The sequence below is a fragment of the Hesperophylax consimilis genome, chromosome 5 (genome assembly GCF_061612785.1).
Source record: "Hesperophylax consimilis isolate HC1 chromosome 5, BYU_Hcon_1.0, whole genome shotgun sequence".
NCBI lineage: Eukaryota > Metazoa > Arthropoda > Insecta > Trichoptera > Limnephilidae > Hesperophylax > Hesperophylax consimilis.
In genome coordinates, this window is record NC_142840.1 from 29,188,153 (window position 1) to 29,260,241 (window position 72,089).

General features: G+C 33.8%; 2 protein-coding genes across 2 annotated transcripts; both read right to left on the reverse strand.

The window, feature by feature from the left end:
• Window positions 1-14,691: 14,691 nt before the first annotated feature.
• Window positions 14,692-54,478, reverse strand: LOC149423742 (epoxide hydrolase 1-like). The gene is made up of 6 exons (XM_089632096.1): window positions 53,951-54,478; window positions 49,971-50,095; window positions 44,583-44,695; window positions 39,137-39,305; window positions 36,235-36,395; window positions 14,692-16,139 (listed from the first exon to the last, which is right to left on the reverse strand). Exons 1-6 carry the CDS (start codon window positions 54,137-54,139, stop codon window positions 15,871-15,873), a joined length of 1,026 nt encoding a protein of 341 aa, XP_089488222.1. The 5' UTR covers window positions 54,140-54,478; the 3' UTR covers window positions 14,692-15,870.
• Window positions 54,479-61,054: 6,576 nt separating this feature from the next.
• Window positions 61,055-66,507, reverse strand: LOC149423743 (uncharacterized). Its single transcript, XM_089632285.1, has 7 exons — window positions 66,439-66,507; window positions 65,301-65,480; window positions 64,829-64,977; window positions 64,586-64,752; window positions 64,276-64,404; window positions 62,599-62,804; window positions 61,055-61,318 (listed from the first exon to the last, which is right to left on the reverse strand). Exons 1-7 carry the CDS (start codon window positions 66,505-66,507, stop codon window positions 61,055-61,057), a joined length of 1,164 nt encoding a protein of 387 aa, XP_089488411.1.
• Window positions 66,508-72,089: the final 5,582 nt, after the last annotated feature.

The window sequence follows — 72,089 nt, forward strand, 5'->3', positions numbered from 1 at the left end:
CAAGATCAGATTGAAAGCAATATACTACAGTATGCGTAAGCTTACCCCGCGTATCGTCCTAGTGTACGCAATCGACATGATCGAAATTTTTAAAACAATTTTTTGACTTTGGAACCGTATGAGATTTTAGTGTTTATATGAAATAACAGAACATAGTTAAAAAACTTAATAATAAAAAAACAAATTGGAAAAATATCTAAATATTTTTAATACAATTTTTTTAATGTAATAATTACATACGGTTACCACACGTGACTCTGATTTTTATAATATTATTATTTTTAAAGCGACTCCTAAAGTTAACATTCAAATATTATGTTTTATCTCCGAACTTACGGATTTAGTTTTTTCGACCATCGACTTGATATAATTATCACAGAGCAAGCTTTGGTGCTTTCTCTTCTCTCTCCGTGTATTGCAGTTGCGGATAAGGTTTCGTGAAGTAGTGAAATAATATTTGTGAAATTGGCGACGTAAAAAGTTTAGTTTCATTCACAAATTATACGCCTCACAAATAACGATTTTTTTACGCAATGTTTGTCGTTCTCATTGGGTAACTTGGATTATCGCAGAGATGCGTTGGAGTGTGTCCCTTCGACTTTGGCGTAACCGAAATATTTTTTTATGGATGTTGACGCAATGAATTTTTTACGCAAAGGTTCATTAAACAAATAATAACTGCTTCAATATTTCTATGTTTTTTAATCCCAACTGACGCCATTATACCATTAAATGATTGGAATTACAAAGCAGCAGTTTTTACAAGACTTTTTCGAGACGGAAAATGAAAGATAATTTTATCAGGTTTTTTAATAGCTTTGCGCTTCTTTCTCCGTCTTTAGTCAACATTTTGGACGAGCTAATATTAAAGTAACGAATTTGTACACTTTTTTTTTACTCATGTAAAATGCCGCAGAAGAGTCCCAACTGCTGAAGCCAGGGATACTACGACATAATCCCCTTTTGGAATATGTTGTGAGGCTGTAAAGAATTTTGTTTAATTTTTGTAATTTGTCAATTTTTTTTTTTTTAATTTAAAGGTACTTAGGTTGTAAATTTATTTGATAATAGATTAGGTATTTGATTTTTATATAAGTATATAATACATTTTATATGTCATATTATCAAATGTCATTGAGAATATATCCAATATCCATGTATGCATTATTTGACCCAATATGAAACTGATAATTTTTCTGCATAAAATGTACAAAAATAAATCTATGTAACCATTGTTCCTACATACATGTACTATTTAGGTTAAATAAATCAATTAATAACAGCACGTACCTGAAAGACCAGCGATCCCTGAGCAAGTTTGGAGTAAAAAATGTAGATGTCATTTTGCAGTCCGATGATATATTTATAACTTAAAACAAAAAAAAAAAATTTTCCATCTCACGTCGCAATATAGTTATATATTGGATATATACTTGGATACACTATATCACGTGAAAAGAACTCCATCTCGTTCCAGCAGCACGGTAACAGAGGGGGATGAGCGCGTATCACACTATCCCGTGGGGCGTGTAACATTTTACTTAACCCTTTCAGGCCCAGTGTTAATTCAAATTAACACCAACTTTGTGATTTTTTTATTATAACGGTAGCGATTTAGAAAAGCCATGTTTTTGTTTTCTTATAGCTTGTAGTCTTTTCTGTGGCGTCTATTTTTTCCGCTCTGTTGAAATCCTTATTCCCGACACAACAACGATAAATATTTTGACATCTGCTGATTGTGAGTTTCATCGAATTTCTTCCGTCTTCGATTACTTAATTTAATGTGAGATATCAATATTTTCTACTCGAATTACAAATATTTTAACGCATCAACATGTGTTTTATAGTAATAACATCAGTTCAATTCACTGATCACAGTCATTTCCCAGAATATTATAAATGAATTTCAATGTTCATATGGTAGTGACGGATATGTTTTCGACTAGTATGGCGAGTTTTTAAAGATTTATTTTCCTAGATTATTTCTTTATTTCTGAATGAATTTTAATTAAAATGTTATTCAACTTAAGTTGGAGATCGTCACTACATTGTAAATGTGCATTTTTGAAATGACACATTTATTTGTATTGCTTTTGTGTTATGTTTATTTTACTTTACTATTTAAAAAATACCATCTGACTACCAATATTAATACAAATTAACATTGAAAAATTTCAAAAAAAATTAAATAACAAAAATTTTCAAATTATTTTCTTAGGTATTTTCAAACATTACATATTTTATATGTGTGGAAACAATAATGCGGGTGTGAAAGGGTTAAGACCTCCTGTGTGGAGTTAATGAAAAGAAAAAAGTTCGGACACATGAACACGCCCACAGCACACTTATATGGATTAATCTCTTCAGCGGCAGGTACTAATCACAGATGTTGTAATAATAATATATGTTTTCCCTGAATGTTCCAATGCCGTGCCATTAATAATATAATCCGATTGATGTCCGACACGTGTCTTGTACCGGCAGTTCAACGGCCAGTTACACCGATCGGTCATGTTAATTTGCCGGCCCGTGTAGCCCATTACACGTGTCGGCCATAATGACCGTAAATGCGCATAAATTTTCAATTTCGCGCCCATCGGCAGACATCAATGATGAATAATATGTTCACACCGATGCTCTAACTAAAACGGTTTTAAAAAATCAAGGTTATCTTGATAAGCGACCCGAATGACAATAGGCGAGTACATACGATAAGTACAAGATAAATACAATATCTACTAGCTATTGCGAACACTTACAGACATTGAATATACAATATATTATTTTTCATTCTTCACTTTGTTTCAAAGGTTATTTTGAAATACAGGGTGTCCATAAAATAATGCAACAGTTTCAATGGTATAAGTCTTTGAAAGTTAAGTTGGAGCGGCAAGATGATTTTATTGATCGTGTGGTGTTCAGTAATGAGTAAACTTTTCATCTAAGTGGGAAGGTAAATACCCACAATGTTCGTATCTGGGGGTCAGAACATCCGCAGGAACTTGTGGAACGCCCTAAAATCAAAGAGATTCCCTAAAATTTTACGTTTTCTACGCTGTGTCCCGATGTCAAGTGTACAGACCATGTTTTCGCTGAAGCTACCGTAACTAGGTTGGTTTATCTGGGTATTTTGAAAGAATGGTCCTTTCAATTAGTAATTAGGGAAACCCCCTCATCGAGTCCCTCCTCATTGGAATCTCTCTGTACGAGAGTATTTGAATGTCGATGTTCCTGACCGTTGGACAAGGGCGGATCCAGCTTTGGCGCCAGGGGGGGGTCACGTAGTCGTGGTCAAGTTTTTTTTTTTTTTTAAAGAAAGACAAACATTCCCGGGTTACGAATAACCCAACAATAACTCCTCCCACCACCACAGAAAGCCGAAAATGCTTGCTTGTGTTGTGATGGAGGACTTAGGTCCGGTCAGTTACAGTTACAAGAAGTTATAATTTAATTTTGATAATAATATATACATAATATATATGACCGATAATAGGCCACATGCATCACATTTAAAAAAAAATCCGGTTTAGGCAAATATTCTAAGACGTTCCGTATTTTTTTTTAATCGTATTTTTGAAACACTGGTGATTTTTTTTAAATTTCAACTCCAAAAATCAGACCATTTTTTATAAACCGGAAAGACGGGACATAATTTTATATGTGCAAAAAAACGGTAATTAACTAGCCGAAAGTCATTTAAAAAAGAACGTTTTCCACACGAATGTCACAAAAATGGCATGAAATTGTACGGAGTTCTGTTCATAACATCTGTCAAAACACCGCCATAAATATACCAAACCACCTACTCATGCAAAAAGTCAAATCAAAGGTTAAGTGGTTAAGTTCGCAGAGAACAAACAATAAATCTAGTGAACGTTAAACGTCAAATTCAAAAATTCGCCGGATATCAAAGTGTTGCCGTATAAAAAAAATAATCAGTGTGGAATTTTACAAAATTAAGGGAACATAATCGGAGACGGAACATTTTCATGTAAATCATTCAAAATCCATCATTAAAAATAATACTATGCATTTCTAAAAAAATTACTAACGTTTTCGTAATCTTAGTAAAAAAATCTATCCACACTTTTAGCCTTCATTTTAATTGATTCTGAAGAATTTGTTACAAATATTAAAAATGTGTCCACTTCCGAAGTTATTAATTCATCATCTAGAAAAATAAAATCTGGTACTTACCGCTAAGTCCGCTAAATTTATAGTTATACACGGGTTATAAAGTTTTAAAATCGTTGAACGTAATATATACTAATTGTATATTCGCCGAAATAAATTAAAATGTTAGCCTTGGGCAAAACCTCGATGAACGAGGTTGTGTCTCGCCTTAAGAATTGCTTTAGGAAGTATAGGAAGGCTGGTAATTCGCGTGGGCGCGTTAGACCTGTCCAGACCTGTCAAAAAACTTCCGAAAGAATAAGTTCTGTAACTTACTAAAATTACGTTAAGTGACTTTTGGTGTCGTTTACATTGGGAATTTGGCCAAACTCGCCTTCAAGAGCGATTTACAGGAAAAAAACTTACGAGTCTAACCCCAGCCTTAGAACATTAACAAATAACATTTGAGTTTAAACACACATACACTGGCATAATGAAGAAACTGATTAGATTACTTACCATTTCTTGTAATGAATTGAATTTGCAGCAACAATTTTTAAGAACACTATTACTTATATTGGAACTTATTTTTTTTAACTTAGTAAACAAATAAAAGTAAACACTTTATTAATAAAGTTTAGTCGTTCCGATTGAGGTTAGGTTTTGCTAGACGCTAGATGTTAGTCGAAACAAAGCGCGCGCAAGCGTCACACGTGGTTACACGAAATGTGTCATAATAATATGAAAGGTGGCGGCCGAAGCGCGTGCCGGTGGCGGTGCGCGGTGACGCGGTAACATTCGAATTTTCGATGCGTTCGTTCCCGAATAATGCGTTTGCCGTCAAACAAAGTATTATATTAAATTAATTAAATATTGAAAGTACTTAAATAAAATTTATATTGTGACAAAAAATATATAAAAACATTATGTTTAACAATTTTAATTAGTGGTCCACCTAGGTCCTGGATGGGCCCAGGACCTAGGTAGTCATGACCCCCCCTGGGCACCAGCCCAGGGGGGGTCATGACCACCGTGACCCCCCCCCTGGATCCGCCACTGCCGTTGGATTGGTTATAATGGTCGAGACCACATACCTCTTTTTTTATGGCCTCCACGTTCACCTGACATCAGGCCATGCGATTTTTTTTCCTTTGGGACTTAGAAAGATCGTGTCCGCCGCTATCTAATAATTTGCCAGAGTTGAGACACAGAATAGAAGAGGCTATTGCTTCCATTACTCCAGACTTGTTAACCAAAGTGTGGGAAGAATTGGACTTTAGGTTAGATGTGTGCCATATAACTTAGCGTGCACATATTGAACATTTGTAAGAAAAACTAAGTTAGTTTGCCTTCAATTTTATGTATGATTTGTTGTAAATAGACTGAATTTACTGCTATTTAGGAAAGTGAATTCTGATCAAAACCTTGTACTGTAGTACCGCCCAGCATAAAATTTGCTTTTCCTTTCCCAAACACGCTCATTAAAGAACATACATATATATTATTCGAATAAATACTGGAAAATCCAATTTTGACCTAAATCCTGTATCTAAATTTCGCTAATAAACAATTAGTTAGTGCTAATTAATTAATTAAGTGATAATCTCAAGTGACCTACCAGGTAGGTGTGGTACTGGATATTATCTCCATATATAGTTAGTAATAACAAAGATTCATATTTTCCTATGTACAAAATTACTAAGAAACAACAATTTATTAAATGTTGCAAATGCCTATTTTTTACTTGTACATCTCCTCGGCGGTAGTTAAATAAACACTATTTGCTATGTGCTACCACTGAGGAGATATTTAAAATGCTGTTTTTTTAACATGTTTGTGTAACCATTTTTGTACAATTATTTTACTTTTTTGCCTCTACGAAAATCCAGGAACCTCGTAGCATAGTGAATCTTTTCTCTTTCTGAGCGCTATGTCACGGGGAACCTGAGAAAAATACTAACTTAACCATTTCTACAAATTTGATCGCTTCAAGATCATTTTTACACATTTATTTACAAACTTTTCTTATTTTTTGTCGTATCTTGACAAACTTAAAATTTAGTTGTCAAGGTACACGTTCTTATAACTGCTATTTAATAAAACTATGTAATTGTTATTCAGGCGAGCTTGAAAAATCTTTGCGAACTCCCAAATTTAAGCGTCTGCCTTCGGCTATACCACCGGCAAAATGAATATGCGACATTTTGCGGTGGCATATGTACGCGTTTCTGTCGCGTATAGAATCCCCACCACTTTTTGGTTGACAGCCAAATGTCGGCTGCGAGTCAAGCTTATTGCCTGCCAACTGCCTCACATCGCCTAGTCTTCTGCTCCAAACCTTCTAGTGTTACCTCATCAAGACCAGCCGGCCCTGCTCAGGAAAACCGCCAATGCCAGAAGCGAACAGAGACGACAGCACACCCAGTGCCCAACATTCACCGAGCACCGGGTGCGGGAGGCAGATTGTTCATAAATTTGTACCACTATCATCATCATCGGCCGTAAAGGAGCATTCTCATCGGTTCAAGACACGGTTTGGAACCGGCGCCCAAATCTACAGTCTTGTGCGGACTCCCGTCCAGTACATACGCTTCATCATGGCCTTGCGTCATTTTCGGATACATTACCATAAATTTCTTGCGTTATAATTGTATTGGTGTAAAGGAATTTTACCTGGCATCACTTTCTTATTTGTACCTAAGTGATAAAAAAATTACGTAACGTTTTTCCATATGGGATTAATAAATTAAGAGAAGGGAAAAACAAACAAAAAAAACTTATTTTCGACAGAGCTATATTTTTTTAATCTGGTCCATACTACTTAGAAATACTCGACGCTTTTTGATTATGCACTAATTAAATACTTAAAAATTGATTAGATATCAGAGTCCACATGTACTAGAAAGCGCATTCAAAAATATTCCACTCATCATTTTATAAGATGGATTTATTCTGGAAACAACAATAATATCAAACTAGTTTTGCTATAATTGCTAACTCGAAGAAAAATGTGAAAAACCTTTCGCAAGCATTGATAATATTATAGCTCTATATTTGCGAAACAAATTATTTTCATGTAACTAACTAGAATTAATTCACGTAGATTTTTATGAAATATGATATTTATTTGGTACATAAATACTTGTGTTAATCATGATGGTTAGCGACATTTACCTGATGATTAAACAAGTTTCATTGAAATCGCAAATTTACCTAACTGTTATATGCATATTTTGCACATTTGATGTTGTTTACATGTACCTATTCCATCCAGTACGTATTTATTAATAATTTAAAATAAGTTTTTTATAATAAGATTCTTCTTGATCAGATCAATCCTAGATCGTATATTAGATTATACATTCGACTAAATATACGTATTATTTTTTTGAAATGTTGTTTTCATACACCGAGAAAAAGGAGTTGCTAATTTATTAAAAATCTCTTCAAATTATTGATAATCCGGTTAAAAACGGGATTTCAGGCCTTAACAAATAAATTAACAGGTTTCACGATAAACTTTTAGTAAATTACGAATATAATATCACGACGTCGGAACACGTGCGCTTGCCTTGATAATATATCATAAAGAAATGCAAAAATATTCTGATTTACATAAACATGTGTTCTGACATCGTAATTTACTAAAAGTTCATCGGGAAATCTGTTAATTCACTCGTTAAGACCTGCAATCCCGTTTTTAACTGGTTTCTTAGTAAATTGATAGTAGTCTTTTACTCCGTGTATCTGTTTCTTGTTTTAATTTAGTGCATACTTGTCGCGCTCTGTCAAACTGTCGTTTACACTAACAAAATTACATTCAAACAAATCCGCTGGAAGAAAAAACAAATTCGTCTTAAAAAGCAAAGAAAGTTTAACCTGTAGCATTGTTCTATGGTGATTTTATTTTTTATTTTTAACATTTTAATTTAATGATTCATTTCATAGTTTTTTTTTAACAGAAGTGCGGTTACAACGGTTAAAGTGCTCATTGGCCGCGTTGATTATGAGCTCACTTTCCATGCTTCCCATTGGTTGCGATTGTGTTGTGAATTTGTGAAAACACGTGTTTTCAACTATTTTTTTTAAGTAACTATGTTTACGCATTATTTTGATAAAATATTATAAGAAATAGAAAACTATAGGCCAAATATTATATGTCCAGCTATTGAAAAATATTTAGAAAAATACAACTACCTAAATTTAATAAAGTACTTTGATATTTTCTCCATTACTGTTCCCAACCAATACGGATTTTTAAAAAAAGCACCGAAATGTTACTACAGGATTTTTCCAATTACATAAATCAAGAACTCAATATTAAAAAAACATATTCTGATCGTATTCATAGAATACTCTTAAGTATTTGATACTATTTATCGGGGGAAACTATTACATATGTTAGAGGCGATAGGAATCAGAGGAACATTACTAGAATTTCTCAAAAACTATTAAAAAAATCGACAACTATAAGTGAAACTCTTTCAAACTTATAGCAATGATAAATACATGGCAACGGGAGTCCCACAGGAGTCAATTCTGGGCCCAACATTATACATAATATTTGTTTAACTTATTAATAAAATATTCAACTTTATTAAACATTATGTATATGCAGATGATACGGTGCTAGTCATATCGCATGAAGAATTATCCATTGCAATAAAACTTCCGCAGCACAATTTCTTCTAAATATTGAAGACAATATTAGTGATTTCTAAACGAAAATCTGAAACAGAAAAATCAGAAAAGGAAACGGTCACATCTGGGACTCGAACCCAGGAACTCGAATCCTGGGTTCGAGTCCCAGATGTGACCGTTTCCTTTTCTGATTTTTCTGTTTCAGATTTTCGTTTAGAAATCACTAATATTGTCTTCAATATTTAAATATTACAATTTGAGGTTTTACTCAATAAAGTTATTCCGAAAAATAAATAAAAACAATTTCTTCTCTTTACCGAAATGGTCACATGATGAGGGCCTTATGATAAATTCGCAAAAAATTAAATTAATGTATATACGATCTCCACATGCCGAATATACCATCACACCTATAATAAATTCGCATTATTTCATGCGAATTTATTACATCTATTTGTCACTAGTAGAATCTACCATCAGATACGGAATAACGTCTTGAGGAAACTCGTGCAAGACAAATATTGGTTATATTAAAACAATCCAAATCTCTATGACTAAGCTTTTGGTATGCAAAGGTATTTTTGCACAAAGAAGAGTCAGTTAATATATTACCTTTTCGGGGGATATTGTGGTTTAAAATTGTATGCCAAAATCCATTGTCGGATTCCATACATAAACAATTTCCATTCCAAAAATTACTAATAAATACGGCCAAGGGACATTTATTTATCATATGCCTTCTATATATAATAAGATGTCAGTGAATGTAAAAAACGAATCAACCTGCACAACTGAACTAAAAAAACTAAAACGGTGGTTAATGGATCAAGATTTTCTATACTGATATTGTTTACAGAAACACTTGTATCCATTGATTGGATGCATTTAATTGTATAAATATGCCTATGAGAGTGTTGTATATTATGTGCTTATGAGTATGTTGACTGTCTTATATCTTTCTGTGTATATTGTATGTCTTTGTATTGTAGTCCTTTAAAATTTTATTCTCAGTGTCTATTTGATTGTGGCTATATGTGTCTCGTTATATAATTAATATTTTGAACATGACCTGCTGACAAACTGCTTTGGCAGTTTAGCGGGTGTGTATTTAAGAGTAAAAAAAATGGGCAAAGAAAAACTGTTATAAATGCTCTAATATTGCTGGAAAAATTGACCCTGGCTCTAGTAATAATAGTAACACAAGATTCTTTCCGGAACACACATAGTGTTGGAAGCCCTACTACTAACTTTTGATTTAAAATAAGAACTCAGAGGTAATTTAAACACGGCCCATGCTGACATCAAGGTCTTGCAGGACGAGAAAACTATGACAGAAAATTACGCAAAGCAGCTGTTGGACAAAATTCAGCAGCTAGAGCCAGATTTGGGTTCAGTGATGCGTCGTGTGGCTGTTGCGACAGATACTAGCCTAGATAAGAAAGCCAAGACCATCTGTATATTTTTCCTCGAACTACCTGAGGTCGATGACAGCAATGGCAGCAAAAAGATTATAAAGGACATCGTGAAGTCGTCACAGTTACGAATTAGAATAACAAGGGAAAAATATTAAATAAATAGGGAGTTATTATCCACACTTCCAGCAACCAGGAACAAGAGAACAATCTCACAAAATCCGCGCTATACAAATCATCCAATAAATAAATAAATAAGGCACTCTCCGGAATCTGTGAAGCTGATGTCGTTAAAGAATGTGTTTCAAAGTGCAAACTGAGTTATATGGCTCGATCTCGAACCGAATCAAACCACAGAGTGTACTTAGTACCCGCTAACATTCGGCACTGCAGCTTCCCGTTCCCACCCCACCGGAGATAAGGATTGTCCGGCCTATAAGGCTGCTATATTAAGCTTCTTAGACCTCTCCACTATCGACTATATTTTTCCGAAACATGGTTTAACTCAACTGTGTTAAGTTAAGAACTCTTAGATGACAGATACGTAATATTTAGAAGATATCGTGAGTTCACCAAATGTGTCTCTAAAGAGGGTGGTGGAGTTCTAACCGCAGCCCGTTTCTAAAAATATTTCTGTGAAAGATTTTTTAAACGGCAACGGAAAGAAAACCCGGGTGGGAAAGCAACAATAAAGATTTGTGGCTTGTGATCAAGTCAAATTCACAATTCAACTCACTCATTTGCGTTCTTTATTTTCCTCCTAGCTTAATTGTTGAAAATTATTCCAGATTGATAAATTACAGGATCTGTATTTAAAGATTTTTATTTAAAGCTATTGATTGATTTATTGACTCCATTTATAGAATTAAACATAATCTATACCAACACTTTGTCGAATCCTACAAAATTAGAGTAACGTTGGTAAATTAGTTTTAATAATTTGTCTTATATGTAGTGTTGTAGTAATTTCTTTTTTATTTATGTTATTCTTACGTTTTACTAATATTGCTCCAAATTTAATTTTCTTTTTTTATCATTTCTTAATATTTTCTCATTATACTTGTAATCACAATTTTATATCTGTGTATTTTGTACCTTCTTAACAATGGATTACATCTATTTACTATCAGTATCTCCTGTATAATACAGATATTCTCCTATGTACAGTGCATCATGTATCACTTTTATGAAAAAACCTTTTTAGGCGTGTATATAAATAAATAAATTCATTTAAAATTAACGTAAAACAAAATTTAAAAAAAACCGGTCTTAGAAATTAATAAAAGTGTTTTAAAATATAACTTCAGGAAGGAAAACTACGAGAATTTTATTGTCCGTTAATTGAATAAATCTTTTTATAAATAGAAATGTCAATAGCATGATTCCTTTATTTTATGAAAAATTGTCGGAAATAATTAACATAATTTAAAAAAAAATCAATACCCTGTCTGGTTCAATTAGGTAAAAAATTTAGGAAACCCGTCGGATTATAATGAATTCTCTACTTGAAGGGGAAAAAATACAAAGCGATTGTTATAAATCATTCATCAACTCTGTCGAAAGTGGTATGCAAGGTAAAGGTACGAGTACATAAAATTATCTGTTCATACACAAAATCATTACGAAAAACCATTTTTATACCTTAAGTGATGCATCTTGATGATATTTCTGCGAATGATGGAGAAAACCCAGCAAATATATTCTCTAAATATTTTTCATCTGTTTATTCATCACCTATTAATGATTCAATGTCAAACATAACTGAACATAACCGAAGCAATCTGGGTAAAATACATATTAGTGCAGGTGAAATGAAATATTTTTTGAGTAAAATAGATTCCAGTAAAGGTCCTGGACCTGATAATATTCCTCCTTTTTTGTCAGTTGCTGTGCAGATTCATTACGTTTACCGCTTTTTATTATTTTTATTGAATTTTTAACCACGGAAACTTTTCTTGACTTGTGGAAAGAGGCACATGTGGTACTAGTATTCAGATCCGGTGACCAATCTTCAATAAAAAATTACATACCAATTGGTATACTAACATGTTTTTCCAAAGTTTTTGAATCTCTGATATGTAAAAATATATTCTCACACTTTGAACCCTTTCTCTGCGCCAGGTAACATGGGTTTGTTCCTCACAGATCTATCAATTCTAGTAATTTCAAAATGTTGTAATTATGTGTATAATTATTTTTATGAAAGATTACAAGTAGATTCAATTTATACCGATTTCCAACAAGCTTTTGATAAAGTTAACCACTCCATCTTACTTAAAATACTTGATCAAATAGGTATACATGCGACCTTTTTCGCTTGGTGAAATCCTAATTATATAACAGAATACAAATATTGCTTAATAATGGATACAAATCACCCCCCAAATTTGTAGCTTCTGGTGTACCACAGGGGTCAAATTTTGGCACCCTGCTTTTTCTAATATTAATTTTTTTTTTTATAGTGAATACCTCACAAGAGTCCCAACTGCTCCCGTCTGGAGCCAGTGAGACTATGGCATCCCCAATTGGGGGATGTTGTGAGGCTGAAGGTAAGTGGGGAAGGGAAAGAGGAAGGTGGGGAAGTACCTGGCTATTCAGATCTAGTCACTAAACACGGCTAAAGCCATTTGGAGCAACGTTTCAATTCTGAATGGTGGTCTTAATTAATGACCTTGGTTCAAAATTAAACTTCAGAATGACCTTGTCACACTCAATAACTGGTGTATATGCACTTAATTGTTGAAAAATGTTACACTTTCAACTTCACTCAAAATAGAATAACAAAGGATTTTTACAATGGTATTAATTATTCTATTCTTAAAAAAGTGTCTTCCATAAGAGATCAAAGAATCGCTCTTGATTCGAAATTCATATTTGATGTACACATTGATGAAATTAAATGAGGGATTTATTCACAGAATATGTAAATCTTTCAAATACCCCAAATTAATTTTAACCCTTTAATTAGAAGTAACCTTGAATATGGAAGCACTATTTGGAATCTACATTACTGTAAATATGAAAACATTGTAGAATTGGTTAAAAAAAGCTAAAACTGTTATCTTTCAAATGTAGTCTACGTAGCCGTCTGAGATCATACGACGTACGTCTGGAATACTTCAAGATGAATGCAATTAAAATTAGAAGGCAACTGACTGATCTAATAAGTTTACGTAAAATAATTCACGGCCATCTTGATAATGCATTATGTCTTAGCAATATTCAAATAAATGTTCCCAATTCCTATTGTTTAAGATGCTATAGCATGTTTCACCTGGATATATTAAAAAATAATATCGCCTATATCAGCCCTCTTACCCAAACGTGTCGACTATATAATAAGATAGAGTGTGCTGAAGTAGACATTTTTGTCGATAAATTATATGGATTCAGAAAAAAGTTCACCCTTTGCTGAAAAACATGTTGCGCTAATTATATTATGCATTACTTACGTCTCTATTTGTTTCTCTTTTGTCTCTTACTATTTTGTACTATTTGTCGGTCATATAATTTTATAACTTGAATTTTTATGTATAATTTTAATGTATTCTATGTCCAAGTACATTTTTGTAATTGTTGTACCTATTTGTGTATTAACTGTTTGTATAACTGAATGGTTCTAACGTAAGTGAGATCGTCTGAAAAAACCCAGTATAAATAAGATAAATGAATTTATTTTTTTATTTTTTATGTGACACCTCACAAGAGTGTCCCTGCCTGTGCAGTGTACAGACAGGGGAACTATGTCACCACCCGGTTGGGCGGCGTTGTGAGGCAGAATAAGGAAGGGGCTGTAGGAAGGGATCTGTTAATGCGGGCCTTGAAGAGGCTCGGATTATAGGAGGGAGGAAAAACAAATGCCGGTAGCTCGTTCCACATACGAGCCGACTTACACAAAAACGAGTCGTAAAAACGGCCCGTTCTCATGAAGCCAACGTCAACCGTGAACGGGTGTTCAGTTCGTGTCCGTCGAGTTTCGCGCACGTGCACCGGTGCATCAGGAATCAATGCTGCTAGCTCCTTGGAGCAGGCTCCATTGAAATACCTGTAGAACAGACACAGCATGCCTACATTGCGTCTATGCATTAGAGAAGGCAATCGGTCTGTTAACAACGGATTGTCCATCAGACGGATCGCTCTCCTTTGCACAGATTCAAGCAGGTTTATTAAGTATTTTGGGGCACCAGCCCAAAGGTGGCTCCCAAATTCAATAGTTGGGTGAAAAGTTAAATAAATGTAATAAAATAAATAAAATAATTAATCTATTACTATGACTGCATTATCAAACTACAGTAAAAAAAAATATTTTCCGGATCAAATTTGGTAAAAAATTTTATTCATTCGTCACAATATCCATCAAATGTAAAATTCTAAATATCAATAAAAGATCACATTATTTAATGTAATTAAATTATCACAAAAAGGTCATATTACATATCGGTCGTGAATGTTCATTCGTTTTATCTAGTTCATTTACATAAAGGTAAAACCGTTAATATAATGTTCTTGGCGCAAAAAATTAACTAATAATTATATAAAATGCTACCACTAATAAAACTCCAAAAAATAATTACGGAAAAAAAAGATTAATTAATATGGATAATTATTGACTGTTTTATTGATCAAATCGAAATTAATTAGACAGTGTTTTTTTAATAAACTTTTTGTGATGGAAATCGATTATTTATTATTTTTAAAATACCTTACGGCATTAATTGATAGATTGTAAAGTATAATACTTATTTTATAAAAATAGGAAATAAATATATAAATACTGTTATTCACATATTTTTTTGGACTTTCTTTTTTGGATATTATAAATTATTCAAAGTTACTGTTTTTCGCCATGAATTTTCATAAAATATGTATTTATTTTTGACACTGTACAAAATTGGATTGTCATAGAATAAAATCTTTTGTAAAAAGTATTCTTCACAAATAAATTATGTCAATTTAGCATAATATTTTTATCATAAGTCATAACATACAAAACGTCAATCTACATAATATGAGCTGTTCCAAACCAAAAAGAATAAGTTTAATTCCCAAAAATAGTGTTAAGTACTTAAAATAAAAATAATAATAACATATTTTACAACCTCGTATAATTTGCAATTTAGCGATTGACTCAATGATCCGTAAGTAAAAACGATTGTCAGAACATTAAAAAAATATTTTAAGTATAGCATAGACATCCAAATTGATAGACTTACCCTAACATAAAATCTGGGTACCATTTCGACGAGCTGGAGGCAAACCACGTGACCATATTTTTGGAACCAGGAGGGTTTGAAAATGCTTTGAATAAACTACGACTGAACTAAATCGGGTTGGGTTAAGCAGATGTTATTTTCGTGGACTAAATTGATATGTGATATTACGATTCGAGTTGCCTGTATACTGTTAGATTATTTTATTGACAAATTATACAAAGGGAGACGGTCACGCCACCTCCCGCTCCTCGCAACTTGGTTTGTCCCCTTTTCCTCTGGGCTATTCCATCAATTTGGATATATATCAATTTTTCCTATTTTAACTATGCTTCCTTGCAAGAATTATTTTGGAAGTTTGATGACTTCTTCGGAGTCCTCTTGCTAAAAAAAATCTCACGAGTTCTTTCCTATTTTAGTTCTTTAACAATTCTCGAAGAAGTTTCTGGATCTCTTCGAGCTCCTCCTGCCAAAAGAATTTTATGTGACTATGTTTAGTTCTCCTTCTTCAAGAATTCTCGGAGAAGTTTATTGACTTCTTCGGGCTCCTCTTGCTGAATGAAATGCCTGGCGTCCTTCAACAGGACGATCTGGATGGCTGAGAATCTCTTCTTTAGGAGGTCGAGGGAGCCTCTGGAGATGTAGTCGTCTTTCTCGCCGAGGATGAAGAGCCCCCTGGTAGTTACCTCTTTTTTAGGGTGGTCTATGATTGAGGAATCTAGGAAGTTGGCCCTGTAGTAGTTCAGGGGTGGGGTTAGGGCATCTGAAACAAAAAAAAAACAAATCAATAGATAAATTACAACCATTATCATTCATTTCTATGTAATAACCATTATGAAAGAAATTTCCAAAAAAAAACAATCAATTCTATTACTCCATTAATTCAGCGAGCATAATGAACAAATTACTGCAAAAATGTTTACCCCTCTCTCACTTTTCTAGAACCTTTTTAAGTTTTGTAATTTTTTCAATCTCAATTTTGATTCAAAATAATTAATACTATATATGAAATTATTTCCAATATTGGCAGCCGTCTGTGAATTTGTGCACAAAGATCTATCTGAACATATTTTATTATATTATATTATAGTTATTAAACAAAATTTTGATTTTTATTTATTTTACCATAAATTTTATCAAAGTCGCCATGATTTGAAAATAATTTCCTTTTCTGGGCGTCAAACTCCTCCGAGTGAAATAATGTAATCCGATATCTTCGATTTGATTGTGGGGTCAATAGAAATTCGAATAATAAGGCTACGGTACAGAGATATTAATAAGAGTATGTATTTAAAGTGGCCGTCGCAGATCCCAGCTTCCCTTTCTAAAGATGTAGGTCACACGTGTAGCGATACAGCGTATTGCATGCGGATTGTGGCAGTAAACGAGGTCAGTGAAAGTGAATGGGGTTGGCAATGCACACTGAACACAATAATTCTCAGATAGAGGATGTCAAAAGTTCAACGGATAAATTAATAATGAATTACGTTTTAATTGTAATGGGGACATCGCATTAAACACGATTGTTATAATTATTAATTAGTTCCTGGCGCTAGTGTTTAACTAGAGCAAAGCGGAATGATTCACTGGTTTGCAAAATTAGTTCAAGCTTAAAAAATATCTGAAGGTATGCACGTACATACGCACGTAAGAATACGCAATGGTTTTGGTTTTGGGCCCTGCGTTTTGGAACTTTATGATCTACGCTTTCGTGCACGATTTATTAAAATATGCATTTGAAAATCGGGAAATCATATCTTATTGAATGTTTATGGTAACGCACTTGTAGTCTAAAATGAGTTGTAAAATATTCACCCCTTTTCAAAAGAACACTTGCTTTACTCGGATCGGATAATATAACCTCGTTGTGGACACGTGTCGAATCCGGAATGTCGAAAAACGTGTGTTCACATGCGCATGCGCAGTTTGTGACCTCCGACCACGATGAATATCGGAATGGTACTGGCACAAACTTTCATCCTTCTAAGATGGAGATGGCGGCGCTATGATTATTTTTTAGCCGATGTAATGAAATTTGAAATTACCGCGATTGAAACTGTCGATCATTGCGCGCGATTGCTCCCCGCACCCGCCAAGGACATTTCATTATTTTTGGAAATCTAATCTTTAACCTTCCCATTCAAACCAAGACGCTTTTTTAAAAATATTTCAATAGAAGCCAAGGTTCAAGCAGCTACAGGCGCCATTCGCCAGGGCCAAAGAAACTTAAATCGTTTCGATGTCTACAATATTCATGACAAAAGAAACATAGATTCCCGATACACATGTCAAATAAATTTCAAGTATTTCAGTATACTCTCTTGTGAGCTCGAACTGGTGCTCCACGTAACATAAGTTCAGATATAAAAAAATGTCAATAAGATGCAATTATGTAAATTGTAATAGCGGGCATGTTTGAGACTACGTTAAGAAATATAAATACAAAGATTCAATGAACTATGGTCCTTACAACAATCAGTATCGCATTTTGGTGACCTTCCTGTAACTTTCAGATGACATTCTGAAATAATAAACTTCTCTATTTAGCGAGACTAAACTAGTTAAAAATATTGTTTTTTTAATATTTGGGCATTCTTTAAAACCGCATTCCTTGACATGGAATAAACTGTAATGAATGAAACCATACAAATCAAACGATCAGCAATCTATTAATATTAAAATAATTTATTTAATAATATATTTATTAATTAAAATTACTGATTTTTGGTAGGGATCTTCTACAAACTGGACAAGTATTCAGACAATGAGCTATCACGGTAATCTAAACCTCCTAATTCAGAGTGGTAGATACTTTCAGTATCGCTATGGTGATAGACGCATTTCAGAATCGAAACGTTGCTTGAAATGGCTTTTGCCGAGTTTTGTGACCAGATCTGAATAGCCAGGTTCTTTCCCACCTTCATCTACCCCATCTCCTTCCTCTATCTACTTCATTCAGCCTCACAACGTACCCTGAATTGGGGTACGTTGTGAGTGTAAGACTTTTTATATATTTTTTTGTATACATAAAATGTAAACTAAAGAAAATTGTCAATAGACTTTTTATCTCGTTTATGAAATTAAAAATAACTAATAATATTAATTGGATGGTTACGGTCGGTGGGTAGTTGAGTGGGTAGTCTGCAAAGTGATGACATATAGAATAAGTTTTTTGTTTGTTAAAAAAAAATCAAATTAATTTCATTAATTTTTTTTACAACAAATAATCGCGAATCACTGTTCAGGTACGTCTCTTAACACCCTGTATATAAATGATATACTGCACTTGGTATTAAGTTATTATGGTGCACGACTTTCGGTGCGTAGTTGCCTTCTGGCCGGCGGGGACCCGAATGCAGCGGATATAGGTAGGTACCTACCTACTTGCTTTATAACTGAATGCAATTTAAGAAACGCGTTTTAAAAGTCTGCTGCATTAATGATAACACAATTGGGAGGTATTATGCAACCATGGGAGTGCGTGCACAAAGGGAAAGGACGTGGGTAAGCGAACCTTTACAACTATAAGGACTTGAATTTATATTATGCACATTGCTGTACCAATGTAGGAATTGTATTGATTTATCTTTAAATAGTATAAAACAATTTTCTATCCGCGTCTGTTTGTTTGTGCGCTTATTTATTCTAAACTACGCAATGAATTTTGACAGAGTTTTCATTATCATTTAGAAAATTTCTTCCGAAAGGTTTAAATATATGATACATGTATATTATATTTATAGAAACTAGAGAAAAGGCGATGTATTGTAAGCAGGTCGTAAAATATATTTTCGGGCGCTTACATGGCTAACGCTGGCTAAACCCTATGAGATACATCAAAATAATGTACTACGGAATCGTATATATTAAAAAGGCCCACATAAAAGTAGGCTATGGTGTATGTATATCTCGTAAGAATAACCCCCAGCAACGCCGGGTGTTAATTAATATAATTATTATTTTTAACAAGATGTTCGGAACCACGACCCAAATTACCCCATCCACAACCCAATAATATTGAGATATCATAATTCCACTGATTTTGGATGGTTAGGAGCAGTCGGGCCTCTTGGTTGCTTAAATAAAAAACCTTTTAAAAAGTTCCTCCTGTGTGTTTTCGTCGTAATTTTTTGCTGTTATATAAATTAGTTTTTTAATGGCACACACGATGAAGTGAGGTATCTTAATATTCATAAATAAAAAAAGAAACCATGTTTTCCTTTTTTTAATTCGTTTACTGTTTGCGATTACGTATACGTTTGATCAAAGTCATTATTCCTCACCATAAAAGTACTCGTTATTAAGTTTTATTTATTTGTGAATACAGCACAAGACTCCCAACTGCTGTTAACCATCTGGAGCGAGTGAAACTATGGCATCACCAATTAGGTTACATTGTGGAGCTGAAGATAAGGGGGAGGGGAAGGAGATGGGGAAGAGGAACGTACCTGGCTATTCAGATCTAATCACCAAGCATGGTTAAAGCAATTTCAAGCAACGTTTCAATTCAGAAAACTGAACTTACACGAGGGCGATACTGAAAGTATCTTCCACTCTATAAATAATAATTAAATCGAGAAACAATCAATCAAATGATGAAGATGGATACCTCACATCAAAAAAATCACAAATAAACTTCTCAAAACAATACACATTTTCCCAAACATAAGAAACATATATAAAATAAAACAATTGAAAACAATATATTTTGCACTTTGCCAATCAATAATAGAATATGGAATTATTGCTTGGGGAGGAGCAACAAACTCGGCTATTGATTACATAGAAACCGCACAGAAAACGATCTGAAAGGTAATGCTAAAAAAAACATAGACTGACTGATACAGACCAAATATTCAACAGCTGTGACCTACTAGATATACGCCAATTATACGTTAAAACACTACTAAACTACATATTTGAAAAAAAAAGAAATTTCAACATAACAAAATAACACTAACATACCAGTTAGACAAGCGTAAAAAGAAAAAATAAAAACTCAACAGTAAATTCAAGCTTTGGACAAAGACACTACCAATACCATGTTATAAAAGCTTTCAACAGTGTAAAACTTGAAATTAAAATTGAGGAAAGTAAAAATAAATTCACACACAAAATTACAAAATGGATTAAAGAACAAAAAAGACAATATTACCAAAATTTCATAGCATAAAATAAAAATAAAACCTACACGTAACACACAAAACCAATATAAACACACATCACTCACAAACAAACAAGATTATATTTTAAATGTGTTATTTTCTCTTTAAATTTAGGTATTATGTAGATTATATTTTTTTTTTTTTTTTTTTTTAATATATGCAATAATATTATTATTGGGTTTATAAAAACAGTTTATTTTTAAACAAGTTCTGCTGTGTAATTATTATTACGCGTGACAGCTGTTTCGCCCTCTAAAGGCATTATCAAACTGCCAATTATGCAATAATATTATTATTGGGTTTATAAAAACAGTTTATTTTTAAACAAGTTCTGCTGTGTAATTATTATTACGCGTGACAGCTGTTTCGCCCTCTAAAGGCATTATCAAACTGCCTTTAGAGGGCGAAACAGGTGTCACGCGTAATAATAATTACACAGCAGAACTTGTTTAAAAATAAACTGTTTTTATAAACCCAATAATGATATTATTGTATATAAAAATATATATATTCTATATAAAAAAATAAAATGGAGTTCTACAAATTAAACTTAATAACAATAAATAAATTATATTTTCATATTATAAAATGAAGGCCTCAGCACGGGCAAGCCACCCAGTGAGGCCAACATTACTAGAAAACTTTGAAATGTAAAAAATATTGTACCAAATAAAAAAAATAAAAAAATTATTTTCTCTCGTCGGGATTTGAACCCGCGACCTCCGGATTTCCCACGGAGGCAGTCAAATTATTGTATTATTAACACACGAAGCTCTCTCAGGATCACCTTCAACTAACTAACCTAACGCGACAGGTCGACAATCTTTTAATATAATTTAAAATAATAATAATAGTGTTTTCCAGAATAAACATGTTTTGCAATAATATCTACAGAAATCCTTTCAAGGCTGTCTGCACAATACTGGATACTGGATCTTTATACTTGGGATTTACGCTTAAGGCTCCGTAGTAAGCGTTTAAATATGGTTTGAAAGGGAAATATATCAATAAGAATGTTAGAGGGAGCAGTGGCGTAGCTATGTAACCAAGGGCCCTGGGGCAAATTAAAAAATGGGGCCCACTGCTATGTAAACTGATTAGGTTTTATCAAATAAAAATATGAAATATACAAACACTTTAAAAATGCTAAGCTACTTAAGCTCTTTTTTGTGCACTGCAGACTGCAGGGCAGGTAATAAAAATATTAAACAGTAACAACATAAATTACAATACTTGGTGTAGGTACGGCTAATAAAACGAAATAGAGAAGATTCATGGGTTTATTATATAAAGGTCGGGCCTACCAACTGACTAAATAACAATTATATTTACAATTTTTTCCTAGCTTTTTAGTTTTCGCAAAAGTATCAATGACTTCGTTTAAATCCAGGCTTGATGCGGTTTTGTTTTCAATTGCTATTAGCGATAAGTGTCGGAGTCGAGTTTGGCCCATTATTATTTATATTATTATATAATTTTATTTTTTATTTCTTAAATAATTTTTTAAATGACCTTTCAGCTGCTGCAGAAGTGATAGGAATTGTAAAGAACAATAACATTAGCACTCCATATTTGCTCATTATTTCCTTATATAATTGGTGAACAGTCCATGCTTGAGTTAGTTGAGGTAAAACTAGATGGTAAATATAAATAAATTGAAGTGAAAAACTAAGGCCTATTATATCTGAATATTTTCTTTGGAATTCGTCACACTTTTGTAATAAAGTTGCTTCATCAACATGTAATAAAAATGTTGGTGTTAGAAAATCGAATATATGACAGACTGAACTCATACCAATAAAACGTGTATCTAATTGAGATATTACTGTGTCTAGTACATGATTGAAAATCTCAATTTTAAATATTTTTTCTCGGTTTGGAAATCGGTGATCAGCAACTAATTCATCAAAATGTTTTTTAACTTTTCTATGCCTTTTTTCTTGAAAATGGGTATCAATACCATATTTTCTTGCAGTTTCACTGGCTTTGCACTTGAATAATTCGAAATCATTTCTATAAATTTGCAACTTAGCTTTGGTCTCTGCTAAAACTTTACTCACATCGCCCAAATTGATGTCGCATTTTTGTAAAGTTTTGGATGCATAATTGATGTCGTTCAATACACTGTGCATGAATTCGCAAAGCAACACGAACTCGAAATTTAGCATTTTTGTTTTAATACTCTCTGCTTCACTACACTCATCTTTATTAGGACTCTTTAGAACTATTTCTGATAATGCGTTGATAATATCAAAATAACAAAGTTTTATTGCAGATATCGTATTGACAATACTGGACCATCTAGTCGGATTTAGTTTTTAAATGTAGAGGTCTGTGGTTCCTCCGAACCCTCCGCTCTTATGTGTCTCATGCAAACATCATCCACGTTCACATGATCGGCGGCGGAGGTATCTCCAACAGCAATAATTGTCGACTCTTCTTCAGTAGGCTTCTCAACCAACACTGCAGTTACCACATTATTTGAGTCACTATCAATAGAAATATTTTCGCCAGTTGTACTTGCAGAAGGCTGACTAAAAAACTTGTCAATTTAGGGCAATTTTTGTTTACTATCTTCTCTTTCTTGGCGTTGTTTGCGTTTAAATGCACCACTGGGTTTCTTCTTTCTATCCATATTTTAATACGCTACAAGTGTCGTTGGGGAATGACGCACAAATCACTATCCCAAACACTGCCAACCTACAGAAAGAATTTAGGGGAATTCCCTAGGCATTACTTTTGAATTTCTCTCAACTGAGTTGTCATGATTAAAGTAGGGTTGCAAGATGCAACCTGTCATATTTATTTTAAAATGGGAGAAATTTCCAAAAGTTCAGTTCTATCTAGATTTCTGGTAAGGATTCGAGGGCCCCCTGAGCTTGAGGGCCCCGGGGCACTGCCCCGCGTAGCCCCTAGGTAGCTACGCCGCTGAGAGGGAGTGCGACAATGATAAAATATGATAATATTTAATAAAACACGACTAGTGCAAAATAGTGCAAAAATCTCTCGACAAATGCCTTAGTTAAATATAAAGATACTCAGTGAATTTTTTCATTAAAAAAATTTAATAGTTGTTATGTGCATACATATTTTGATCTTTGGCCAATAAGTTATATTTGAGTAAAATAAATGGTAAAGTTTTGTTGTAACTGTCAAATATCGGATACCAAGAACTATCAACCTTAGCTTTTTCGTCACTTGTATAAAACCCATTATATGAATAAAGCCCCTATATATTTTAGGTTGTTATTTCAGTACAAACATATTAAATAATTTTAAGACTTAGGTACTTAACTGCGTTTTATTTTTAAAAATATCGATATAATTTTCAAAATAATTTTCCTAATAAATTTGTGTACCTATTACCGGTATATGGTAGGCATTCTATGACCCGATAAAAGTCATAAGTAGGGTTGCCAGATGTTCCAGATAAAAAAAACCGAACATTTTTTTTATCAAAGGGTCCCCCCTTTGATTTTTTTTAGTACAATTTGTGAAAAAATCGGTTCCATGATACTTCCTCAAAACGACAATTCAACACACCTTCAAAAGTCGATATAAAGTCATTAAAAGTGATGAAACAAAAACTAGGTTAAATTTTTACATATGTAATCTATTTAGCCTAGTTTTTGTTTCGTCACTTTTCATAACTTTATAACACTTTTTATAGGTGTGTTGAATTATCATTTTGATGAGTTATCCGGTCACCGTTAAGACCACCAAGCTAGGCACATGTCCGTTTTGTGGTGGTTGATTTTTTTTACAGTAAATTAAAATAATAAATCAAGTATGAAATGTAGAAGAAATTTTAAAAAAGTATAAATAAATTATTTTACAAAATGAAAAAAATAACTGTTTATATTTTAAACGTGCGAGTTAGTGTTTGTGAAATACATCAAAATAATTTGAAAGAATATATAAAAAGACCATAGACATATGAATATTAGTAGACCTGCCCTAAGTGATTAAAAGCGTATTATCCCCACTCCCCATACCGGTTCCATTGGAGCCGGCTGGGCTCGCGTATGGCCTCAAGTGAAATTTGAAAACGTGACGTCATCATTCTTGTGCGAACTATGGTCGAGGCATCATCGGTTCATTTTACGAAATAACACGGCAAAATGTTGACTTGTGATATGAAAACTTGTAAAAATAGATGTGAAAAAGAGAATAAACCCAATTGTCGTATTACATTCCATAAGTAAGCATTATTTTACTTTATTTTAAGCTTATTCACACCGTATTATATGGATCAGTTTTAGAAACATATACTATCACATCACAATGTAGCGATTCTCAAGTGTGCTCATCGTTGTTTACTGGGGTAAATAAATTATGAAGCATTTGTAAAAGTGTCTTAACTAAATACTCTGAAACTAACTACGACTCTGCAAACAGAAGAAATTTACTTTGCCGAATTTGGACTTCGCAAATTAGTTCATAACGTGGCGAGTAATTTGCGCTCCCATGTAAAAATGTCTATTCATTCAAAAGCAGATTTTACTTTTAAGAACTAAATGGTGATATTATAATGCGAGATGCCTATTTACTGTCAGATTGATTTATTGACGAATCACAGTCAGCTTAACCCCCTTTGTTCTTCAACAGTTGATTTTACCCCTCGCCATTATCTTCTCGTCTATTAATTCCTATGTCTGTGAAAAAGACTGAAATATAATAGAATTTAAAAAGAATAAAAAAGTACAGAATATAAGACATAGTAAAAAGTAAAGAACATAGAAAATCATCCATCTTTTAGAAAATTTCATCGGAAGGTTTACATATATGACACATGCATATTATATTTATAGAAAGTAGAGAAAAGACGATATTTTATAATCAAGTCATTAAAATATATTTTCGGGCACTACATTGCTAACGCTGGCTTAACCTTACGAGATATATTAAAATAATACACTACGGAATTGTATATCTTAAAAAGGCCTACAGAAAAGCCCTGAATGGAATATGTCTATCTCCTAAGGATAACGCCCAGTAACGCCGGGTACACGTTAGCTAGTTAAAAATATTATTTAAACGGTGTTAAAACTTTTTTTATGTTTGATTTAAAAAATTTAATACCAATAATAAATTATATATTTATTTATAATAATATAATGTAATAGCGTATTTAACCTCTTTTTAAAAACAGTTTTTATTTCTCAGATACATTCAGAAATATTCTATTTATTTGGATTTTATTAAGAAGCGGAAAATACAGATAAATTCTCAGACTTTCTGATAGCATCTTTATGAAATATAACGGTCAATATGGCAAAGGCCTGAATGGTTGAAAAGTCATTCTCCAGACCAGTTAAATGAGTCCTAATAAAATTGATTCAGCAACAACAGCGTGGCTCCCTAACCCAGAAAAGTACTCATAATCACTTTATTTAGCTCGCATCCGAGCCAATTTGCATCTCAGCGCGTCAATATCAGCAAGGATTACTCCTGTCATTATTAAGCATGCTGGTCGCTGGATGGTAATTGGTAATATATAAAGTGCAAGATTATTTATGAGTTGTCAGTGCAGTGGCAGACATTCAAGGTTAACGCGTCTGGTCTCTATGCAATCGGCTGCAGGTGTTTAGTGTGTGCTGACATCAGATAACCATTATAATATTTACATAGTCATTCATTTTTTGGAAAAAGGTAGGTATAATGATTTTACTAACTTTATATTATTTATGCTGTTTGAAGAGCTATCAAAAACATGAAACTAAATATTGATTATGATTCTGGTGGCCATGTAGCATGGTGGCTATGTCCTGGACATAGAATATGAAGAAGAGGTTGCGAGTTCGAATGCATGAGTACGCAAATAAATTTCATTTAATTCAAATTAAGTCAATGGATATCAAAATATTCGTCAAAAGTCCTTTGCTTGACAAGCTGAGAAAAACGACATAATCTGTTATTTGGAAATCTGTATATAAATGTTTATACCAATGTGTTAATATTAACCCTTTCACATCCGCATTATTGTTTCCACATATATACAACATGTAATGCTTTATAATACATCAGAAATTTATTTGAAAGTTTAGAATTAAATTTTTTTATTATTCGTTAATTTGGCTTAACATTGGACGTCGGAGGGTAATTTATAAATAGTAAGGTAAAATAAACATAACACAAAAGTAATACAAATAACTGTTTCATGTCAAAAATGCACATTTACAATGTAGTAATAATCTTTAGGTTTGAAACAAATAACATTTGAACCAAAATTCATTCAGAAATAAAGAAATAATCTAAGATAATAAATAATATTTAAAAATTCGCCATACTAGTCGAACATATGTCCATCACTACCAGTGTTAATTTGAATTAACATTGAAATTCATTTACGATTTTCTGGCAAATGACTGTGAACAGTGAATTAAACTGATGATATTATTATAGAACACATCTTTATGCGTTAAAATATCTATAATTTGAGTAGAAAATATTGATATCTCACCTTAAATAAAGTAATCAGTTGCGGCAGAAATTCGATGAAACTCACAATCAGCAGATGTCAAAATATTTATCGTTTTTATGGCGGGAATAAGGATTTCAACTTAGCGGCAAAATTGACGGCACAGAAAAGATTACATGTTATAAGATAACAAAAACATGACTTTTCTAAATCGCTACCGTTAGGTAGTAGGTAGTAGGTAGTAGGTAGTAGGTAGTAGGTAGTAGGTAGTAGGTAGTAGGTAGTAGGTAGTAGGTAGTAGGTAGTAGGTAGTAGGTAGTAGGTAGTAGGTAGTAGGTAGTAGGTAGTAGGTAGTAGGTAGTAGGTAGTAGGTAGTAGGTAGTAGGTAGTAGGTAGTAGGTAGTAGGTAGTAGGTAGTAGGTAGTAGGTAGTAGGTAGTAGGTAGTGGGTAGTGGGTAGTGGGTAGTGGGTAGTAGGTAGTAGGTAGTAGGTAGTAGGTAGTAGGTAGTAGGTAGCAGGTAGCAGGTAGTAGGTAGTAGGTAGTAGGTAGTAGGTAGTAGGTAGTAGGTAGTAGGTAGTAGGTAGTAGGTAGTAGGTAGTAGGTAGTAGGTAGTAGGTAGTAGGTAGTAGGTAGTAGGTAGTAGGTAGTAGGTAGTGGGTAGTAGGTAGTAGGTAGTGGGTAGTAGGTAGTAGGTAGTGGGTAGTAGGTAGTGGGTAGTAGGTAGTAGGTAGTAGGTAGTGGGTAGTGGGTAGTAGGTAGTAGGTAGTAGGTAGTGGGTATTAGGTAGTAGGTAGTAGGTAGTAGGTAGTAGGTAGTAGGTAGTAGGTAGTAGGTAGTGGGTAGTAGGTAGTAGGTAGTGGGTAGTAGGTAGTGGGTAGTAGGTAGTAGGTAGTAGGTAGTGGGTAGTGGGTAGTAGGTAGTAGGTGGTAGGTAGTAGGTAGTGGGTAGTAGGTAGTAGGTAGTGGGTAGTAGGTAGTAGGTAGTAGGTAGTGGGTAGTGGGTAGTAGGTAGTAGATAGTGGGTAGTGGGCAGTAGGTAGATGATCACTGTAATCAATAATATTTGGATAATTTGTATTTTTATGAAAAATAATCTCAAGCGCGATATGTAAGCAGGAAATTCGGCGCGCGGAGCGGACTGCTCCAATTGGGCCCGCACAGGGTCGGCCCTTCCAGCACCCCAAGTAGCTTGAGATCAAATATATTCTCCAAACATAGATTATACACCCACAATAGCAATAAATTACCACTGACTAAATGAAGTACAAGGAATGACAATATTATAGACATCAATAACTTAATTATTACGAAAGTTTCGTAAACGATTTCGCACTAATTATTAATGTCCTTGCATTGATAAAATGCTGAATTAAAAACTTGAGTCAGAATTCTCTAAGAATTTTGTATTTTTAACCCTAGAATGCTAAACATCGCCTGTGAGGCGAAGCAATTTTTTTTTGGAGTGATATCTCCTGATCGCTCACTCGTATCAAAGCATGCGCTCGCGCCAACTCAGTTGAGTGTTGTACGAGCTAGCGCACAGACGTTTTTTGGATTTGCTCGGCTGCGTTGTTGAGATACAGACACGTGTGGCGCCTGTGAGGCGAAGTTTAGCATTAAAGGTAATTTTTTTGTACATATATGTTTGTGGTTTTTTTTTTGATTTTTTGCTAAAAATTAAAGTTTGAGTATAATTTTTATAGTTTTATGAAATGGCAACGTCTGAAGCGCAGCTACTTAAATGGCTGGAGGAAATATCGGTAGATGGAAGTGAAGAGGACGACGATTTAGGAGCGGATTTTGATTCAGATGACAGTGTGGATGACCCCAATTACGTCACTGAGTTAGACGATGACTTGCAGAATATTCATGTATCAAATCAAATTCATGTCGATGTACAATCCACACCGACTCATGTTCAGGAAGCTTTAGCCACGGCGCAAAATAGGGAGCAGCCGGCTTGTGAGAATCGGATAATTACGCCATCGGCATCGATTATGAGGGGAAAGAACAAATATATTTGGTCCTCAGAACCTTCTTCGTCACAACAAAAATCGAACAGAACTCCTTCGAGAAACATAGTCCATATTGTGCCAGGCCCAAAAGAAGGCGCCAAGGGCATTGTTGATCCCATGAAATGTTTTGAACTGTTTTTTACTTCGGAGTTGATGGACGAAGTACTTTTGCGGACTAATGAATATATTATACAAACAGCTACCAAGTATAAAATTCAGAATACTACTACATCACAGGTCAGAATAGAAGAGCTTCGTGCGCTTCTTGGCATATTTATCTTGAGCGGAGCGTTGAAAAATAATCACTTGACAACAAATGAGCTGTTTGATCCTACGATTTGTGGATCCCAAAATTTAGCTGCAATGAGCTGTGAACGGTTTGAGTTCCTTGTAAAGTGTCTGCGTTTCGATGATCGTAACACTCGAGACGACAGAAAAAAAACTGATAAGTTTGCGCCTATCCGAAATATTTGGGAAATTTTTATCAAGCAATGTAGAGATCTGTATAAACCAAGCTCATACGTGACAATAGATGAACAACTTTTGGCATTCAGGGGACGATGTCCATTCCGTGTGTATATTCCTAATAAGCCGGCCAAATACGGAATAAAGATTGTTTTAGTGTGCGATGTTAGATCAAAATATATGTTTGATGCCTCACCGTATTTGGGAAAAAACCTCGGTACAGCTATAAACGAACCATTAGGCTCTTACTATTGTAAGCTGCTTACAAAGACTATACATGGCACAAATCGTAATTTAACTGCCGATAACTGGTTTACTTCTATACCGCTAGCTGAGCAATTGCTTCGACCACCATACAACCTTACTCTTATTGGAACAATTCGAAATAATAAGCAAGAAATTCCACCAGAGTTCAAACATAATTCATCACGCCCTGTTGGGACATCTCTTTTTGGATTCCACGAAAAGCTCACTCTTGTTAGCTACAAGCCAAAACCTCAAAAGACCGTTCTTTTGCTCTCTACGATGCACGACAAGCCTTCTGTTGACTCCGTTTCCGGTAAGCCGACAATAATTCATTCTTATAACGAAACAAAAGGTGCTGTGGATACTTTTGACCAGATGTGTGGTCACTCAAGCTGTAGCCGTAAAACTAGGCGTTGGCCACTTTGCATGTTCTATGGAATGTTGAATATGGCTCTACTCAATAGCTTTGTAATTTATGTATCCAATTGCGAAGCTTTGAAAATAAAGCCAATGTCAAGAAGAGAATTTCTCAAGATATTAAGCAAGAACCTATGCAGCGACTGGTGCGCCATCCGTTTGGAAGAAAGGCCACGTATGCAGAAAAGAGTCCGTTCTGCAATTCATGACGTGGTTGGTCATAATACTGACACTGATTCAGATGAACCATGCATAAAAAAGGGAAAAAGATCAATGTGTGACTTCTGCCCCCCGAAATTGAGGCGTATGAGTATTTATTTCTGCGCAAAATGCAAGTTAACATACTGCTTAGAACACCGGTCTCCAAACTGTTGCAAATGCGACAAAAAAAAGTAGGTGGAAAAAACCGAAACTTTATTTTGGTCTCAATGAATATTTTTAAGTTGTAAGCTGTGAAATATATTTTTATAGACTTAGTACATCTCAGGTCTATAAGACCCAGAAGTTTTTTTTTTATTTCCAATTGTGAATTTTTTTGATTTTTTTTTTTTTGTAAAAGATCTCTGTATACCACGAAACAAAATATATGATCTTAAAATAAGCTTTTAATATATTTAATGTATTTAAAAAATGAATTGTGTTATTTTTTTTTGTTACCCAATATGTAATAAAAGTGTTTTTGTTTTTGTTTTAATATGTTGTATTTTTTTTAAGTAAAATATGGTTTTTTTTTATAAAAGTCGCCTCACAGGCGAAGTTTAGCATTAATGGGCTAAAAAATATGTTTAGTATTCTAGGGTTAAATAAATTCTGAAAACTGTTTATTGAACGCTTCCACATATTTTCGCTAGATGGAACTATAAGTAAAATTTTCACCAATCGTGATAATTCAACTCCACCAAGCCACTTCTCTCATTGACATTGTTGAACGACTTTAAAAATAACGGAGTAGTTTTAATTGTTGAAAAAGCAATTAAATAATTTTCTGTCTGTAAATATGTAGGCATATATATAAATAGGTTGTCAAAAAGGTTATATAAATAGGTAAGTATCTACTTTATCGCATGTCTTAATTGTTGACACTATCAGTTCCAGTTTTGAAAACTATATTCTTTTTTCAAATAACTCACGCTCATCACAAACAACTGATAAGGTATGTTTGATGATAAATTTTCCTTGTACGTACGCGTGTGACGTTTTAAAAAATGGAACGGATTGTGTGAATTCAAGTAGGTATCTACCTACCAACATCAGAAAATTATTTTGTTTTTATTAATTAACAATTCTATATTTAAATTGTGTGTTTCTAAAATATAATTTTCAACTTAACCCTTAACGGAGACGACCTGAGTTGATGGACACTGTTGGTTAGTATAATTACATATTGTATTTACGGTATTGACATATAGTACAGTCAAGTTAAACATGAAAAGGGGGTTGTGCTTGCAAAAGGTCCAGTCATTCTGAATTTTTTGTATGTTGTTAGGACCTAAACCAGTATTAAAAAAAAAATTTTGCAACTTCGAAAGTACTGTGCGAGCGGCGGTGGACCTAAAAAACCAGGAAATTTTCGGATTTTTTTTCAGTTTTTGCTCAATATCTCAGTAAAAGAAGGGTCTGACCGGTATAGTCGGTTCACATACTTTTAAAGTAGACTAAATTTTCTATAATTTGAAACCAAAGCAAGCTATACAAAGCCATTGGTTTTCAAGATACAGTTCTTCAAAAATAGGCAATTTTTTCCAAAAAGTTAAATTTTTTCGAAATGGTCACTTATTTTGTAAAATAATTTCTTAAATACGCATCCCACGTCAAATATTATGGGAAATAAAGTTGTTGTAAATTTAATTAGCTTTCATTTGAAACCAGATTAATATCTATAAACGGTTCTCTCAAAAATGGCTGATAATCAAAAACAGTCATAAGTGGATTTTGGGTGAAATGCAAATAAACTGTTCTCACGTCTTTTTATGGTTTTATTTATCAAACAGTTAACACATTTTTGTGAAAAAAAGAAAAGATATTACATCTATCGGGAATTACGTCATCTTCGAACATTGTTTTATATACCTACATACTAAAATGCTTGTACAAACATCATGGTACCTACTATAAGGACAAATTACATGTACACAAAAAATAAAACTAATATGAATCATGTAGGTATTGTGTCTTGGTTGCCAAATCATGTCTTTCTTTTTATCTTAGCTGGGAGAGGCGTCAGTCTGTAGTCGGGTCATCTTCATCGTCCGAGCATTTCAGCTCCACATCCGGGACGTTAATGCAAAATTTGCCACCGCATGACTGACAGAGGACTGAGCAGTGGAGCCCAGCCTTTCTACACGAGCAGCTCCCAGAGCATCCTTTATTGCATTTACACGAATTTTTTCGCAAAAGGGCAGGAGGTGCGGGATCCATCGTTGTAGGGATGGGGGTGAGTCTTTGAGAAGACAGCTTCCACCCCCATTCAGTGGGATTCAAGTTGACTCTCCGCCACTTCTGCACTTGGAGGTAGCATCTTGCTGCATGGTGGCCTGCAGCATCTTCCGTCGGTGGCAAACGGGCGAGGTTTATGTTTGTTGAAGTGACAAACGTCTTATACCTCAGGAAATCCAAAGTATCCCTCGCGATGTCACCCCCATATAGAGCCACGAAGCACTTGATGCCTGCTTCACAGCAACCAGCAACTCAGTGACAGCAACCAGCTTCACCCTTCGTGCTCTTCTGAAGATAGACGTTTGTCTCTTCAGCGCCCAAACCATTGAGAAGAACGAGCAGGTCGACATCTTCTCCCACTATGACGACCCGATCGGCATCTGCTCTTCTTGATAACGCCATCATGACGATCTCTCGATCAGCATCTTCTTCGGCAACAGCCACTTCTACTCCCTCCTTCTGAAAGGCGTCACAGAGAAGCGTTATAAGGCGTCTCTTATTGTTTTCATTGAGCAATACATGCTCTTGAGCAATTTGAATTACTGTGGATTCATCGAACGTCAATTCGTAGCTGGAATGAGCTGCGTAGCGCTGGAGTCGTTCCGCTGTTTTGGTGTTTTTTTTTGGTAGCATCTTCGGGGTAGCCGTCAAAAACAATGGAGACGTTCTTCCCAAAGTGGTTTCGGACGTAGGTGGTATAACGTGCCAAAAGTGCTCGAACCGTGCTCTTCCGCTGCCACACGACCTTGTGCAAGAGGTAGCCACCATCCAAAATGACGTGAGTGCTGGCATCTATCGGCGTGTGGCTGGCAGTGAAGGCAGAGTACAGAGTAGAATTTGTGCCCTTGCGCAACCCTTGTTCCAACTCTCTGGGCCGTGTGGCAATTAATTTCAGGACCTGCCAGTAAACCACTACTGATAAAAATTAAACTGTCAGTTTTGGGAAATGGAGGGTGGAGAGCAAAACAGTTTTTTAGTTTTTCCACATCACTATTATCTCGGATGATTCGAGAAGGTCTCATGTCTACATGCTGCTCTCCAGTAGGACATGATAAGCTGCAAAAACTTTCCAGTTCTTCACAAATCTTCAACATAAACACCATTCCTGCTGTCCACCTTGCCAGAACACTTTCGGAGATTCCCCTTCCTTGGGTCAACCCACCGTAGATTTTCATGGATTGCATCAGCTTCTGCTCAATTGTTAGATCTGACCACAACCCAGACCAAAACTTGTCAGACCGGCGAATGGTGAAGGATCCTTTTGTGAACATGTCGTATTCACTTTTATCCATCCGATCTTGTAGAGCCATCATATCCTGAAGGTAGAGGTGCGCGCTCTTAGCATACAAAAAATGTCCAGTTGTGTGGAAAAAAGGGAGCATCTTGCGGACAGTATACAAATGAAGGTTCCAATCACCAGCACGCTCTGCCTGGATGAATAGTTTTATCAAAGTGGTCATACGAAAGTATTGGACCCACAACTGTGATGTTGGACCATTCGCTTCAATTTTCTCCAAGGCACTTTTAAATTTTGCCTTTAGTATTTGGTAGGTATCAATTTCTTCTGCTGATATAATGAGAGACCTTTAAGTGTCTCGCAGCAACTTTTTCAGTCTCGTCTCGCTCCTCAGGAGTTATTTCAACCTCATAAAAAACAATGCTGGCCAGTGTGAGGTTTGCCAAAATGTGGGCTCGAACAGCTCGTGAATATGCGTGCCCATTCAAAATTTTGTCAACACTGTGGCCTGCGTAGATGGTGGTTAGTAGCTCTTTCAGACCGCTCCCACCCATTATTGTACCAATGCATCCCATAAAGGACAGTAAGAGGTAAAATCCACCAAGCCCTGGAAGGGCCGGGTGCGGGTAAGGAGATCAAGGGGGGGAGGGACAGTAAAAATACTCGGCTAAAATATTAGTGGTGCTTTTAAATTTGGGTTAAGTAAGTTTCCCAATTATTGTATTGTTTAAATTTGACTGAAGGTCGTTATACTGGTCGATAATTATGCCATAAAATAAACCAATGATGACTCATGGGTATAGGTACTAATGGGTACTTGAAATTTGAAATAGTCGTAATTAAATTATAACCCTAGGATAAACCCACGATGATTAATGGATTTACTTCACAGCACAATAAAACCATAAAAAGACGCGAAAAAAGTTTATTTGAATTTCACCCAAAACCCACTTATGACTGTTTTTGGTTATCTACCATTTTTGAGAGAACCGTTTAGTCTACAGATATCAATCTAGTCTCAAATAAAATCTTATTAAATTTACAACAACTTTATTCTATTCAATATTTGACGTGGGATGCGTATTTTAGAAATTATTTTACAAAATAAGTGACCATTTCGAAAAAATTTAACTTTTTGGAAAAAATTGCCTATTTTTGAAGAACTGTATCTTGAAAACCAATGGCTTTGTATAGCTTGCTTTGGTCTCAAATTATAGAAAAATTAGTCTACTTTAAAAGTATGAATGCAGACTACACTGGTCAGACCTTTCCTTTACTGAGATATTGAACAAAAACTGAAAAAAAAATCCGAAAATTTCCTGGTTTTTTAAGTCCACCGCCGCTCGCACAGCACTTTCGAAGTTGCAATTTTTTTTTTTTAATACTGGTTTAGGTCCTAACAACATATAAAAAATTAAGAATGACTGGACCTTTTGCAAGCACGGATGTACATCTTGACTGGACTAATAACACAATAAGCATAAAAATACGCTGTCGTATTTGGTGAAATTATGTTCCTGCTCACAGTTTTAATTTTTTTCTCTTGATTTATTTCAATGGGGTATTTTAACAAACCAAGAAACTTACAGTAAATAATGTGGGAAATATTTAAAGCTTATTTTTCTGTACATTATTTTCTTTATCATTTTTTTTTTTTTTTTTTTAAAGAAAGACAAATATTCCCGGGTCACGAATAATCCAACAATGTTTGAAAATCTCCTACTACCACCACAGAAAGCCGAAAATGTTGCTTGTGTTGTGATGGAGGACTTAGCCAGCCGAGGAATCGAACACGCGACGCTCGGGTGAGACCCAAGCGCTATGCCCACTCAACCACTGACCGGTCATTGTACAAAAAAGTGAAATTTTTTAGATTCATTCATCATAATTATGATTTATTTAAAAAATATCTAAAACCATACATTAAGAAACGGTTTGAAGTGAATACAACGTCATTATCATGTAGAAAATACTTCTGGCTAGTAAGACGTCTGTCACCGACGTTGGCCGGCATGACGCCAATAACGTCATATTCACGAACAAAAATGATCATGTCGTTTTAGCGGAAAATTAAAAATGGTGCGTTTCAAAACATTATAGAATAATTTTTAGTCAACATAAAAAATTGTATTGAAATTAAAAAAAAACAATGAATATAACATATTCTTCCACAACAGTAAACCAGAGACATAAGTAGTCTACGTGTCTTGGGGTAAAGAACTAACTTCCGGAGGGGATTCTACATGAAGTAAAAAAGTAATAAGTAACTATTTTTGAATTTCCAACGTTTAAAAGCAGTTTTCAGGTTCAAAAGTTGAATTATTTGAATAGAAAAATAAAAATTCTTCTATGGAAAAAAAAACAATGGAATTTATAAAAAAATCGTTTATCTTTTTTACTTCTATCATCATGTTGAATCGCCCCGGTCACCCTGTATATGTATATGTAATACTTACCTTTTTTTCCGAATGTGTATTTGTAGGCTTCAACGTCTTCATCACTGACACTCCTCGGCCATGGCTTCTTCATGTTGACCATTGCCTTCTTAAAAATGCCCAAGTCATCTATCTTGACACTGATCTCAGGAAGAAAGGAGTTTTGGAAGAAGAAAACGTACCTGCGAAACGCGAATTAAAACAAAATTAGACTTTTATCTGTAGGTAGGTTTTTTTATGTGAATGACGCCCAAGAGTCCCAACGGCTCTCAAACGTCTGAAGCCAGAGAGACTATGGCAACCCCAATTGGGGCATGGAGATAGGGAAGAGGTAGGTAGGGAAGAACCTGGTTATTCAGATATAGTCACCAAACACGGAGAAAACCATTTTAGGCACCATTTAAATTCTGAAAGATGGTCTTTCACCTGGGCAATCTTTCTTCACAGGCACGCAAATCAGAAGGTTATCCAGAACGATAATTGAATTCATCTCCGTGTCAGATCAACGGGCGCACTCTAAAACGGAAAATCTGTTAGAAAAGATGAAATTTCATAACGATGAACTCTGGCGTCATGAAATTTGCGCAGCTTCCAAGCGACATCTTAGCCCTGTTCTAAGATTTTCATAATTATATGAAGGTGCATTGATCTTCGCCCCACTTAAGCAATCTATGTACCTTACTAGTCTTGTTGAAAAATGTGGAATAAAAAATATGGCGACTGTCAAATTGTTTCCTAGTTTTATTAATATTAAATATAGCAGATGTCTTCTGTTTGCAGATGACCTCAAATATCCGATGGAAATAATATCTTACTAATACTGCTTATAAATACAATCTGACCTTGCTGCCGTAGAATGATCAGAAAAATATAAGTTACAGTTATAACTGTACCCGCTCCCAGAAGCCCATAGTCTTTGAGTCAATGGAGTTAAAGATTTCGGTGTCGTCTTGATCCCAAACTGACGTTCTATGACCACATGTTACGACTCACTCCAGCATGGTGCAAACTCCCGTTGATGACACTACAATGACTGTATTCAATGATAGCCATGTACGATGGCGTTATAAAAAGTAAGCTAGAGTATGTTTGTGATGTGTGTCAGAACCAAACTAAATGTGCTGGAACAAATCCAGAAAAAAATCCCCAGGTAAGTCTATATGCGGACGCATGGAACTTATCCGAGGTTCATGCACCATACAGACTTACGTGAGGCAACAAATAGGTTAAGCTTAGAAAAGAGACGCTATGCTGATCTTGCAATAAGTACTTAGTTTAAATATAATTCATAATTCTATTGATAGCCCATTTCTCTTGGAATGCTATGGCAGATGAGATGTTCTAGCACAACATAGCATGACACGAAAAATGGTGCTGTGAAATGAAATTTTTGAAACAGTGGATGTATTTAATTTCTCATTAAATTTCCTTAAGACTTTTTGTGTATACTTATTTTCCCAGATGTTAAAAGTGTCAGAATGATTGTACTGTAAATGGATTAATAATCTGTCGTACAATACTAAAACAAACATTAAAATTGCTTTATATTATAGCTCATAATCACGCATCACTATAACCATGTTGATTTCTTATTATTGTAATTTATATGATGTTATCTGTCGGAGAGATATTAATAAAACTATATGTTTTCATAGTAAATATTATGAAAACATTTACAATATATTAAAATTTTATGACACCTGAATTCACCCTTCTAAAGTTATTGCTGCTTCATACAGAGTTCTGTTTTATAATATTATGTGATATTTTCGTCACATTTAAATACTATTTATTACGAACAAAGCAATGAAAATGCTCGGTTTCATAATAAGAATTGCCACAGTGACTTTTGTAATACATCTAGTTCAAAATGTTTCTACACACATTATTTGGGAGCCAAATTGAGTATAACTCACCTATTTGGTCAGTATAAGATTCACTCAGATTATATTTATTAAAATACAGCACAAATTACTAAGACATAAATTGTAAACATAATACTCCTTGTGAAATATAAGACAAGTAGTAAGTAGCTGACTCAATATTTAAACACAGAATTTTAAATAATAACATCTACTGTACCGAATTTCTGTCCTTTATTAATTTTAACATACCTATGAGACGTACACGACATACAGTGCTATTCCACAAGCTTAATTGTAAAAAAAATGCAGCATCTAATTTGCCAATTAACCGAGCTCTTCACACCCTAAATAATATTTGTCTAAACTCAACATTTTTTCGGATTTACTGCCCAAATTCAAATTTAGCACCATGTCAATAATTTAAACTGTTCAATGCGCATACATATAGACACACACACACACACACAAAAACACTCATATATACATTACACACACACACACCTATATACTACACACGTCACATGGTAATTAAGGAATAAACATACCACTTAGCAGACATTACAAGGCAACATATCATAGGTACCCAACATGAAGTATCTTATTCCTATATATTGTTTCATCTCTATAAATCATGTACTGTTTGTTGTTATAATATAAAAAATAGATAAAAATAAACTATAACAGCCGTACTAAAAATGTCACATGTCGTCACTTGGTACAACCTAATACATCACGTGATAGTGTAGCACTCCATCTCTTTCCAGTAGTAGAGGTACAGAAGACAGCTGATATCACGTAATTCGTTGCGACGTGTAGCACTGTAATCAGTGGTGACAACGACGTGTGAGACAGAAAAAATGATGTTTTAATTTTTTTAATTCATCGTACAGATAAATGACGTACATGATTACTTGGTTAAAGTATTTCGGGTATTTGCCAATAGATCATGCATACATTACAAAATAGGATGCTCGACTAAAGAAGTGATTGTCTAAAAGTTTCAGCTTCATTAAATTAGTGTTTATACGTGTAATAAATGTCATAATACAAAATCTTACCACGCATGACTAAACTGCCACCACTCCGAAAAGACCAACTTAGCCCAGATATCTCCACTGGGGGCGCTCATGGTAACGAACTGGTCCAGCATAGATCCGTAGAGATCTACGAATCTGTAGGTAATCACCGCTCCCCAGTCGTGGCCGATCAGGGTGAACTTTTCTCTGCCTGATGAAGAAAACCAAATATTGATGCTGGTACAGTTTTATTAAAAATAGAAAACATTGAACAATTACGTACCTAGGTTCTTAGATAGGACTACCTACGTAAAATAATATGAATTAATAAAGTAAGAAGTAATATTTTGAAATCCACCAATAAATTATAATTGACCTTGTGATGGACCAAAGGTGTTTCCGAAGGAAAATAGTATAAACCGTCAGCGTAGAGACATCTATTGGAACAGGCGCGTGTGAATTAAAGGAAACTGCATACATGGATAGAAATTTTCTATCAGGGATTATCAGAAAAATTGAATTGCTCAATCGGATTACAGGGAGAAAGAAGGAGGTACAACTTTTGACAGGACAAAGGATATCTTAAGAGAGGGGTGTGTTTTAAGCTTTGATTTATATGACATCGACCTTGAAAATATTCCCACCAAATTGTTAGGTTAACGCAGTAGCAAAAGCCACTCAGATTCAAGGTTGATTTACTTGACATTTTTGAGGGATTCACAACCCTTTTAAACGTGTAGCGCCACATGGGACGACGCGAGATAGGGTTGCAACAGATCTTTTACTCGAGAAAAAGGTTTCCGATTTCTTTAAAATTCAAGTGGAAAGATTTAACAGAATTTTAGTCTTAAGTACCCACTAGACTTTACATGGTGGGTATAGGAGGAAGGAAATCCATTAAAATTAATAGCCGGAGATAAAATGAATTTAAAGCTTTTTTTGTTAACATTTTAAAGTGATGTTTGGCACATTATAACTTATTTATGTCTTTTCCGTGAATGAAAGAGACAAAACAAAGGTACAGCCCCGAATAAATTAAAAAACACGCCCAAAAGAAGGAGCATACTAGAATATTTGGCAATAAAATTACGTACAATCGGGAAAAAAATCTAAAGTTGGAGACAAAAAAAATCACGGAAGAGCGATGACAATATAGATTTTAAAATGAAAAGTCCGGAATTCACACTTCAAAAAACAGCGTTCACTAAAGAATTGTATTGAAAGCGCCCTATGGGAATCGGAACTCGCTTTTCCAGTCCGCGCCTGATCATTTGATCACATGAAACAGGTTTCAGGGTGTAAACCTTTTTGAAATAACCAGAATGGCCTAATTAGCATGATGCGACTATGACCTAAATAGAAAAGAACATACAAGTCGATAAAGGTTAGAATATAATATTTTTAACGTGATTAATGGGAAAATACAGTTATAAATAGTTCGGATTTAGAAAAAATGGGAACAGTTTTGACAATTTTTGGGAATTTGTTGCAGAGTAAGTGCGTCGCAAGATTTTAAACAAAAGTGCTCAAATTAATTTAAACAGTTTTACACAGTTTTGGAAAGCTTCGGCAGATTTAAGCAGCGAATTCGCAGAGTAAATACGTCGCGGTATCTTAAATAATTAACTTCAGACTTGAGAGGGTTGCAACTCAGTGCTAGATACCTCAAGATATAAATCTCAAATCAAAGTAGTAAAGTGTTCTGTTTAAATTTAAAGAGTTTTAACAGTTTCGCGGAGTTTTGATCAGAACGTGTAATTACGACGCGTGTTTTCGAGCATGAATTGTTGTTTAGTAAAAGACAGTCCCGCAGATTTTTTTGATTTTGATAATGTCACGGGTTTAGAATAAAATTATAATTCAAAATAATAAACCCTAAAAATTTCTTCTCGAATAAAATAAAACGCAATTGTTATGATTTTAATAAAGTCACGGATTATAAATAAATTTATAATAAAAATTATATACATAAAAGTCTTTCTCGAACAAAATAAAACGCAAATGTTAAGATCTCCTTTTTTGATTTTGATAAAGTCACGGGTTAAGAATAAAATTATAATTAAAAATAACAAACCCTAAACATTCCTTCTCGAATAAAATAAAACGCAATTGTTATGATTTTTATAAAGTCACGGATTATAAATAAATTTATAATTAAAATACTATACATAAAAGTCTTCCTCTTTCTTTTAAGATTTCGATAAAGTCTCGGATTATAAATAATTTTGTAATTGAAAATTTATATACCTAAATGTCCTTTTGAACTGTAAAGGAACGCGAGTGTTAGGCTCGATCAAAGCCGCGTATTATAAATAAATTTATGATAAGCAAAATAATATCCCTGAAGTCTTCATAAAACATAATAAAAGACCTTGCTGTTAGATTTCAATAATTGCTAGGTTAGGGAGGGGTGTTGATTTTACAATTATGGGGTTAACTCTATAGGAAATTCAAATATAGATTAGTAGAAAGTGGAAAGTTCGAAGTACATTCATTACGGTGGGTAGTGTGGATAACACAGCCAAATTAGGAAAATAAGATTGTAGATATCTCGGATTAAGATATAAAATTTTAGGTTACCATCTCAGGATAAATCTAGTAGTAATTACGGAACGCTCCACCCAAGAGCAATGGTCGTGTGTTTCCCGACAGGATTTTTGCTATTAGCGGGTAGGAGCTTGGTAAGTGTTTTCATTTCCAATTGAGGTGTTCCAGTTGAACTTAGAACGAGCGATGCTGACATCTGTCGACTAGCAATTACCACTAATCCATTTTAATATGTCTATAAAACCAACATGTCAATTTTTCAGGATTACTCAACAAGTCCAATATTACCTCGGTAGTATCATTCGCAAACCTTTACCTCGTCCCCGAATTTGAACCTCGATTAAACTTCATAGTTGGTTGATGACAGATAGTGACGCTGTAAATCCGTATCCCACAAATACGGGCCAATCAGAAGGAATTTTTTTCTGACGCTACCATGTGATAGGGGTTGCCAACGTGGACAGAGCGGACTAACGGGATGTTGAAAACTATTCCCTCTGACGGAACCATGTTGCGTGAGGGGCGTGAGAGGGGAATGAAAAATTGTGATGCCGCCTTGTAATGAACGGGGACATGGTTAACTGTCGGGGCGTCTAGAATGGAGATACCTCAGGGTGTCTGTAAAATCCACGTGGAGGGGGCGACGACGTGATATCACGTGAGAATAATTCCGCAGCGCTTTTACATTATCCAATGGTGTCGACCGGGAAGATGATGTAAGCCAACTGGAATGCTCCCTTGGCGGAATTACAACAGCTTCTTTGAGGTGGAGTGTAGGTCTGACAGTGCGTTGGAGATGAGCTTCATTAGACGAAACCTACATGACACACTTTCCGCGTTAGCATCATGATATGGGATGCAATAACCTTCCCCATCTAGAGCCAGTACAGTAGATCTTCCGGAGGTATGGGCGTTGGAGCGATTTCGGAAATGGCGTGATGACTTAATTTGTTTTCTCTCGGACGTGAACGGATCCGCGTAGGTCACGGTACCTTTATGAAATGGGTTGCCAGCTATGGGGAACAGTCCAGCCGCGTCGGAGTCAATGTTTGATTTCTGATCTCCATTCACCGCTATCGTATTGGTCAGTGGAGGAGCCAGCGTAGTTTGAAAAATATTTCATTCATATAGTTTACCCCTTCTCCTTCCTCCTCTTCCCCCCCTCTCATTCCTTTCCTTTAATAAGATTAAGTGTCGAGTAATAAAACTAACATATATTAGAAAAGATGGAGGCGGCCCGGAGCTGAGATGGCAGGGAATTCCCAGAAAACCGACACTCTTTGCATGTCGGTACTATACTTTACTAATTTGTGCAATAACGAAACTATTTCATGTTCTCGGATTTATTTAAGGTTGGAAAGATTAAAAAAATACTAGTGATGACTACTGTATTAGAGTTAGGCGTACTGTAGGGGACGAGAGTAGGTTAAGCGCACGGTTTTATAAGAAAAGTTTTAAAATTTCAATAGTGAAGAGATCACTCACTCTAATTTAAACGAAACTGGATTACCACAAACATATGCATTAGTAGCTCGTTCATAAAGGGGATGTCTCTTTCATATGACTTTCAAAACCAAAACAGATAACACAACGATGAAAAAGAGCATTATAGCGAAAACAACTCTTAAGATCTTGTTACTGTATACTTCATACAGGGATCGAGAGGCTTAGCTATGGTTTCCTTTTAAGGTATACCTCCTAAGGGGTGCCACCACTAGCATAGGAAAATCGAAGGACAAAGACCAGGGTGCTACATTTTACAAATCAGACAGAAGAAATTATCATTATTTTAACGTAGGTAGAAAGTTAGGATCATCACAACCTTCATCGAACAAACGAAATAAGATTCTAACTGTGATTTGTCCTTAAAAAATAATGATAAAATGGGTGTTATTTAAATTGTTAGTAGTGGTATGACACATACAAAAAAAGGCAATAATAAAAATAAATACAAACTCATCTACTATATTCTTTAAGGATATTACATTAAAAAAAGATAAGATCAAGTTTAGTGCTGGAGAAATATAGATGCAATAAACATGTAAAAATAAAATAAACAATCATAGATTGATTTTGGTTGTGATGGCCTAACCGCAGGTTATCAATTTGAAGAAATGCTGCATAAGGGTTTCACGCTTTCTTCCTCAACTGACTTGTGCCATAGTGAGCATGGAAGTAAGAACCTACCTCGGTTCTTACTTCCATGGGCAGTAAGCGAGAGGGGTACGGGATTTCGCGCACCGTGAGACGACGCACGGTTATCAGTAGGGCGCTGTGATGCCATATTCCAAGAATAAAATACGTTTTACCATGTTTTGAAGGATAAAAAAACATGTTTTTCGTCAGCTTTTATTGAGAATTTTAATAAGAAAACAACAGTGCGTATAGCAGTGATTTTTTAAAAACCTTAATAAATTAATATTCACCCTAGACTTGCAGAAAAGTCAATAGATGTCGCACATCAAAATAAAAATATGATATGTTCATCTAAATACACTGTTTAGATTGCATTTAGTTTGGATTGAATTTTGCGATCATACATAAATATAGTTGTAAATAAAAATGTGCGATGAGAAAAACGAAGACAATGTTGGTAGTTCTTATTCGAAGTATGATACAGTTAAATATGACCGAAGGAGATAAAGTTCCATTAGCTCAGTTGGTAGAGCGGTGCCCCGGCAAGGCAAGGGTCCTGGGTTCGAGTCCTAGATGCGACCGTATCTTTTTCTGATTTTTCAGATTTTCGTTTAGGAATCGCTAATATTGTCTTCAATAGGTATTTAAATATTATAGTTTGATGTTTTACTCATTAAGTTATTAAATATATATATATACATCTATATCTTTTAAATGAAATTGGTTGGTAACCTAGATAGTGTCTGAGATAAAAATATCAGAATTTTATATTATATTATAAAAAATATAACATATAGGTATTTACCAAGAGAAATGACTAGCTCCTTGATGTCATTGACAACATTGTTCATCTTGTAATCCATCTTTTCTCTGGGTTTTTCTGAATCTCCATAGCCTCGTTTGTCAATTGCGACACACCTAAAACAACAAATTAATTATTTTTATTTTCTAGAACATATGTTATCATCATCAGTAAATTTACATTCCTCAATAAATCACATCGTTCCCCAGTTTCATATACTGAAAATACCAACGTAACAATGAAACTAAAATTTACAGTTTAAGTTATTTAATCGGTAGTGAAGTTATATTCTTCTGCAAGCATAATAAAAATATGATATCATTTTAAAACAAACATATTTTTAGAGAAAGAAGATAATACTAATAAAACTTTATAAAACATTAAATACATTTACAATACATAGATCATAAAAATGTAACCGATGCATCTGGGGATGGAACCTAGGATAAACCGTTAAAAGCAAAAGACCATCAAATCAATTGGAGAAAAAACTGAAGGTTTAAGATGAGAAAAACAGTTTTCAACAAAAAAGTTTGTAATGCGTTGCCATAACGATGAATGATGTAATTTTCCTATTTAAAAATACCTTTTTTTTGGTTGACTGAGATTTGAACCTTTCTCCCCGGGGACTGGTGGCGACCGCGCTAACCCATTTGGGTAGGACCGCCATTTATTTCGTATATTGACTGCTGTAATGTCAACCATTTCAGAGAAATTTTGCTACCAAAATGCATTGTCATCGACAACGAGTCTTTCTGCCGAGTTTAAGCTCGATCACGTGTTGGAAAGTGGGTTAACTGCCACTTCCAAGGTTCCAATTCATTCATACATTAATTCAAGATAACAAGATGGAAATTCAAAATCATGTATTTAAAAATAACGAAGAATCGCACGCTATTGGTATGTGAATACAGGATACACTGAAAATCATTACTATATATATATTTACATAAGTTTTTATCAGATGGAATCGTTATGTAAGTACTTATATTTCAATGACCTAATGCCCTCTAAAATGTCCGACCCAAAAAATATTCTCGTGTGTGTGTTACTAAGCGTAATAATAATTTAATTAAGTTCCTGTACAATTATTTGCTTCTTCATGTCGGTAGTAGAGATGAGGTTTGCGTATTGCCGAAGGCCTCCGAAGAGTGCTTCCTTTTAAAAGAACTCAAGAACTAGGAGTGGGTTCCGAGTTCTTTGGTACGAACTGGGTACCGGGTTCTGTAGCGAGTGGCGGGATGTACGGTTCCGGCCCCGAACTCGGTCCCGGACCTGGACTAGAACCCGCACCAAGGTTCGGGTCCTGTTGTGGGTCCGGACCCGCACCAAGACTCGGACCTGTGAACCCAATTTTTTTTTTAAATAAATTTAATTTAAAAACGTATATTAAACATAGCCACATGTATTACACTCCCAAGAGTTAAGAAACTCATTTACATTAATTAGATTTAACTTAATACTGAAAAACAGTTTTTTTACAATCGCTCGGTAGAAAAAGTCGGGGACGCCCGAGGAAGATGTGGCACGATGAAGTGAAACAGATACTCGAGTCGGGCCATGTTAAAAGTCAGAATAATAGAAGAGTATGTATGAATGTGAATGAGGCAAGAAGTGTGTGCCGAGACCGAGTTGCTTGGCTGTCCGTCCTCTCTGCCTACCCCTGCGGGGAAACGGCGTGATAAAATATGCAATCACTCAAATAATATGTTGCTGGTATTGAAATTTGTCCGTGTCATTTGATATTAATTAAACTAATTAACTCATCGGTACCTAAAAAGAAACAAATATCTCCAATATTATTGAACAATAAAAAAACTTTCCCTCGCCGTAAATTCCATAAACAGAATCAACCGCTATAATATAAACAAAGGGGGGGGGGGGGTCGGAAGCGACACTGCCGAGTGCTGGGCACATACGAAGAGGCTTTCGGGTCCGAGTCCGGGTCCGAGTTCTCTGGGAGTGGGTGATTTGGAAAAGGAATAGGAGGGAGGTTCGCTTCCCGCAAATTACTCAGGTTCAAGAAGTCATTCCGGCTAAACCTATACACTGCTAGTCGGCAGTGGCACATATTAAATTAAATTAATCAGCGTTTTCTTATAAAATATCCAAACCCTGGGATAATCATAATACATACCTACCTACCTACGACTGATTTAACTTTTATCAATTTTTGTTTAGGTAGTAATAATAATCATAACGCAATAAATAAATAAACTGCCAGTAAGCCATAGGATATTCAGGTAAATAAATAGGATATAAAAAGAAAATTTATATGAGGACTCCGGTAACCAAGGTACACAACAATATTTGACATTCATTTGAAAAATTTACATTTTATAGGTATATTTTTATTTTGATAACGTTGTTTTGGAATATAATATATTATAGGTTTGTAATGTTGAAAAGTAGTTTAATTGAAAATTATAGATTTGTAATGTTGAAAGATAGTTTAATTGGAAATTATAGATTTGTAATGTTGAAAGGTAGTTTAATTAGAATGTTTAATCTGGGCATATTGAAAATAATTTGTTGATATATCATTGAATCAGATATGCGCGTGTTTTGGACTAAAATTTGGCGCAAATATATAAAACATAACGAGTCAAGTCCCTGGAGAGAAAATGAAGAACTCAATTGTTCAAACATTGAACAAATGAGTTTTTCTAATACATATATCGGTTGAATTGTTAGCGAAAATTATTAAAAATACTCAATGGGAAAGCCACGGGTTGCGATACATAATTTTTGGTACAAACGTCTTACTACTTTACATCCTTTTTTGGCAAAAAATCTTTCAAAATTTGTCAGATAACTAAGGGCATTATTTATATGTTGCATAAAAGCGAAAATATTAATAATCCCTCTCAGTATGGACTCATTACATGTTTACCGACAATAAAAAAATAATTAAACCTCTTGCTTGACAGATTTAATATATACTCATTTTGATGAAAAGATACTTTATCTGAACAACAAAAAGGTTGTCGCAGAAAACATATGAGATATAAAGAACAATTAGTTATTGATTCTGTTATTTTAAAACAGATTCAAATTCAAAAAACCTAATTTACATACTTGCTATATAGACTACCAAAAGACTTTCGACAGTGTCCTGCACTCGTGGCTGATCAAAGTATTAAATATATATAAAATTAACCCCATTGTTATTAGCTTTTCGGAAAATATTATGTCCTTTTGGAATACCAATTTACTTATCAAATTAAAAGGTGAGAAAATAGTAATAACGGGCATTTTAATTAAAAGAGGGACCGTTCAAGGGGACTCATTGAGGCCTGTTTGGTTTTGCTAAGCATTTCTCTATCTAAAATGTTAATTAAAAGCAAGTTTGGAATAAAAATTAAGGTAAGGTAATACAAGGGAGAGTAGTAAAATTTCGCATTTATTATTTATGAATGATATAAAATTATTTTCGAATTCTGAACAAAATTTAGAGAAAATGATCAAGGTAGTTAAAAACTTTTCAGATCATATCAAAATGATTTTTGGTTTAGATAAATGTAGAACGATCCATATAGAGAAAGGCAAAATTGAAGATGGGGACGAGAGTATATTTAAAAATTTACAAATTACTAGTATGAAAAGGGATGAGGTTTATAAATATTTTGGAAACCCACAATCAAATAGATTAAAACATACTAGAGTATTAAAAAATGATATTAGGATTAAATTTCAAACTAGGATCAGAAATTTTTTTAAATGCAATCTATCTGCTAAAAATTTAGTAAAAGCAATAAATACTTGGGCAATACCTCTATTAACGTACTAATTTGGCATAATTAAATGGTCCAATACAGATTTATATAACTTAGAACGATTAATTTGAACTACGCTAACAAAGTTTAATTGCCATCATCCAAATTCAGCTATAAAACGAATCAGTAGGATCAGTAGGATTTATCGGTCCAGTTAGGAGTTCTACCGAGCCGAACCCTCTGATATCAAAATATCTGGGGTCAGTGAATTATTTTCCCATTTGATCTCTGGTAAGTTGTTGTTACGTGTTGTTCTTGTATTTATTGTGCTTATATAATGCACTTGCATAAGTGGATTGACTAAATGATAATTTGTGGAAAAGTGTGTGGAAGTGTTTAGTTTTTCCTGTGTGGAAGATTTTACCCGGACATAGAGTCGAAAAACAAATAAAAATACATAACATACTAATAATAAATAGATGAAAAGAAAGGCTTGTGAAAAAAGTAAAGCGTTTATGGTAGGTATTATTTTTAAATAGATCTATTGAATTTCGCTTTTGTTTTCGATAATGAATGAATGCAAATCTTGGAGGCGGACATTAAACCACTTCCCGACATCTGATTGAGCTGAAGCCCATTGTCGATGCAATGAATTCTATCAACTTTTGGTGGCAATCACCCACCATCATGCGGACATTTACGCGTTTCTCTGAAAATCGATGACATTACAACAGTTAATATATACAATAAACATCGATCTTATCCAACTGGGATTTGGCTCGGATGGTAGAGTTGTCGACTCCAGTTCCTGGGTAGGGAGTTTTAAACCTCAGTCAAACCAAATGTTTTTAAAGGGTTGATTTTTGATTCGCATTAATACTATCTATTCTATGATTAGTAATTTTCTTGGTACCTTTCTACGACTATCATTTAAATAGTCAGCATGATTTTGAGGTTTTTTTCAGCTCTTAAACCTTTTCTGCAGCAAATGAAGTCAGTTTAGCAGCCACTGGTCAGCAAGTAGAAGTGATCAGCAAATAATGTCAAACACTAACCTTGTTTTGAGTCTGATTTTATAAATAACTAACACATAGTACAATATTCAAATGTACATAATAAGTGTTTTTTCTTGCTCATCCAATATTTAATCGACCAACCATTCAATTATGTACCTACTTCACTCAAAAAACTCTTTTTTTTCTAAATAAAGATAAATATTTCCAGAATACGAATAAACTATTTAAAGTACACATATTTGAAAATCTTCTACTATCATCATTGTAAGCGGAAAAAGTTGCTTGTGTCATGATGGAGGACTAAGCCATCCGAGGAAATGAACTCACGTCACCAATTGAACCAGTCAGCTCAGGGCGCCGAATTGCAAAGGCGCCAAGACACTATATTTTTCAATAAAACGGCACTGCACAAAAATACAAATCATCCAAATATTATTGATTATACTGTTCCTCTAAATAGATGTCAACTTTTTTGACAAGGGGCGCCAAAATTTTACTCGCGCCAGGTCGCGCCGTTTGGCTCAGTGTCGGCCCTGAGTAGGTAGGTATCCTTGTTTTAAGTTTTATGTTAACAAGACATCTAATACTATCTAAAAAATTATGTTTTTATGTTAACCTGAACTAAGGGTAGAACATTGAATATTTTGGATTTAACTCACCAATAGTCCTTGGAAAACTCTTGCAGTTGATACCTCCAGGAATACCAGAACTCAGGGAAACCATGGACGAACACAAGCAGTGGCTTGGAACTGTCTCCCTTTTCCACATAATGGAGTTTGATTCCCTGAAATGAGTATAATGAATAATAACATGAAAATTACATAACTTTATTGATCAACGATCAAATAAACGCTGAAGTTTATCCACAGACCTATTTTGGAAGATCGACAAAAATTGAACCCAATAAATAATAGATGTCAGAATTTAAAATCTGATCACGATGTATTTGACGACTACATCAAAACTAAACGACGAAAATCACATTAATTTAACTAATTGTTTTACTGAAATATCTGCCTTAAGAATATTAACGCGTGCGACATGGAATCATTTTTATTCATAAACACTCACTTCACCTCATCTACCCCGATGATGGAAACTAACAACTGTAACGGTGTTCGAAACGTTGGCTAAAGAAGGAGAAAGCGCAATACGCCAAAATAATTTGCATTTTTGCTTTAAGAAAATATTTTTCCCGGTACGACAGGATTCGATTCCCAGTCTTGACCATTAACTTTTTTTCATTTTCTGTGTCTTCATCGAGTACATGCTTAGATTTGTACTCGTAAGCAGGTACCTAGATGATTAATGGCTACCGTGCGGAGACCCTATTTGCAATTATCACCTATTTTATCAAAACAATTAACTTCTAAAGATAATTTGGTAATATTTGAGTGTTTGTAAGATACATATTAAAAAATCTGCACCATTATTTCACTATTTTTGCATTTAATGCATAGTATGTCAAAAGTGCATCTGATTAATAAAAAATATAATACTCACCGTTTGCTAATTTTTGGTAAGACGTACCTACATATCCTAAAAACATCCAAATTTTCTGCTTTGAAAATCTACCAGTCAGACTTTTTCGCCAAACCTAATCTTTAAAAAAGCGATACAATACATAAATTGATAAAATTTTAGGACGCACTTTATTAAAAAACACTCTTTATCGTAATAAAAGATAATAATGAGAAGTAATTTTTCAGTTTCGTTAAAATTAAAATCGATTGAATTGTCGGCTATTGTTATTGATTTGAATGATGTTTTCGAAAATGATAATTGCAGTTAAAATGAATTATTTTCCATTTTTGATTACTGCATTAGTAGTATTTTTTATCTAATTTAAAGTAATTTATCCCCTGTTAACCTTATCCCACTGTGCCGAATCTACCGGTGTAAGTGACAAATAAAACAGGTTTCAACTACCTAATTTTCAAGGGCAAATTTTTTTATCACCATATAACCGACGTTATAGATACTATCATCAACACAACACAACTATACAGCCACATGCGCGCACAACTACATTACATAATAATCACACAGCATTTACCAAAATAGAATCCAGACGAGTCAAATACACAAAAAACGTGTTTTCTTATCATCCAATTACGCTGCAATAAAAACCAATTTATTTTATGAAGTGAGTTTGAACTTGTCATTTCAGAATCAAATAGTAAATACACGATTTTGACAGAACGGTTGTATATAAATAAAATACTGTTTTACAAACTTTGCTAAAAAAGATAAAATTCGTATTTTAATCTAATAATTTTTTTAAATTAAGATCCCTCGTAAGAAGATCTCCCTTAAGAAATTTTCATACTTAAGAAGTTTAGTTTATTCGGACGCTTTATGACTGAATTTGAAAAATGGCTTAATTTATCGCACGTATTTAAGATATTCCCACTTACACCTAGTTTTCTGGTAACTAAGAAAAACTTCATGAATGTTTCATAGCACTTCAATTTTTATTTTATTTTAGATTATTGGGGAAACAAACAGTTATACCTACATATATTATTTAAATAATTACATGTTATATGTTTGCATGAAGCAGTAAAGTTTCTTCAAAAAATTCATATTACATACAGAAAAAACATAAATAAAAAGAAAAAATTAAAACAACATATTGAAAATAAGAAAATTCGTAAAGATCAAATTTTTTTAATACGCACTTGTTACCTAGGAATTAACGGAAAATATCGGCTTCTGAAAAATTATTATTGTATTTTGTGCACGTCCTTCTGAAACATGAATGTTTTGTGTAGTCAGTGTTTGAGTGTGGGATGTGGAATTGTTTGTTTTAGTACTGGACAGTGAAAATGAACGTTTTCCAGATGTTAGTCATTGTCAACAGCCTTGTGGATAATTTTGAATGAGATTTTTTTTATATATATCACTTCTATCTTCTACTGTTGATAATTTTACTTTTTGTTGTTTTTTTATAGATTAGTGGAATGCTAATGGTCTTTTTAATGTTGGGGTGGTCAGAAGGATTTAAAGTCTTTGAATTACTTCTTTCAATATTAATTTTATATTTTGGATGCCATATTCCCGATCCAAATTATAATATTGAATGAAAAAAGAGACATAGGGTATTTTTATTTCGTGTGGTCATCGGAATGGTTTAGTCACGTTCACGATGAATCTTTGAATTTGTAGGCCCTGTCATACATGAAATTCACATGTGATGAAACAAAGTTTTACGTCATTGATTTTGTACGGGAATATTACATGGTTAATGCTTTTTATGAAAGACATTATGTTACATTTTTCCAGTTTAAGGAACAGTTAGTTGTTTGCACTATATATTCCAAGGCTCTTGCAATTATAAATATTACTTACGCTTGGGCGAGCTTTTTTATTATTTAAATATGGGCCACAAAAGATGCCAATTTTCATAATTTTATTGGCAACTTCTTCAAACTGGTGATTAATAGTGAAATGGAATACATATAAAAAAGCTCAATATTTAAAAAAAAATATTTACAGCTGTCTCAGACACGCTATGTATGTTCAAATGAAATAATTTATTTATTAATTATAATGACATATTTTTAAACGGTAGGCCAATCTCACCTATGTATAAAGACGGAAGTTTATAAAATGGTTGAAAAAAAGCAAACTTTATGTGACTTAAATAATTGGACAAACAGATTAAAATTTACAAATTATTTATTTAAAAAATAACCGTTGTGATTTCGGGAATTGCTTTAAATAATGCACTATTTATTGGTGGGTGTGATACTAATGAGTTCGTCAATTTTATCACAATTGCAATAGTTTGAAGGAATCTATGTAAATTTCATTAACAATGATACATCAGTGTTACGAGGTGTTTGATATTTGTTATTCATATTAACGTGTTAAGTCAAATTCTGCCTTGTCGGCACAATATTTATTACATGATCAAACACCCATCACAAACACTTGCACAGTTCTGTTTTGAGAATTTGAGAGGTGACCAAAAGAACACAAATTTTTTTATAGATAATTTCTAGCTTGTTGGTTTGAAATAAGCTTAGTGTAACAATACACCATTAGTATTTTAAAATATTCAACTGATAGATAGTTTAACAGAGTTAATAACTACCAAGAATTTAGAAAATAGTTTCATTTAAATATTACATCTTTTTATGGTTAAATAGAAACAGAAATCAAATGATTCATGGAAAGACGCATAAGATGTATGCATTGCATTTCCAGTCACAAAGGGTTGTTTATCTGTTGTGTACACTTGAAATAATAATAGTTTTACCATAAAATTTTGGAATTTTGATAAACTAACATTTGTGCATAAGTGATTTATTTTGTGATTTAGGACGGGTGGTTTCACAGAATTGGAACAATTCACCAAATTTCAAAGTTAATATTCAAAATTCCTTTTCAAGTTTTGTTAGTGTCCAAGTACGACCGGCCCAAGATGAAATTATAATTATTTAGAAGTTGAATGGAACTTGAATTTTAACTTTGAAATTTAATGAATTGTTCAGATTCGGTGAAACAACCCGTCCTTAGTATCATGATATATATTTTTTGTCGCTTCCCACAACCCCTGGATTTTTTTTAACATATTTAATAAAAATTGATTTTAAAAAATATGCGAAATCGATATGTTATGATATGTACTCACATTGACAACGGCATAACGATGTTCTCCGTGTTTGGGGTCTGTCAGACATTCCGGTGGAGTGGGTCTATCTTTGACAAGCCGAGAAAATGGGTGTGTCACGAAGTAAAGGAGCAGCAAGCTCCCCACCTTCACGAAGTAGAAGGCCGTTATGCACTTGGCTAAAAACTTGTAAAATATTTTGAAATACATGGCGAAAGTGGCCCGCTCCTCCTTGGACCGGTAATAAGGCACAACTGAACTTAATATTACGAAGTATTCACACGACCTACAGCCAAATAGTTGATTCAGCGATCCCCCCTTTCAGACCCGGATAAAAAATATATGCGATGAGATAAGCTATTCAGAATTAAGTAACCGACGCACAGCTTTGATGATATTCGGCTTGTATTGCCTTAATTGACTGGTCCGTTTTACAGTGGACACAAAAATAGAAGCGTAATTTAGTAATTCACAAAACACTTCCGAAAATTTAACATATTTAGATCAGTGATCAATTTTTTTTGTTTTAAATCTAACGTTCGTTGATCTCCCTGTTGACATGTTTGCTGGTGACAACACACTGATGCATGAGATTGCTTGTTAACTGCCTACCTACATTTTTACCATGATCATAGACATTAAGAAAACGACCGCCTGCCTAGATAATAGGTGTCCCAGAGTAAAATGAAGCTCTAGTTGGGAGTTGGGAGAGCTCATCAATATTCGATGCTGCGTACGTAGATCATATCATAAAATTTGACAGCATTTTGAATTCACGAAGTCCCATTGTATTTTGTATTCCTTTACTGTTGTGCGTTGTCCCTTTTCATTTAGTTCTGCGTTAAGAGCAAGGTTACTTCTATTTCTATTACATGCTTCGTTTATGAGATAAATTGAGTGTTGACAATGGAGCGATACTACTTTATGACCTCAGTTCAATGAACCAAGTTTCAAATTGTCATCCTGTACGATCTACCAAACAGAGCAATGTCGGAAATAGCCTTGAACTCACTCTAGTATGACACAAATCGGAATAAACTTTTTTAATAACTTTTGAAGATAATACATATCATTCCATCAATGTAATATTTTATCATTGAGGAAAAAGATAATACTAAATAATCTAAAATTAAACATGAACAGAAAATAAACAGGTAACGGGTCGCTTCTACGAATAGTTCTTGAGAACGATTTACCGGCCTCTGTGTCTCCCTCCGACAACATGGGTCTCTGCAAGACCATGTTCACTCCTTCCTCTCCTAAAAAATACCCTGCACAAAGCATCCCCAGAGATGACATAGGCTTCCTGTGTGGAGTAAATGAAAAAAAAAACTATAAAAATGCATCTAAACACTCGGCCTTATGACCTGAATTTTTTCAACAAAATTATCCTCAAGTAACTTTGCCAATTTTTTTCGGCAGGTTTTAGAGGCGTTGTCCCGGTAAGGCAGAGATCCCGAGTTCAATTCCCAGTTGCGACCGTTATCTTTTTATTTTCGGTACCTTTTTCCATTTCATTTAATAGTACTATCTTTTTTTCAATGATTAAATTGTATGATCCTTTCAAGGCTCCGTGGCAACGATATTTTTAATGTAAAAAAAATAATAATTGTCATACCACGTTTTTTATGGAGGTTTTCAGGAAACTGAAATTTCAAAATTTTAGAAAAAAATAAAAAAAATGTTTTTGTACTAAACAACACCAATGATGCCGAATTTTTCAAACTTAACACTCTATCACACTCAAAAGTCACGAGCCGCCACTAGTGTCAAGTAAAGGATGATGGTGGAATTACATTATAGTCTTTCAGATGCTGTGTACGCATGAATAAGGATTTTTTTTTTTTATCGACAAACTAGACGTATTCGATAAACAAGAATATTATGCTAAACTGTGGGGATAGTGATAATGTATACGAATGAACCTTTGAACTTAACACCTAATATTTGTACAGCGCCTCCGAGGTGATTTTTTACAAAAAACGGCACTGTACAAATTATCCAATTATTATTTTTCTCCTATTAACAGAATACTCCTTGATATTATGAAATAATTTGGGGTTATCAACTAATAATAATTTAATGTAACCAATGGAATTGGATAACACCTTAGGTAGGTATTAACAAAGGAAAGATAAATAAAGCAACCACTCTAGGGTATTTTTTAAAATATTTTAAACACCGACCACGTACTATTTATTGTATCCTAGCTGCAACAAAGAAGTAGGAAGATATTGTATTAATATAATGCATATGAACGGATTCAAAATTTCAACCCGTTCGGCGCCATGGAGCCTGAGAAAACGGATTTCAAAATTAGAACCTTAGCCTTTCATTAATATTTATTAATAATAAAATTATGTATATTCACGTATTTTTTGTATTTTTATTTCTTCTCTCTTATAAAATTATTCCTTACCTTATGAGTAAATCATTTTCTTGTTTGTAACAAAGATGAATAATTGTTTCATTTTATTTACTATGTCAGGTGTTATTATTTGAATTCGATGTTAATCGGAGTATTAGTATTTGAAGTTTATTAGTTTTTCTGTATTGAAAAATGTAACACCAACTCCAATTAAAACGAATTTATGAACAAAACCTGCAGTTGGTACAACAAAATAACTTGCAAATATAGACATACATGTTCACATATTCACTGCTAGTTACTATCGTTACAGAAGTTAATTGTATCACGTTTTAGGTATGAATAGGACAAAATCATGATGATTAAATTAATTGTATCTTATTTTATCTTTAAATTGCAAATTTATTATTTTTTATTTTCAGTTGCGCGGCAACATTCCCTCGTCCATTTCCTCCCCCATCCCGCTTCAACGCCAAAACCTTTCTCCCACTCTATCCGTCCTGTATACTTATTAACACATATATTCTTGTATAATGAATAAATATTGCGTGAACACTAACGGTACTGAATGTATATCAGCCTATAAACACATTATTATTAAATCTGTATGTCAAATATGAACTTGGCAAACATTAAACGGAGTATGTGCGAACTATTTCTACTACTCTACAAAATACGTTTAAATAAATAAATATTATAATACTTAGTTTAATATTATAGTACTTAACTTAATATTATAGTACTTTGTTTAATATTATAATACTTAACTTAATATTGTAATACTTAGTTTAATATTATAATGCTTGGTTTAATATTGTGATACTTGACTTAATATTGTGATACTTGGTTTAATATTGTAATACTTAACTAAATGTTTTTCTATTAGACTATTTGTCGATTCTTATCCTAATCTTGCGTAATAAGAGATTGTTAATTAGAGTTACATAGTTTATAGGCTAATGTGAACAACAATTTCATCCCTTTTTATTCAATTGATTTGGAGGATATTGGCAGATCATATATTTTTATTTCATTTACTTAAATTTCATGTTACCTAAGTTTTGTAAACTCTTGTTTCATGTTACCTATATTTTGTTAACCTATGCATTGTTAAATCTTATATTTTATGTAATCTGTATATTCTTATATATTATGTAAACTCTTTACTGTTATTGTATTTAAAAAACATAATTGCATTGTATGTAAAAGCCGTATGGGCGTTTAAATGAAATAAATAAATAATGCATTATATAGGTTTATTACGTTTGTTCTACTTACATTTTTATACTTGTTACTTAGTTCAGCTTTTAAATTTGTTACTTAGTCCTGCTTTTTATAGTTTAGTCTAAATTAACTAAAGTTTTAAATTACTAATTCAACCATCTGTTAACATTTATAATTGGTTTGTTTCTTTTGCATCCTCTTTTGTATATTAAATTAATATTAAGACTGTTTATGTTCCTTAAAATAAATAAAATGTCATTTTTATATAGTAATAATCAATATATCCTGTTATACTTACATACTGTAACCAAATATCAATTTCCTTGTAAAAATCCAAATAAGCGGTAATAAATAATGAATTTAAAAATATATGTATATATTTGACTCTTTTAATTTATGATGTTAGACCACAAAGTGTTTTCATTTTTGTTATGTGATCAAGAGTCAAAGCTGCTGTCAATCGTCTGAAGCCAGTGAGAAAATGTCATCTCCAATTGTGAGGTTGAAGGTAGCGGGAGGGGAAGAGATGGGGAACAGGAAGGTGGGAGAGTACCTGGTTATTCGAACTGGTCAACAAATACGGCTAAAACTATTTCAAACAACGTTTCAATTTTGAATGGTGGTCTTTCACGGAGAGTGGCATCAATCTACCCAGAGTAATTTTCAGTTGAGTAATCTGTTTTTTTTTCATTGTAACCAAGAACTTTTTGTTAAAATTTTTTTATTAAAAATGTCTTCAGATTATTCGTATTCCTGTTAAAAATGTGAGTGCAGGCATTTAACGAATGAATTAACAGATTTCCTCATAAACTATCAGTAAAACACGAATGTGTTATGGAGCTGTCGGAACACGCGTTCATAAAAATTCTATTATTTTCGCATTTCGTCATTATATAATAACAGGATAAACGCAGCTGCGTGCACACGTGTATATTATTCCGATATATTATTAAGTACTAATATTTTATTATGAAATGGCCTGCTATCACCTGTTTAACGGGAATTTTATAAACGAGCAATAGATTTTTCTCCGTGTACGTTTCTGCGAGTCTGTTGTACCATGTGGTTATTTCTATTATGTGTATTGCTTGGCAGTGTAGGGACATTTTTATTTACTGTAACCAAATATTACTTAATTTCAATTACAGATTTCAGATGGTAACTGTGTTCCAAAGGGCATTTCACGCTTATCATAAATCTTATCTTAATTCTCAATATCTTATCTGAATGTATCATAATAATAACTGAAGTAAGAAATAAATGTAATTATTTTAACGCTAAGGCATTTATTGAATTCTATTAATTAATTTATTTATAAATAATAATCATGACCCTGTAAATATAGTAAAAACAAATCTTAGTGACTCAAAAATATTGGTTGGTGCTGAGGTATTCTAGGTACTTGATTTTTAACAAAACATAGTTTACATTAACTTGCATTATAAACCATTGTTTTAATTTTATGGTAGAGTGCTGATTTTTTGATAATAATAAATACAACGGAAACAATAAAAATGATAGCTACAAAACAAAAATAAATATTTTCAGGCAGATCTTTTTGATACATTTTACGTGCCATAGATATTATTATATCCATTTTGTACATATTTTTTTTAAACACAGGAACATAATTATTACAGGCGAGTTCCTATAAAAATATTAAATTGAGAAAAAAACGATCTGAAGGTGTTAACAGATTACTATTGTGATTGTATTATAATAATCTTGGATAGTTGATGACTATTTATTTATAATAACAACATTTTAAATCTCATCATGAATCGCTCGTTTTTAGAGTCTGATCGGAAAGTTACATTATTTGTCACCAAAATACCGCGTATCAAACTTATCAAGCTTATCTATGAATTTTTTTTGTATAATCTTTGGTGGCTTAGATCTTCGATGACAAAAATAATCAAAGAAATATACCTACCTGTACAAAAATAAAGCCAGTTTACTAATAATATCACATACTTGCATCAGTTGTTGCTGTGAATCCAAGTAAAGGTGTTAAAAAATTCAACAAATAAAATTCTGAACATTGGAGTAGAAATTTCAGGTACGAATTCAAAAGTAACGGAAAATTTTAGGAAAAAAATTATCAATTTACTCCTAAAATGATTGGGTGATTCGAGTGATATAACTATCAGGGAGTTGCTACACTTTTACTGAAGTAGCATTTTCTTCAGATAAATTAAAAGACAATTTATCAAAAGAGATACAATGAGAAGAATTAACAAATTAATTGGTTTCCTAATAAACTTTTAGTAAAATACGAATATCACGAGTCGGAACATGTGCTAATATTTCGTGCTGCCAAGGTCTGTTATCTATGTGAGGATATTGTGTCAGCGCTTTATTAGCAGCAGACACATACCTGGATGGATGACGAACCTCGTGTTGGCACTGTTGGTGGACTCTTTCGCTGCAGCAGCTGGTCCAGTTTCTTCACCACCTAGAATTCTTGCTGAAGAGTCTCCATCTTCTATCTTCATGTCACCTGTTCCTGTTCTTCATTTTACTTTACTTAACTTCACTTTATTTTGGTAATATTTATATATTTTTTAATACCTGCATCAACTGTAAAGCGTCCCTGAGGTGATAACTCACAAAAGCGACGCTATAAAAATTGTCCAATATTTATTTATTTATTTTATTCGTCAATGTATATTATCAAGGCATATGCAGGTGCATGAATACGTGGCCTTAAATTCCGGTTTTAACCGGATTACCAATAATTTGATTATTAATAAATTAGTAATACTAATTTTAAACCTCTTTAAAAAAATTATCAACCGGTCATAGAAATAAAAAAATAGTTATTTTAAATAACTCATTCACAAGTGCATCGTGCATTTACAATTTTTCGCGATACTCTTTTTATTATTACTCTTATATTCTTTTCCGCGTTCAGTAATCATTCGTGTTGAATCGACCATTTCCGGATATTCGATGCACTTGTAATCACCAATTAAAAATAATCTAGCGCCAAGTGTAAGTTCATTGTTTTTCCTTTCACTTCAAATCTACTCCGTCTCTGATGCATCCGTTTGTTTATCGTTTTTTTCGTTGGATGGTTTGTCGGTTGTGTCATTTGTATTGGAGAATCTGAAAGAAGAGATAATGTTATTTTGTTTATGTCATTGTTAAAATAGTCGTGTAGCGGAATAAAAATTTCGAATGTGCTTGACGTATGATATCTTCGTTCGGCATGGTCGGCTTCGTTCATTTTTGTAAATGAATAGAATGTAGTTGGTACTCGGAGAAAATGATTAAGAATCAATGAAATGGCATAGTATCACCATCAGCATTATTAGAACTTCGAGTATGGGATTAATAAATTAGCAATACTCATTTTTCTCTGTGTAATGTAGGACTGAGCGATTCCATTAATTGATTTTATTTTGTGTTATTTTTTTTAAATGAAAATAATTTCCCTCGGGGCCTATCTCATATTTGGAGATGCTCTGTGGAGGGTTTTTATTACTACCCAGCAAAGCTTGAACTGGTAGTTGAATTTTGAAAAAAAAATCTCACTGTTGTTGTCTTCTATACATCTTAAAAGCTTTCCGCCACATCCTTGAAGCCTTCAGCGCATTCTGAGAAGTCCTCTGAATAACCTCATCGGGGCAGGACTCCCAATGAGGTTCTTGTATAGCCCCCGTAACCCCAAATTCAAGGTCTACAAAAGGTGTGGATTCTATTGGTCTTTCTGGTAGAGGTTCATCTAGCATTTTCCTTGCACTATGTAGACTTTGGTGGTATTTTAATCCAGGAATATTATTGTCTTGTAAAATCTGTAAACAAAAAACATTTAAGTATCCATATTTTATTTATTTATTGCCATGGACTGTTAGAAACATAAACTATTATTTATTCACAGAAGAAGAAAGTAATATTGATAAATCTATATGAAACAGATCAAGACCCAGAAAAAAAGGTTACGGTCGCAACTGTCAATCGCACATAGTTCGCAATAGTTCAGTAGTCATTAAAATGCGACAGTAGTCGCAGAAGCATGATATAAGTGTACTTTTCTCTGCTTATGCATTGATAAATAAATGTTCATATTAATAAAACAAATAATGTGAGTTGGATCTTAAATTGTAATCTTAGTTAAATTGTTTTTACTTCCCACAAAAACATTAATCGCAAGCTAAAAAATTACATCACAGATTAGATTATATCTAATATGCATAACTGAAATCATTGATTTGATAGTCAAATTCAAATTCAAAAAAAATTATTGCACAGACATACAGAGTACAAAGGGTATAGCTTATAGGTACATCATATTCTTCCATCTAACCTCTAACCCAACAAATACACATTGTATTGCAAAACCCAACAATTACATGTTAACAAATATATGTAAATGAAAAAAAAATAAAACAGAGGTATTTGATTTATCTAAGGTATTCATTTAAAGTGTAGTGACATTTGTTTAAAAGATATATTTTTAGTGATGATTTAAATTTGAGTTGGTATGTCGGTTATTTGTTTGATACTATGTGGAAGGTTGTTATATACTTCAATGACCATGTAGAGTGGTCCTTTTTGAAATGTAGTTTTGTTTGTTTGAGGGATTAATAAGTTTTCTGTGAACCTTGTAGAGTGTTTATGTGTTGAGTTTTTTGTAGGAACTTTTCTAGAGATGATCGAACTAACAGGCATAAATCCACTATCTATAATATGTCCGTCACTGTCAAAAGTTTACGATTTGAAAAAATTGATATACATTAATCCAGGTGATCAGAGTTTGTAATTTTTCGTAGGCACCTCTTTTGGATGATAAAAACATCTTTGGCCTTTACTGAGTTTCCCCAAAAAACTATTCCGTATTTTATCATTGAGTATACGTATCAATAGTATGCGGTAATTACTGACTCGATATTTAAGATATTTTTAAGGGCGCTAGAACAAAAGAAAAGCTACTGATGTTTGCTCAAGTGATACATGTTCTTTCCAGTTTATATTTGCATCTAGTTGTATTTCCAGCAGAAAACTATTAATTATTCATTTAAAAAATAACCAAGATGTTGTTGAAAACATTATAAATAGTTTTCTATTAAATTACCTCCATGCTAATTCTTGTTTCTTCATTTTCAGGAATCAATGATTCATTCCTAGTATTTTCAGTTTCGGAGGTCAGGGTCGTATTATCAGTGGTCCTCAACCTGCGGGCCACGCACCTCGCCCTAGCCAAGGCTCTACCTATGTTGCCACAAACAACTACCCCTGAAGTCAGCAGGCTAGGGGTTGCGTCGAGAGTTACTTCGGGACCTAAGACAAAAGAGGAAAAATAATTGGAGCTTAAGTTTTGATATCATGTAATGTGTTATGGATGGGAGTTATTGTTATTATATTGGCGTAATTGATTTTTCCATATTATACGGCAATACAATAAAAATGATAAAGGCTTGAGTAGAAAAAATTTTTCTGCTACCTGCTACCAGAGAAAGTTCATAGTGACGGGCTTATGGAATAGAGTTAAATGTTAGATGATTTTACGAATAATCGATAATGTAAAAAAATGTAACTAATGCGCATTGGCCCCCAAATATTTCGAATTGCCCCTAGTAGGGCGTGCGCCCAGTGTTGACAATCACTGGAGTAAAGAAAATATATCTAAAATAAAATTATCAGTATAATTTAACTTTAAATTTATAAGTATAAAAATATACTTAAGCATATATATTTTTTTGTTAACTGTTTCGGGGGGCGACCCCACAGTACACCCTTCGCGACCAAATGGAATCGTGACCCCTAGCTTGGGAACCCGTGTACTAGATGATGAATGTGTACTTACTAGAGCGAGGCTGTGCACTTCGTGGTCGAGTTGATGAAGATGGACGGCCACTAGATGAGTGATGTGAAGGCACCCCATTAACTGTTTCCGGCCTTTTGCATTGCGCACTTCTCTCCGGGGTTCTTGAGTTTTGGTGTCCTCCGTATACATTTTCTTTTGGGGCCTTTAAATAATGCAACATTAACTATTTGATTTTGGGTAAAAAGGTTTAAACATATTTTTTAATCAATTTTTTTTCCGTATTTACAAATGTTTTAACAACACTTTTTTTAATACTTAATAACCTGCGATGTTCCAAGTACGCAATCTGTACCATGTATTCTAATTAAAATTAATATTAAGTTTTACTAGGTATTGTTTAAATTAATTTAAAGAATAAAATATCAAGTAATCTTTATCTACTACATTGATAACAATACTCATGAGACATTAACAGAACTTGATGACTTCATCATCACTATTCAATCTAATCTTTCATTTATTTAAACCACATAAATTTGTTGTTGAACTACATCACTATTTTAATTGATGTAAAGATGCTTAAATTTTAAGACAGAAGGATTTTTAACTGACTTTGTATTTCTACACAAATTTCATTTGATATCCCACAATTGCTTGCATTGATAAGCTTTCGGATTCTAATACATAATACGGTCTAATAATAATAAGTCGGAATTTATTTCAGCACAAAAATTCTGGGACTAACTACCATATGTTTGTATTCATCTCTGCGCAGAATAATTATTTAATAATTTAAAAAAATATAAAATGTTGTCACTTAGACAATTCAGTTTTGTATAATAACTATGAATAATTTATAATTACTATTCAGATTTAAAACCTCCCAAAAAGGGCGTTAGTAAATAAATAAATATTATGTGTATTATCATACCTCTTGAATAACTGGTGAATCTTCTGATGCATATTTGTTTGACGGTGAAGAACAATCCATGCAATTGGAATTATCAGAATGATCAGGAGTTTTAACATAATCATCAGAATTGGGTTCCGTCATACTGCTAAGATCGAAAGAACAGGAAATGCTCTCAGATTCAGATTCTCGGTCGTCAACGTCTGGAAGTGAGATGAAATATAAAAGGTCTTGCATACTTAACTAACTCTCAAAGCAATGAACCACTTAAATTTAGCGCTGTGAGTTAGAGGTAATAGATTTTCCACAACCGAAACTCCTCCTAAGAATTTTCTTTTTAAATCAACAAAGATAATATTATTTTTATGACTAAAGTTGTCTTACCATCACGAATTGATTTTCCATCAACATGTCGAAGGTTAGGAAGAGTATCAATTATCCATGAAAGATAATCAGCTTCTTGTGATAAAGGTGTATCAATCAGGCTAAGTCTGGTTAAACATGGACACAGCGAAAGCATCCCCATGTTTCTTCTGCAGTTGATTGGGTTTCTTAAACAGTTTGCAAATTGTTAGACTAATGCACATTTAAAAAAATAGGCTCCCAAACTAAAATGCTTTCTCTCACCCATCTAAATTAATGGTTTTGATATTTTCCAATGCTGTACACGGTCCGACATTCTCTATATGATTGTCCATAGCGTGCAATTCCTGAAGACTTGTTAGGCCAAATGTACCATCAAGGCTTGTCAGTCCACATCTTGCCACATGTAATACCTGAAACTATTTTCAATTGGTGAGAATTCTAAAATGAAGAGATTCATTAACTACACATAAAATAAACACAGAACAAAGGTAGCCAAAACTATTATCACATGCTCCACACTAAAATGGAGCTATGTAGGACATGTTGTAAGTCTGAAAGATGACTATTGTAATTATTCCAATACTTTTGGATGCGGACCTCGGCTGAAAAAAGAAACACAAGCTTCAAATGATGGAAAGATATAGGGATATCTATTAATAAAACTAGGCGCCAGAAGGCTTATAAAGAAGAAAATATTAAACCCTTCTGTTTAATTCATAAAAAAGTATACAACCTTGAGGTATTTCAGTGTGGTGCCTATTTCTCTCAGAGAAGTAAGACCGCTTCCGTCAAGTATTAGGATCCTTATTCGAGGACAATATGATCCAAGACGGCTAAGTGATATAGATGATGCTACAACTCGCAACCGGACTTCTCTGAGAAGGTGCACATCCTTTTCACCACTGGATTGATGCTGTAAAAAGAACATTAGTTTACCAAAACCTTCTGCATTAATTCACGGAGTATATCCATTGGGTTATTTATTCATAATCACTTTGTAACATTTTTAGTTGCTGAGCATGACATGAACTCTTATGGTGATGGTAAAACATGCACGGAAGATATTATGATTAACATGAGAATATCGTGTATATTGAACATGGTATTATATCAGTTTAATTTATACTATTTACAACAAATCGTTCATTAAATTGAAGGTAAACTAACCTTGTTTTTCTACCAAATGTTAATATGTGCATCTTTGGTTATACGGCACACATCTAACCTAAAGTCCAATTCTTTCCACACTTTGGTTAACAAGTCCGAAGTAATGGAAGCAATAGCCTATTCAATTCTATGTCTCAACCCTGGCAAATAATTAAGTAGCGGCGGAACGTAGACACGATCTTTTATAAAGCCCCAAAAGATAAAATTGCACGAAGTTATGTCGGGTGAATGTGGAGGCCGGCGAAAAAGACATATTCTCGGCCATTACGACCAATTCAATGGCCATGGACTTCGGCGTTCAACCACTCTCATACAAAGAGATTCCAATAGGGAGGGGCTCTATTCTGTTGTCAAATAAAGTTTACAGGTTCACCCTCTACTGATTGGGAAAAGAGTCATTCTTTGAACATATCCAGATAAACCACCCTTGCTACGCTTCAACGAAAAAAATGGTCCGTACACTTGACGTCGGGACACAGCGCTGAAAACGTTTAATTTTGGGGAATCTCTTTGGTGTTATACAAGTTCATGAGGGAGTTCTGACCCCAAGATTACGGGTATTTACCTTCCCACTTATATGAAAAGTTGGCTCATCACTGAACACAACTAGGTTAGTTTACCTTCAATTTGATGTATGATTTGTTGTAAATAGTCTAAATTAAACTGAAATAATATATATTTTTATTAATTATAATAATATTCACCAATACATCCAGTAGAGTCTGCTCTCTTGGAAATGAAATCCTTTGGTATCCTGGAAGTCTTTCAGACATATCATCGCCGCTCTCAATTTCAGGAAATTCAATGGAGTGCTCGGTTAGTAATCTATTACAAATAATATGTTAATATCTAATTTCTCTCTATATTAACATCTATATACTATTAATATCTATTGTCTCTCAAGTAATAAAAATATTTTAGCAACACTTTCGGTATGACCTGTTTAAAAAGAAAATGATCCAACGTTTTTCTTCCGAAGGCTTTTTGATTCGGGATAGTTACCCATCAGTCTTGTGGAATAGCGTCTAAATTCAGATAAAAAAGGGTATATTATTTTGAACGTGGTTCTATTCGTAAATTAGCTTAAAAAATTTCATTTACATTATTCTAACAAAGAATTCAACCAATACGGCAATAATTTTAATTATAAATCGATGTTATAAATATTTGAAAAGCGGTTGGCTGCGCTCGACAATGCTTATTATTTACTCGCTCATTATATCATTAATATTTAATATTTTCAAGTCATAAATCAATCAGTGGTATGTGAAATCAACCTGAAAAGCGCTGAAACTTCAGGCGCCATGGAACTCCGAAACGATTCAAAGGAAGTTGATGGTCTGCTGATTGCGGGACTGGATTCAGACATTTGACTTTGGGATGCTGGGGAAGTCCCTCCAGAGGGAAGATTTCTCTCTTCAATCTCTCCAATGGGAGGCATATTTATTTCTGAAAATAAAATTATACTATCATAACCTATCATCATCAAACAACTGCATTCCATCTGCGGATTCTTATCTGCTGTTCTTTATGTCACGTACTCTCTACTGCTCTTAGTGGTTAAGTTATTTAGTTATTTCTGATGCAAAATATATTGTTTTTTTCTGTTACCTTCTCCAATCGGAAGTTGAATATCATCAAGACAATTTTTATTATGCAGAAAGCAACATAGAAATACTTCACTACCCGTCGCACATATTCAAAGCTACGAGCTGTCTCTTCTACTTCTTACACCAATCTTCCCTTGGATATTCAATTATGTGGTAAATAAGTTTTTGTCGCTTCTAACAATATACTTTACTTACATAAACAGTTTCCTTCTTTTAATGTCTGGTACATTTAAAAAAATATTTGGGCATTTAGTAGGTACTTTAATTTAGTCATAAGTAGGTATTTAAATTTAGTCTAAAGTCCTTTCCAGTCTAATAACTTGGAGTTTAATGACAGCGTGTCACACTTCTAGCAAAATATTGGTTCATAATAACATTCCTGCTGGTACACATTTATTATTCAGAAACAAGGCTTAATGCTAGACAAAAAAATATATTTTTGGGAAAATCGATTTTTAATCACACTATGAAGGTTACTGAGGGTTGATAAAACAAAAACAGAGAATACTACTTGACGTAATTTTATTTTTCTAACAAAATTAGGCAGGAGTTTGACGTTTAGTGGACAGTTTCATGTTTTACCCTTGTGTGGATATTTCACATGTTGGTTGTTTGCTTTGATAATCAAATTTATGTTTTTTATAAGGGTATTTAGGTACGCATTTGTGTATTGCCTGTCAGTTTGTTTATAACGAGGTATACGTATATTGATTATTCAATTAATCAATCACATTTGAGGAGTGAAACATTAGACCTTGGAACAGGCAGTTGAAAACCACGATAAGAACTGAGGTTTACACACAATTTTTGGTAAGATTTTAAACTTGTTTTACCCAATATCGGTTTTCTGAATGATGTTAAACATAATATTTTATTGAGAGGAAATAATTAAATTACATAAACGATTGACTGATAATACTTCATAAAGAAGATTTTAACGATATGGACTCATTCTTTTTGAGACACCACTGATGCGAATGTTACGCAAATAACTTAAGTAAGGCTGGCCGCATACATACGTTTTCCGAATTCGTTTTCCGTATTCGGAATTCCGTGAGACTAGCGCAAACGTTCGTTTTTCTTCATTCGGAATGTATAAACGTAAGAACCAGTGTTGCCAACAAGGGCGATATATCGCCATTTAGGCTACTCAGAGCGAGAATCGTCGCCGAAAAAATCTTAAAGGCGACTGGTCGCCAATTAAGCTACTTCAAAAAAAACAATTTTAAACATGTCCCGAAATTCTCTAGCCACCCCCTCCCCCCCATGAAATTTATTTTTCTGGGGACAAATATTTTATATTTTCTTGAAATTCTCTAGCCACCCCCCATGATTTTTTTTATTTTCTGGGGACAAATTTTATTTTTTTGAAATTCTCTAGCCACCCCCCACGAAATTTTTATTTTCACGTAAAAAAATCAATTTTAAACATGTCCCACCTAACAGCAAATTCGGCTTCTTTACGCTACCTTATGTATGAGAAACGGCGATATTAGGTCACGACCCGTTGGCAACACTGAATTACTGACAGGAAATTTCCGAACGTTTGCGTCGACACAAACAAAATGTATGCAAGAGCTGCGTTCCACATGACGTCATTAGGTTTTTTCCATTCGGTTTCTCCGAACGCGCCGGCTTGCATTCGGAACGTGCAGAAGGAATTTGTTCCGTTCGGAATTAAAACGAACGTCTGCGGCAGTTAATGTATTTTCTACTGATTCCGTGCATTCGGATGTCCGAATACGGAAAACGAATTCGGAAATCGAATACGGAAAACGTATGTATGCGGCCAGCCTAAGAAGGACGTCAAAATGGACGATGAACCTGCTTTCGGAAAAATACCTAGGGAATGCATATATGTGAAAATTTACATGCATGTGAAAACGTACTTAACGCATAATAACATCATTTTTTCGCTTCGCAATGATGTAACATATCCTAATTTTTTATATTTTTTTCAGGGTGGAAACGGTTTACATATAGTTCCCGTGAGAACTTAGGCCATAGGCCCATTGTGCTATCTCCCATTTTACCTCAATCCTTTAACAACAACCCAGTCCCTTTAATTAAGTTTACTAGGGTTGTTATTGGGTATGTGGCTATATCTTCTGGTTTTACTGTATGTCTCCCCAGGTATTTGAGCCTAGTTCCCACCAGGGCAGGACATTGGAACCATAGAGGAATTGGAGTCTCTTCATCCTCTTCACATTTCCTGCATCTATTGGTATTTTACACTCCCAATATGTGCATGTGTCTCCTGAGATGGCAGTGTCCAGTTAGTAGTCCTACCAGTTCCCTCAGCGAGTTTCTGTCCATATCGAATAGTTTCTTTGTTCATCTAGGGTCTGGTTCTTTTATGAGTACTTTGGATTTTCTCATTCCAGGTGCTCTATCCCATTCTTTGCAGTGTTGGGATTTGACACACCTATCAATATGTAATTTTGTGTGGCAAACTGCTACTCCTATGGCCGGCTCGGATCCTACAAGTGGTTCTTTCGCCCCTTTCTTTGGTAGTTCGTCAACTCGCTCGTTGCCCTCAATACCTTTATGTTCTGTTACCCAGGTATCCTAATATTAATCTATCCAGTGATTTTCACATTGCTAAATAATTATACGGTGAACAAGTGCGCTGCCATTGTGGAAGCGTCATCGAACTTGCAAAGGTCTTTTGAGTTGTCGTTGTTTTTGGGTCCGACCCAGGGGTAGTGAGTACAATTCCTCCAACACGATACAATAAAAAAAATTCCACAATTATTGTCAGGTTATTCGTAACCCGGTGTTTTTTCTTGCAATAAAAAAGGAGGTGTTGTTCATTTATAATTTTAATATGATATTAATCACAAAGTAACACGAACAAAGCAATTCCATTCCGAAGTTGGCATGATTGTTGTTCAAATCATAAGTACATTATTATAAATTAATGAAGTAAAGTGAACATCGTTATTTAATTTCCATTCGTAGTGAATATGCATCATATGCATCAACTTCCAAGAGTAAATTACAGAGCAATCTTCATCATAAATGCTGAACAACAGCAGTCGTGCAAAGCGTCAGCAAAATCATAAAAAAAATATTTGCTCTTCGAAAAAGTTTTTGTTGTTGTTTCTTTTTTTACATTCTTTATTAATTTAAAAATCCAGTCAGTAAGGAACTTGAGGGAATAATATTATGAGTCGAAAAACCTATATTCATATAGGTCAACAAACGGTGGTTCTTTGAATTAATAAATCGTCATTTAAAAACGATTAAAACCGTGAGACACTCAAACGCCCTGTGATTGGTCGGCGGGTTCTGACCACTTAAATCTTGTTAAAAGAATTTTTTTTTTTTGGTTTTCACACCGACCCGGGTGGGTAGTTTACTGACTGACAAAACCGAGGTACGTATGACGTCACACGTCCCCCTTAAGATTTCGTTCGTTCTGGCGGGCTTTGAAAAATGCAAACTTTAAATTATTTTAACTGTGAAATCGACATTCGTAGAAAAATAGGTTTTTAAGTTAGAAAGACACTTTATTATGTCCTCTTTATCAATAATTTAATATTAATACTGTGGGCAGGCGACTCTACTCATCAAAATAAATTACGATTTAATATTTACAATGTTATTAGTTATTAGCCTTGACCTCGAAGACTTAAGGATTATTATTTACTCGCGAATTGATTTTGTTTGAAAAATGACCAGGCATTGAAAATAAATTATTCATTCAATTTCATCCGACTACTATCAACATGAAATGTCAATATATTCAATTATTCTCGTCGAAAATGATTAAAAGATATATTATGTTCCTTTATGAATACCTGATTTGAAAATTTGTTTACTATGGAATCAATATTTTTCTTTCAAAGATTTTATTTAAAAATATGAATTTAATTTTTAGATTAAAATGACGTGACGCCACAAAGCAATTTTGCAATTATTGAACAAGTTCAATTATTATTTGTCCAACTTTGCATTGTTATATTATTAGCATAGATAGTTATCGTATGTATTTCAAGTAGGTACCTGTTTTATAATGAGCTAGTATGTGAAGGATGTGGCAAATTTTTAGGTTCGGTTTTCTCCTATGCTGTTTTTTTGTTTTTATTTATAAAGTCCATATACTTACAGCCTTCTTAAAATCCTGCATTTATTATTGTTATTATGGCTCTTGTTTTTTTTTTGTTCTTATCACGTAAATATCTTTTATCTTGTTCATTTTCTGATGATAAGAATAAAAAATAATTCTTGTTTTTCCTATTATCAAAGTGGGATATGACATGAGATTTGGACGTCCAAAAGAATTATCGTGATTCACTTTTGGTTATTATGCCGTGTTGCGCCTCCTTCTTCTTTAGCCAACGTTTCCAATGTAATATATTTCTTAGTATCCGGTATTAGAAGGCTACACCAAAACTAAACGCAAAAAACCACATTAAGAGGATTAACGTTTGCAGCCATTGGTGTATTATATTTAGATGAGACGTGAAGCGAAAAAGTGGGTTCAACTTTTTTACCTCCAATTGATCTCCAACGCTCTCAATGCTCTATTTAAAACTACCTAATCCGATCTACGCTCTCTGCTTATCGCGTTTTAATAATGGAACACATTTCGACTAGTACGCAATAGCGCCTCTAAATATATGGCTCCAAGTTTGCAGCACGATCACTTCTACGTATCTAAACACACACTTACGCAAACTTAACGCAACAATCTACAAATCTACCGTGATGATAGACGCAGTAACGCTGTCCGAAACGTT

Bases quoted from the DNA above. Each gene is read 5' to 3' on its own strand.
- LOC149423742 (XM_089632096.1), bottom strand. From the start codon at position 54,139: ATGTATTTCAAAATATTTTACAAGTTTTTAGCCAAGTGCATAACGGCC. The intron at 39,306-44,582 runs GTAAATACCTAT...TTTCTTCATCAG, and splicing joins GGAGCTAGTCATTTCTCTTG to GCAGAGAAAAGTTCACCCTG. The intron at 36,396-39,136 runs GTAAGATTTTGT...CGCGTTTCGCAG, and splicing joins TGGCAGTTTAGTCATGCGTG to GTACGTTTTCTTCTTCCAAA.
- LOC149423743 (XM_089632285.1), bottom strand. From the start codon at position 66,507: ATGTCTGAAAGACTTCCAGGATACCAAAGGATTTCATTTCCAAGAGAG. The intron at 65,481-66,438 runs GTGAATATTATT...TTCTTTTTACAG, and splicing joins AGACTCTACTGGATGTATTG to CATCAATCCAGTGGTGAAAA. The intron at 64,405-64,585 runs GTAAGACAACTT...TCTCACTTCCAG, and splicing joins TGGAAAATCAATTCGTGATG to ACGTTGACGACCGAGAATCT.